Source organism: Haliotis cracherodii, unplaced genomic scaffold (assembly GCF_022045235.1).
Source record: "Haliotis cracherodii isolate W230 unplaced genomic scaffold, xgHalCrac1.p SCAF_5, whole genome shotgun sequence".
Taxonomy (NCBI): domain Eukaryota; kingdom Metazoa; phylum Mollusca; class Gastropoda; order Lepetellida; family Haliotidae; genus Haliotis; species Haliotis cracherodii.
In genome coordinates, this window is record NW_027266308.1 from 40948519 (window position 1) to 41020607 (window position 72089).

The 72089-nt window shown below is 38.5% G+C and overlaps 1 protein-coding gene across 1 annotated transcript; it reads right to left on the minus strand.

Moving 5' to 3' along the window:
• Nucleotides 1-798: 798 nt before the first annotated feature.
• Nucleotides 799-45245, minus strand: LOC139443220 (neuropeptide prohormone-4-like). The gene is made up of 5 exons (XM_071224193.1): nt 44781-45245; nt 19740-19887; nt 8229-8360; nt 2885-2998; nt 799-2023 (listed from the first exon to the last, which is right to left on the minus strand). The coding sequence occupies exons 2-5, from the start codon at nt 19885-19887 to the stop codon at nt 1830-1832; spliced, it is 588 nt and encodes a 195-aa protein (XP_071080294.1). The 5' UTR covers nt 44781-45245; the 3' UTR covers nt 799-1829.
• Between the last annotated feature and the right edge of the window lie 26844 nt (nt 45246-72089).

Below are 72089 nucleotides of genomic sequence, written 5' to 3' on the forward strand. Positions count from 1 at the left end.
ATTAACACTTTATTTTTAGCACATTACTGATAACTGTTTAACGACACTCCATGCAAAATCTCCAACCACCTCCACAGATTCAGATGTGTGTGCGGAACTATGGTCATGCTATTATGAAAACACAAGGAGCTTGAAATATACAAAAGTTGCACCAGTGATATGTCACAAGGAAATTGATATGTAGGCTTTACTTAAAGTACTGACATGTATGTAATTCGTGAAAACGTAAATAAAATATAATCATGATGGGTGTACGAACTTCAAATGTTGAAATTGCATTTGGACGGAGTTACATTGGTCCCAGTAAAACCCTTTGCAGTATGTATGAGCTCCAATCTTTCAAGTGCATCATGTGCAATCCTTATGACTTTGATATGTGTTTTCAAAGTCCTTATTCCATGTTGTTACATGCCATAACGTTACTATTGTCTTTTAACAACACCGAATTACATCAAAACGGACTTGTTTAAGTGGCCATCTATTGGCACTTTGGTTCTATTTTTACTGCAGATCAAATTGACTAAAAACACTTACATCCCACCTACCAGTGAACAATTACGTACTATCCACAAGTCATATTATTTATTCATGTTAGTGTTCTGTTACTACTGATACTGTTCCCGGTCTTATACGTGAACCATAACACCATTGACTCCTAATTAGACAAATACATTAATGAACCTATTCATTAAAATTAATCGGGTCACTGATGACTATTTTGCCGAATGGCGATTAAACTGCACATCTGAAATATAACCCATGCTTTTCATGAATAATCCGATTATGTAAAATAAAATATTTTATTTGAAAATATCAATACGCCATGTATGTAACAGGCAGGTAAAGGAAGGATTTGAGACAAAAATAAAACTCTGAACTGAATTAACTAGAAATGCAAAGTACAAGGTTTTCACGCATTTGAAAGACGTTCTAAGAATCTAGGTGATGTTTTATTATATCATGAATATTTTACATCAGTCTGTCTATGATATACATAAGATAGCTATGGAACACAGAGAGAGATGATTTCTACTGATGCAATGACGTTGAGGACTTTATTGGTTAATTCATAGGTTTCACGAAAATAGCCAATTTCTTATGTTTGAAAACATTACACACCGTGCAAGAAGCATGTTCATAACAAACACTCTTTGATTTTACCGCGAACTGCTTACACAAAATGGCGACGTTGGGACAAGGGGTCTTTAACTGCAGGCGAGTCCGTTTCTCCATAAAGAAATTGAGCACTTTCCACCCTCTCCAAATATTATCCTTGACCTTCAAAGTTAATCGTCACTTTTCCGTTTCGTTTTAAAACGTAGATTTGTTAGCTTACTCTTACATTACATACGAGCGACATGTTGGATAGTTATAGACCACAGACGCAATGATGAGACTTACTGTAATGATACACGAAAGACTAGGAATTGCATGACTGACATTTCACCAGAAATAAAGCCAGGCAAATGACCAAGGGAGATAACTGACCAGCGCTTTCCTGTCCTGTAGTTCCTTGCTGGAACTGTGATGACATCACGCTAAAAACGCTTTGCTTCATCAGCACAGTCAAAAATAAATCTTCATCAAACATAAGCATTTTATCCAAAAGAAGTATCTTCCTCTTTTCTGACGACAGTTATCTTTCCATGGTCCTTTGTCTTTGGGAGTGTTAGCAGAGATAGGTTTCTCCTAGCGAAATGACAGATCGAGCCACCCCAATGTGCTCAATGTTCAGGCAGATGTTTTGTTTTGTTGACGGACTACAGGGAGATGCTATTTGCCCAGCAATTAGCAGCCAGTTTGTGGTCACGTGACCTGACCACGTGGCCTCAGACCTTGAAACCACTGTCAAGGAGCTGCTGGAGCATGTACTGCACCTCATTCCAGGATCTTTCTGGCATGTCCATCTTCAGCAGGGGACGCTCGTCGCCTTCCATAGCCGCAGCGAAGGCTTTCCTGAGATTCTCAACATTCTCGTCTGTCAGTCCGAGCGTCAGTTGGAGGTCATCGATATCACTGGCCACTGAAAAACAAAGGCTTTAGTCATGAGCAGTTATCATATTGTTAACCTTTTTTACATAAGTGATAGTGTGAAAGAAGATTTCACTTGATACATTATGAGAATAATATTTTAGTGTATCATGGAAAGGTAAAATATATAAAAAAGGTTTTTATGTTATGAAAGGTTGTCATTGTTTCCAACAAAATGGCTGTCATTGTTGAAAAATAATTCATATTTTCAACAAATGAGTCAAACAGTTTTCTTCACTCCGACAAATGTGTTGTAAACCTGTTTGATTGGCATTCTAGAGTAAGTGAGTGAGCATGGTTTTACGCCGCAATACCACGGCGGGGGACACCAGCAATGGGCTTCACACATTGTACCCATGTCGGGAATCGAACCCGAGTCTTCGCGTGACGAGCGAACGCATTAACCACCCGACCACCCCTAGGCTTTCCAGAAGTAGGTGAGATGTTGTAAACCGCCGATATCAAATCACATGGACAACATGGTCTGACGCCCTTTTCCAGCGTGTCTAGACGCTCTTGTAAGAGTCACGTGTGAAACAAGCCAGTATTTCTGAGGCATGAGTGTTATCTTGCTTGCTATAATACTATGCAGCATTATATTTGTGTAAACAGAGAAAGAAGTGGTAACTTAATGACGTAGTCAAACTTACCCAGTCAAGCTGTATATCATGATTAACAGATGAGTGTTTGTTAGCTGGTAGTGAGTATTTTCACTGGGGACTTTCTTCCCAGGATATCGGTACATGTGCAATCACAGCACTCGATATGTAAAGAAACAGGCGTTTTGTTTTAAAAAAGGCCGACCATATCTTCTGAATATTTCATGCAATGTTACCACGTCAATGTTACATACCGGCTAGAGTGTGAGCCACAACTTCAGGTTCCACGCCGCCAAACAATTTGGGAATTATCCAGCTGTTCTCATTTTCCAAGAAGTCGTAAAGCTGCTCCACAGAGGGTCTTGACGCTGTAAGTAAAGATGACAATATGAGAAACGACTCGCGAAGTTTGACTCTCCCCCAAACACTTATACTTATTCTTATATGAATTAAGACTAAAGGTGCACCTTCAGTTGAGTTATAATCAAGTTGATGTTCTCAAAAACGTCAACCAAAGTAATAATATGCTTGTTTGATCTGTTTCACCAGTTTAGTTAAGACACTGGAATACTAAAATAAATTATAACATTAACACTCATTTAAAATGTAAAATGTGTGTAATGAGATGGCCAGTTGACATAAGCTGTAACTACATAAAAGTAAACTAAACCTGGAAGAACGCGTACTTCTATAGCAGAATCATAGCCTCATTCCGTAACTTTGCAATATTCGTAATGCACTCTACATCAAATAACTGGGTTACAAGTATCTGTCTTTGAAACTCTCACCAATCATACAATCAACTGATTGATGAAATATCTGATTAACGTCAATCAGCGTAGGGCGTGTGGCAGAACGCAATAGGGTACACAACATACATTCCCTTCAGCACGTTATGTACCTTCAAAAGTAACCGCTTGCTTCATTAAATTTAACTCCCCCTTACAGACTATCTAATCAAACATTGCCTGCATGGCATTAGCCATACAGCACGAAAATGTCCATCTTGGGATTGTCATATATATTCCTGAAATGGACGTGTAATGGAAGAGTGGAATCCACATGAATTGTATAGCCTTTCGCAAATCCCGGTAAGCCTAGACTCGGCCCATGGGAGCACTTGGCTTTTTGAAATCAAGTGCTCGGTCTGACCCGCTTTCAAGTGATATCGCACGTTTCACGTAATGAAATAATCGTGTTTGGTATTATTTATCTAGGTACCTTGAAGTACACAAGGGAATTTGAAACAGCGTAGCTAAACACATATGGTTATTTTAAGGAGGATGTATTGTATTGGCATTCATAAATATTAAAAGTAGGAATTTGCTCCGTGAGTTTATGAAACAGCATTATATGTACTATCGTCATTTGTACATATTATAATAAACGTAATAATTTAATATCCCTTATTTAATATATCTCTCGCATCGCGGGTTGTATGCCGTGTCTAACTCTCAACACACGACATCGATCTTCAATTGTAATTTGTAAGCACAATTGCCAAAAACAAAGACTAACATTTACAAAGCACTTTGTTTTCGGTCTGTTTTTGGACAGATAACCTACACCACCCAGACTATAAATGAGATTTGTCCAGCAAGTTCGACGTTCATTGTTTGAAAACCCCTGGGAACTACAGATCTGTCTTAATACCTTTCGACGTCCTAGGACTTGGAAGGCACCAATTCCTCTTGGTAAGAGACCGATGATCCAAGGAAAGGAAGTTAGCATGGGAAATCTACTTTCTCGAGGACATCAAGGTCCCTCACAAGAGCAAATGTGCATTGTCTGCCTTGACAAAATCTTTTCCATAATCATGCGCGAAATCTCCATTGTATGATTGTATATTATGCGTATGTGTTTATGAATCACTATCAAATAGTGATGATACCAGGTGTTCGCCAAAGGGTGAGTGTAACCTGTCCTATCGGTGGCACCTATCACAAACACATACAAGGGCAAGTCAAGTATTCACCTGAACAAGCATAAATGTAGGAACATTATGTCAGTGGTCAAAATTGCGTCAAATTTGGAAGTCTCTTCAACATGCCTTCAATAAAACTCTTTGAAAAGTTTACTACGGCCTTGAATGTTCTTCTTACGTCAAGCAATAGATCCTGTGAGCCCATGCTGCCCCGGGTTCACCGTGGAGCGTCTAAGAAAATGTAATATTATTTTCATATAATAGCTCAGTGACTAGGTGACATCTAGGTTGTCAGTTTCATACACCGTATGATGGTTCAGAATTGCAAACAGATAAGGAAATTCCGAACAAATGATCAATAAATTCCCTCGCATTAATACTCCTACAGCGTCCCTTGGGCTCGCCAGAAACCTATGATTGGGGGTTCGAATCCCGGTTCGCCAAGATTATGTTTCTAGGTATGTCAGCACCACACCCGTGCTTGTGGGTTTCATTGAAGAGGTAAACGTCTGAGACCTGCATCACTTCGGTCTTTCCTCCCACATTAAGCTGGCATGCTGTGAAATAACTTGGATACTGTTAAAAGCGGCATTAAACCCAATTCACTTACTCACTAATACTCCTCCACATGGTCAAATTCGATCTCCGTCATATCTTAGAATACGTTCATGCTTGTATACATATTACATGCACTATTTTATTACTTGCCCGTAAAAGGATCACCCGTTTTATAAACATACAGCTGCATTACACATTGTGTAATACCAAAACGCGTGCTTCTGAACTGCGAAACGTTTCACGAACAAATATTAAAGCTCTCAACGTCACTTGGCTAATTCAACGACATTGCATGTGGAGATGATAGATTACTGAGAGGAGTTTATGCACACTCGATGACCCCAGCAACCTTGTTTGCTAGGCTGACGTCACATGGCATTGGATTGACGGTGGATCATGCAACAAAATTCTACAAATTACGTCACAGGGTATTGTGACGTGATTTTAAATTTTGTGGTGCAGGGCTCCGTTCCACAAGGCGATCTTACTGTAGCACAAGGACAGTCGTAAGTCTACTTTGTGGAACGCACGCCTGATTTCTAAAGGTGCGCCGTTGTATGGTATTAAATTAAAACGTTTAAACATTTGACGTGTTTGAAGTATTATTCTGTTAAACTCAATTGGCCGTGGATCGTGTAGGTGGCTGACTATTTACACACAACAGTGACATTCTTAAAAAAGTTTGACATGGCAAGAAATAAATAAAATACTAAACTCGCTCCCGTGTTATACCAATTCACTAAAACTCGTGAATAGTTGTGTAATTGACTCGCTTTCGCACGTCAGATACCAGAACTATTCACTCGTTTCATAAAATTGGTATTACACGGGAGCTCGTTAGGTATTCTTAATATTTTACCGAATTCGCATGTAACAGTAAAATAAACGTTCAATGTTGAATGCCTTTCACGTTAAGACATTTTGCCTCCAGTAATAGCTTCCAAGTTTATTCTCGAGAGTGTTGATACTGCCACTTTCGTTGAAAAACACCAAGCAATAATCTAATTTCTGTGACACAAAAATTCAGTTGCTGGCCTAGTGGCAACAGACATCACCTACCGGCAGTTTATCCTACAGAAACAACTCGGCTAATGATGTCAACATTCATTTGGCCATATGTTATAAAGGCGTAGCATGTGCCGACAACGTCAACTTAAAGTCACAATCTAACACTAGACCGATACATCTATGTGTGCTAGATACTCCAGGGGATGTATATTTCCGATATGTACGCTCCAGTGTACGAGGATTAACAGTGACTGTTCAACGTTTTTTGTGGCTTATCTGTTAGCTTGGACATGTTAAGGTTGAGAAGACAGGGGCAAAGAAAAACGTGGTTACTTCCAGATTGACTATCTAAGTGATGGTGTGTGGCTATCAGTTGAGTACTAGTACCTTAAATTCTTACGCAAAGAGTAATGTCCTTGCTTCTTAATCAAACAATGCTGCAGATAAATTGATATTTGACTACGTCTTCAAATATGTTAAAATAATACCAGTGTACCAATACAAATTTCAATGTGGACAATTTCTCTGTCAGATAAAGTGAAAGATAAAATCAATCTCCTCAATAACAGGATCTTGACATTTCCTCTGGCATATCAAATGACTTCAGGAGAGGATCCGTATGCTTGTTCAGGTAAATACTTGACTTGCCCTTGTATGTGTTTGTGATGGGTGTCACCGATAGGACTGGTTACATTCATGTTTTACCTTTCGGCGGATAATCGAGACTGGATATTCTCTGGCGTTGACGTTATATAGCCAGTATCTTTCATATTAATGTTATAACTCCAATTACGTATTCACCTATATCATCTGTAACAATTACCCACAACATACACAGTAATTATTCTCCCCCATAATCTACAATCCAACAATCTATCGTTTTATAGAAACACATTACATTCCATTATAACTAGTTTGTCGGTATGAATCCCAAACAATTATACACCTTATACCGTGGACCGCGTCAACATAGGCACGAACCATTTAAGCGATAGGAAACATCAAAATAGAGAAGAGTACAATTTTAAACCCGATTTGTAGTGCAAAGAAGCATACTGATACTTGATTTCGAGTTTTGTCCCATACGAAGCTCCCGTTATATAACGGTAAATGGATACAAACAATTCTTAATAGGATGGCTAATGTTTGCGCAAAATATCATGAATGTATTTGTGACTTAAGACCAAAGATGTCACGTTATTTGTGAAAATATGTATATCAAACAGTTGGTCTCCATACAAAATAATATATTGAAAACAACATGACGTTTTCGAGTTTTGTTCTGGAATATGTCTTCTATCCGAAATGAATGACAAATGGGGTTTTCAAGCTAAAGTAGTTTTAGATTTCATTAAAATGAATATAAATGCATTAGCCCTACATGTACTTCGGAAGCTGTGTGTGTGTGTGTGTGTGTGTGTGTGTGTGTGTGTGTGTGTGTGTGTGTGTGTGTGTGTGTGTGTGTGTGTGTGTGTGTGTGTGTGAGAGAGAGAGAGAGAGAGAGAGAGAGTGTGTGTGTGTGTGAGGCTGTTTGTACCGGACTAATACCGGTTTTAGACTGCTAACCCACTGAGATACCATATCGCAGCTTAACATGGAAAGCCCACAAAGTGTACACAGTGTAATGACTCTGAGTCTACCAGTCCTTGTTTTTCCCCTTAATGCCGAGCGCCAGGCAGGCTAACAACAATTACCATCTTTAAAAGTCCTTTGGCATGACGCGGCCAGGATCGAAACACCGACCTTCCGCTCTCCGGACAAACACTCTTTCCACGGTGGCTGTACCCTAACTAAGATGGCTCAGCATGTTGTTACTGGATATTGTTCGAAGCGTAATTAAAGCCAGCTGTATATCAGAAGAGAACTACACACCCACAACTATAACCACCACATCGACAACTTTATGGTGAGGTTTGACTGAAGTCACAGGCGCTACATTGACCAATTATAGGTGCTGATGATCAAGCACGACTAAGTTAGGAGAACCGACTCAGCGCCTTGCCAATCTTTAGGCAACTGGACCATCATCTTCCCTTGAATTCTCCGTACAATTAGTTACAACTTATATCAGCTATTGCATGTGTACCCCAACAACCACCTCTACTTACCAGCATTGCACACAGCTTTATCTTCATCAAAACCGTCGTCACAGTCAAATGTTTCATCACAAACGAACTTAAGTGCTATGCAGGTGAAGGACTCTTTGCATAAAAACGGCTTATCAGGTGGGCATGGATTTCCTGAAACATAAGAGAAGAAACTGGCGATATTATATATTGTTAGAAAGCATGCAACGAGTGCGATGAATTGATAATTTATAGTTTCATAATGAATTACCCATGACTAAGCGTATATATACGCAGGAAAATGCACAAATCAAACCATGTTTATAAGAAAGACATGACGTTGTCATTCTTTAGATAGTTCTGCATTGTTACACAATCATATGGAAGCATGTGGAACAATGGAATGATGGACTTGTATTGCATTAGCTTTATCGTACTTAGGAAAATCAATTCTGAAGCTGTTCTGAAGCACGTTCAATGGACACACTGTGAATCAGTAGATCTGAATCTGTGTAAGTAGAGTTTTAACTGCTACATGTTTACACATGATAACATTTGAATTGGGAGGACAAGTTTTTTAAGAAACTGTTATTTTTGGGACGTTAATCAAATATGCATGGGCTGCTAATTAGCCAAGCCTAGTCCTTCTTTAAATGGTGAAAATGTAAAACTAACGGATCACGTATATGAGATATTTACATCTGCTTTTTTGTTATCCGGTCAGAGCGGAACAATTTACGTTGGCGCGAATCCAGTCAGTTCTCTTTTTTCACGGTTCTTCTTTGAGCAAATGACAATAACAATAGTACCACTCTTCGATTATTTGATTTGTGTTAAGTTTTTGTCATCGTTGAGTTGATTTCAAATAAGCTTTTCTAAGCTGTTTCAACGAACCACCAGTAAAGATGCACGTGTCTGCACCGTAGCAATTTATATATTTGCAAATATGTTTTTTTGAACGTAAACTTATTTATGGCCTTTTATTAATCGTGGTATTTACCTTAATTCTGGTGATATTATAAACCTTTTCATCCATTCACACATCACATCACGTCACATGAAATGTTACTGAGCGTCGGGGATTGCAGGTCACTGCCAACTCATTGGTTTCTACAATAGAGCTCAGTTTCCGAGTGTTCAAGTATTGTAATATGCAATTCCTAGCCCAGTTATGTACAGAGAATTGAAAATGCTAAACCGAACGGTATTTGACTCGACCATCAGTTAACTCCCTTTTCATTTCAAACAAAGAATCTGCATTTGCTAGGACGGTGCACACTATCATTATTCTGGTATACATTTTGATTAAATCCTGTATTATGGCACCCTTCTTGTGAAGATATTATTAATTTCCTGCCCTACTTCATACACATTACAGATCGATCCATTACAAATGAACCCATGAGACTACAATAGTACCTCCGCTCAGCACAATGTCTATAATTTCCTAGGCTCTCTGAAACATACCGGACTTTGATTTAAGGAAATTTTCGTTCATAAGAACTCCAGTGGATCACCATTATCATAATAAAAATTTATCATTTGACGATATCAGCTTAGTCTTCATCCTAAAATGTGTGTTAAGAATAACTTATGATAAGGAGCGACTCCTTAACAGAGCCGTTTACCCAACACTCTTGGAAAAGGACATGTGTCATTGCCACTAATATCTTTTCTCCACTGCTTGCAATGAGTACTTCATTAACTCATTGATTTTTAACTCTGTGACTGTGTCTCTAAATCCGATTAATTCTCCAGCAAGATGTAGCTATAAATGTATAATGATGTTAAAGATTCTCCTAAGCCAGAGCCAAAAATCAAAATTCACTCCCAATAGCCTCCTTGACCTGTTTCGCATCTCAGAGCCTTCTCACACATCAGAAGCTACTAATTGTCATTGTCTTGCCTTGTGCCGAGGAGTCTTACGTATTAGCTATTCTGTTGGCATTCTTCTCCTCCTAACCCAAAGCGGCATTAAACCGAACCCATCTTTGTTCCGACTTTGTTGCAGAGAAGCGCTAAGCCTGAATAATTCGACAGACATAAGGGTAAATTTGCGGCTCGTTTTTATTGGTTTTCTCAATTAACGTTCGAAACATGACGCTTGCTTTTTATTCAGTACATACAGATGAAAGTATGACCGTTCAACAATCTGAGGAAACCCGGTGCCATATTGAATCGTACAATTATCGCTTTAACACTGTTAAGATCAAACTAACACTGCCGACATTTTGATATGTCTGTGGCTGGTCATATCTCCGGTTTCTGACATGGGAATACTTGCAATGAATTTCATATCGACTTTTTTCTAAAAAAAACTCTCAATTTCGCAATCTTTTTGCAATTTTCGGGATGGGAGTAAGATTACAAAAGCCGATTGAAACGGTTTTATGATAAATCTACTTCTCTTAAAACGGCTTAACAAATATTTGACAGGAATATATCTTTTTCTAAATCCATTCCATACATTAGAAAGTAAGGAGAGGTACACCACAGACTAATACAAGCTCAAAGGGCCTTTCATTGATTCAAACTCAAAGTGCATTTCTTTTTCACTTCATCCGGAATAGATTCCAAATAAAGAAAGTAACCTCTGTCACCCGTTCATGATAAAGTGTGCATTTGTTTACAGTTCGACATTTATCAATATATCAAATATTACGTTGTCATTGTATCAAAGATGGTTATAAATCAAATACAAATGCTTCATTTGAATAATGCGAGTACATTTTAACACCGTTAGTTGCTCCTACAAACGGCTTCTTGAATTTATGAATCAGTTCCGTTATCACTGTTATCTACACCATAGTTCCACTCTAATGCATACCGAGTGAGGTCTATGAATTGGTTGCACTCTCGTTGTATGCCGACTGTGATCTATACCATAGTTCCACTCTCATGCATACCGAGTGAGATCTTTGAATTGGTTGCACTCTCGTTGTATGTCGACTGTGATCTGTACCACGGTTCAACTCTATTGCATACCGAGTGAGATCTATGAATTGGTTGCACTCTCGTTGCCTTTGTTACTGTTTGTGGTGTGTGAAGTAGTCCCACCAGCTGCAGCCTGCCTGTGATCCATGACATCAGTCCACTCTTTTTGCATTATGATCTATAAAGTGGTTCAACTCTTATTGCATTCTGATTGTGGTCCATACAATAGTTCCACCTTCGTGTCATTCTGTAACGTACTTTTTCATCCATCCACATGTAATACTAGGGGCATTATATATAGACGAAACACGTAGGTACACCCTCATGGAATCAAACCAATATCCAAATGGTATCTGATTTTCACATTTACTTTACGCAAATTGTTGATGCGTGCAAATGTCTTGAAAACAATGACAAGTTATACTTCTCTTCCTCGCAGGCCTGACTTAGTTCACCAAATTCTTTCATAAGAGATTTACATAGGTTAGACATGGAACAAAAAAGTTATCCCATATTGGTATCCCGACGGATACATTGAGATGCCCGAGACTTGTTTCAAAACGCATCTAACGAGAGAAAGCCAGGTAGATACGTATTGAAACAACTCGTTGTAAGATAAATGGGATGTGACAGGCACAAGTGCAAACATCTGTTTCTTACACACCCTAAATCGTATCATTTCAGCATCGAATGAGTGCATATTTTGGATATTATCATAACAAAACGGCCACGAGTGACGTCTTCGGCTAACTGATGACTACTCAAACCTAGCCATAGCTGTGAATTGTCAAGTTGATGGGGAAATGTTTAAGTAGATAGGATCAAAGAACATTAGTCAACCACTCTATGGCTATAAAGTTTTGACACAGACGTGGATGAATTTGGCTGAAGTTCGAGAAACGTATCAATGAAGTACGATCAGGAGAGCCATAATCCGACCTTTGGTCATCACTGTGAAATCATGGACCCAGAATTTGATCTGACACGTTTGAAACCAGGGTTTCCAAAATTGGTTTTTCACCCGCAGGTATGTAACTATACTAGCTTTGAAATCAGTATGGTCAGATAAACATATATCCCATCACCAATTGATTTGACAATGGTGGCCATTAGTAAAGTGAAATGCAGCTCTAACATTCGCACGATGTATACACAATGCCTGCCAGATATGCAAGTATGATGGGACAATGAACCAACTTAACAACCACTTTAGTGTATATACACATAGCTACTGCACAGCAGGGTTATGTACTAATGGGAATAAAGGGGACAAACAGGAATTCTTCACAAGTTCGATATTGATCCCAAGGTACGTCCCATGTGTGTTTAAATTCGAAACATGGGTATCGTGTTGATTCCCATTGGCACGACTGGACGAAATGACCTCCACCAGATAGTAATTAAACATAGCCTATGCTGATGGTGTGCATATATGATCTGAGGATTCAGACATTAGGAGCCATGGAAACATTCTATTTCCGTGTGACATACTATTTAGTTGATTATATGGCAATGGAAGCAATATATATACATCTCTGATAATGAAAGAAACAGAACAATCCTGCTTGATGACTTTTAAATTTGAAATATTGAAGGATGATGTTGATGTAATTGTAAAATGTAAAACAATATATGTCAAAGTGATACTGGCGTGTTACACAGTCATCTTTTCCCATCCATTTAGACATGATAACACGAACTAAATATATTACACAAAATAGCAATTAAGTTAATAGAATCAGCATGGATGACAGTCCAATATTGGTAATGGTTAGAAGGTAATTGTTAACTAGGAACCATATGCCAGTATCAGCACTAATATTCTTCCTTCAGTTCCGCCACACTGGCTGAGTTGCTCGTGGCGGCTTGTCGTGAAATAACGTATTCTGCGAATCTATCAAATTAGGGCCAAATTTATCGCCTGGCCGAAGGCTCGTAGTACAATAGGGTAAATATTGACCCATTCCTAAAAGGCGTTTTGTGGATTCTACAAAAGACGATACATTCATCTTTCCGTTTTGTTAAGGATATATACACACGTTGAATATGGTATGCTAAAACTCAAGCTTTAAGTTCTTTGTCACAAAATTACCTCTAATTGGAGATCAATACTCATAGTCGATAAATCGAGGGATAAACACGACTTCCTGTAAATCGAAACCCTCCGCGTGACTTTGGGCTCTAACTTCTGCTCGCTGGCACGAGAACAATCTTATTTCAAAGGAAACTTGTAATAATAAAAGGGAAATTGTGCCGCTTCAAAGACTACTACACTTGCATATACCAATTTTGGCTTATTTGTTGATCTGTTCAAGTTTCAGCAGTAACCTTATCGGAATATAGGTAGCCAGTGCCCGTTTAAAGGTTGTTCTTAAATGTCAAACCGGCTTAGGATAATGGTTAAGCGTTGTTGCATTACAACAATTCATCACATGTTTTGAAGGTGATATCCATTTTTCTGCTCTTAATCTTAGCCTGGTGATAAGAAGGTGGAAACAGTTATTTTTTTATCACATCAATTTTTGTGGGGATAATTTGACTCAGTAAATCATATCTAATTGCAGAAAGCAAACAGTGATTACAGTAAGCACTGCTGATTTGGAACTTATAGACGCAAGTCATATTTCATATACTTCTACATTTTTGTTAAGGTAGATTGCTTTTCATAAATGTATAAAGAAATGCTATCTATCGAATGTGTTCATTGTTTATCCTTTCGTTCTTGTTTCACACAGAATTGACATTGATATCTAAGACAAAATCATCATTAAAAGTAAATTGTTTTTCAGTTTTATTCTTTTTATGACTTCACAGAGAATATTTTGATTCTGTTTTTTTTCTGCTGTATGGTTCAGGTCATTGGTTTGGAATGTGTGTTTTTCCTCTCTGTTGTTCTGTATAGACTGCATGTACCAGACATGGAACCTGTACTCTTTACACATAATGTACTGTATCAAGACATCAATTTATTGTGAAGAACTCGTTGGGCGTGTTTCCAGTAGCGAGAGTTGCATATGTTGTGCATCAATGTTTCATCTGAAGCAGCACTTTTTGTCTGATAGCTTTAGTCTATCTTAATTTCAGGGATTAATATCGATTCTGATACACTATTGATTTAAGACAGTCAAACACACTACCACGTAATTCTATTTGCAATCTAGTATGGACACTTTCAAGAAGGTTGAAACACAAGAACATTAGTCTTTGGCGTCTGGTAAATGTCATGTAGACTCTGTTATTGTCACTATGGAGAAGGCCATCTGTCTTGATATAAAACAGTTCCTGTGAAATACATTTAGGCAAAATGCGTTTTTACGATAAAATGGGCATAACTACGTAAACAGTGCCACATTTCAGACATAAAACAGAAGGGAAAGGATATTGTTGTTATATTTATACCAAAGACAACATACACTAGGATCTGCATACATTTAAACCTATGATCTGTTTTTTAAGGGGGAAACTATAAAACTATAAAAAGACCGATACCACCACTACTACTACTACTACTACTACTACTACTTCTACTACTACTACTACTGCTACTACTACTGCTACTACTACTACTACTACTACTACTACTACTATTAACAATAATGGCCTGATGGTGTACGCCTCTCCGTGGTTTGCCTAAATAGGGAGGATTATATCCTCTGAACCAAAGGTACAACACCAAGTTACGAATAATCGCTCGAAGCTGGTTAACACTGGGTTACAGAACGCAATTAAGAAAATCGTCTTTCAACTCCGCCAAGTCAGCCTCCCTCCGGTATACAAACCATCCAAACTGGAGTGAGTGAGTGAGAGTGTATGGTTCCACGCCGCTTTTAGCAATATTCCAGCAATATCACGGCGGGGGACACCAGAAATGGGCTTCACACATTGTACCCATGTCGGGAATCGAACCCGGGTCTTCGGCGTGATGAGCGAACGCTTTAACCACTAGGCTACCCGATCGCCCCAAACAAACTGGAGATGTGACTTACCACAGAGTTAGGCACAGAACCCATCCAAGAGTATCTGGGACGCACCAACTAAATTTGGTTGCAACAGGATGGCCAGAAATACCACGAATAAATGGCATATTACGGAAGCAGCACTGGGACAAAGCCATGCCGGTGTATGCCGACCTGACAGAGCAGAATATTCGCGACTAAAACTGTACATGCGCCGTGAACCTGGTGTGAGCTTACAGCCAAGTCTCGTCAGGTGCCTTTGCATGAACCCCCAGGTCCACACGCAGCAGACCCGAAATTGCAAAGGAACGCTTGCATTAGCCTCCCTAAATTACCTGTGGCAGTTGTCACCGATGGCCCACACGTAGGCTCACGAAATGAAATTCCAGATGGTGGCCTCGAAGATTTTGAGATTTCTCCCGATTCCGACTCCACTTCTGTCAATTTGTGTCGTTGATTGGACGAAGCGAGATATTGACACCTTCACACGAAGAATCATGTCGACAATAAATCCCACCACCCTGCTCTTCCCACAATCGCTTATATTTACCAATCATAACGGGATGGCGTGGTTTGATTAACGTGGAGGCTCTTCATGATAGAACTGTATTGGGTACTTTTGCACACATGTATTTGTCTGATGATCATCTTGTGAATCATGTCAAGATTCATGATGAAAACAAGGCAATCCACAGTTTCCTGAAACGAGCCAAGGATGTGTGACATAATCTAAATGTCAGTGTTGATTTTGTTGATGGTTCTGTACTGCCTGACGGTACAGAAATGAGTGTCAACCAAACGAGGTGCCGTAAGAAATCGGCCCAGACTCAAGGAGAGGCTATCTAAACGACCACTGCATCGAGTTTATTTGTGTTGAGATGTAAGGCAACTCTGCAGAGTGCTTCGATTGGATAAGGTCAACTGGCCTGAAAAGTGAAACAGAAGGCTTTTTGTTTGCTGCTCGGAACCGGTCAGTCCCCACTCGAAACCGTCAATGTGTGATTTTGCATCAAAATGTAAATATGAAATGTAGGTTATGTAATGAATTTAATGAGACTGTCCAACACATTGTCAGTGGATGCCCAGCTTTGGCACGAACACAATATCTTAAGCGACATGATGGCGTGGCACGATCCTTTTTTGCCGTCTTCGCCATGCTTGTGGTTTTGACACAAAGGTCCATCCATGGAACGACCCAGAACATATAGAGGGCGTTTATGGGAAATAATAAATTCTAACTTTGGAATAGGCCCATATACAGCCTCAGACCTATCCACGCCAAGAAACGTGATCTTGTCCTTTTTTAAATCCAATAGAATCATATATATTATTGAATTTTCTGTCCCTTTTGACACTATGGTGTTACCAAGATTCGGGAAAGACGGGGCGTACTGCGGACCTCGCTTTCGAAATGTCGAGCTTGCACTCCAAGTACCATGATGCTTGTTTCCCTATTGTTCTCGGTTTGGTACCTTCCAACCCACTGACTGACATTGGGAAAGTACCCGGGTTTGCTGTCAGGAATACAGCCCTTCTGACATTCTGGGTAATGCAGAAGGCTGCTGTGTTGGAGAGTTTTCACATTCTCCGAAACACTGGTGAGTTGGACTAATTAGCGCATCGTTGGAGAAGTCCAATTCGCTATTTGGGCTGCGTGTGGAGAGGGGCAAGGGCCCTCAGCTGATGACGGACCTAATCAGCCTGACTGTGGCAGGATCACCCAAACCCTGCTTTTATGCATTGTAGTCTGTATATACTAAAACAAAGGTATTCTTCAAAGAATTTAATTATATTCAACCAGGAACTCTTTTTTTCATTCATAATTTTACATATCTGTTCAAGTTCTGTGAAGATAGCATTGAATGTTTCTCTGTTTAAACAGACACGATAAGCTTTAGATGTGGTCAAAGAAGTGTAAATCCTAAAGCTTGGTTGATTTTTACAGTGTATTTTTTGCAAAATCGTTCCAATAAGTAAATGAAAAGTCTCAAAAGATGGCCTAATAGCTTGCCGAAATGGGCTTGATTTCCACAATTTTGAAAGGAATATGACCATATGTACTTAAACTGGCATCAGTCTTTGATGTTGGCGCCCTAACCTACTATTTGACTAATTGACATCAATAGTTAATGGTATTCTATTAAGTTTGTTTATCTACGTGCGACTAATGTGGACATACATCAGACAACATGAAGAATAACGACGAGGCACTCAAACTGGTTGCACTCTAGGTTTGCCTTTTTCATGGATACATTGTACATATGAGAAACGGATCAGTAATCAAACAGTTTGATCTCATTTCAATACTAAAATCGATAACATAAAAAGAATGTCTTTGTTTGTTTGAAGGGATATAAATACAGACACCGTGACGTTGGGGAATAGCAAGGGTTAATTCACCAATTAGCATCTTCATGATCAATTCAATGAACAGCTAAATGAGAAACATGACACAGTATTTCAATCAATCAAGACAGTCTACAGTGGATTGTGCGTGTATTAAGCTAATATGTTGACCTGACTGATACATGACACACACGCGCACTCATGACATTCAAATGATTCCTTATTAGCCTAGATCATATCTCATGTTTTGTAATGGAAGTTTCGTATCCTGACCCTTTTGAAGTCTAGACCCACAAATCTTCAAACGACGCGAACAATACATACAAATTAAGTAATTACTGTGTGAGTGGTTTGTTACGTAATCTATATCTTGTAATGGCTTATTATCAAATTAACCTCCGTAGTGCCATTCCAATAAATTCATTTTCTACTAATGAAACATTGTTTGCATAACATATATGATACCAGTATAATGTCAGCAACAACAGAAGACGGTGATCAACCCGAATAATAATATTAATGCACAAACATAGTATCTTAAACGACATGATGGTGTTGCTCGATCATTTTATTACCGTCTTCGGGATGCTTGTGGTTTTGACACAGAGGTCCACCCATGGTACGACCCGAAATATGTAGAGGGGGTCATGGAAAATGATGAATGCAAAATTCTTTGGAATGGGCCCATTTACAGCCTCAGACGTATCCAGGCCAACAAACCTGATCTTATCCTTTTTGATAAATCCAGTGAAATCATTTATATCATTCAATTTTCTGTCCCCTTTTGACACTGATTTGATTGACAAGATTGCGGAAAAACATGGCAAATATGCGGACCTCGCTTTCGAAATGTTACGCTTGCATCCCAAGTACCAAGTTGTCCGACTTCCCATTGTTCTCGGTGCCTTAGGTTTGGTACCTCCCAATCTGTTGACTGACATTGGGGGAGTACCCGGGTTTGCTGCCAGGAATACAGCCTTTCTGGCAATCTTGGTAATGCAGAAGGCTGCAGTGTTGGGGAGTCTTCACATTCTCCGAAGGTGGGTTTTGGAGATTCTGGGTAGGTTTGACTAGGCAGCGCTTCCTGGGAGAAGTCTCATTCGCTGTCTGGGCTGCGTGTAGAGGGGGCAAGGGCCCCGAGCTGATAATAAGCCTAAGTCAGGCTGACAGTGCCTGGATCATCCAAACCCTCTTTGGGTTATTTTTAATATGCACATAATTTCATTAATGGACTAAGTGGGTAAATGTTCTTAATGTTACAAGGTATTTTAAGCCCATTATTTTTTTACTCTTTATATATATATATATATATATATATATATATATATATATATATATATATATATATATATATATATATATATATATATATATACACACACACACAAAAATGAGGTAAATGTTCACTCGGTGTACATGTAATTTATAATAAAATAATAAAGTCCACGTTAGTCCATCATCTTCTTTATATCAGTTTCATACATAGTACTTTCGCTGTCTCATGACAGCTCTTCAGTGTAACTGACAATGACATATAATAATATAATTGTCAGTTACACTGAAGAGCTGTCATGAGACAGCGAAAGTACTATGTATGAAACTGATATAAAGAAGATGATGGACTAACGTAGACTTTATTATTTTATTATATATATATATATATATATATATATATATATATATATATATATATATATATATATATATATATACATATATATATATATATTCTAATATTGGTTATACAACATGAGCTTACAAGATAAGAAACTTGCATTTTACGGATTTGGTTATGTGTGATTAAAACAGGGAGTTAAATCAGTGAAAATATGTTTATTACTATTTTTAGAGTTTTATCAAAATTGAAGCTCTATGTTAGCGGATTGTTCAGGGTATGAACCATATATATCTTTAAACGTCAACTTGCAGCAGAAACATCTTTCTTTCTTTACATCAAAGAACTTTAAAACTTTAACGAATATTGATATTAATTCTGGCCGAAATAAGTCCATTCTTAAACATGTACGACTTTGTTCACTGTGCAAAGTTCCATGTTGAGGATGAGTATCATATTCTTTTTGTGTGTAACGAATGTAATGTTTCTAGAAAAATGTATACTGCAAAATATTTGTGTGGTAACAATAATGAATTCCCTTTTTTAACTCTGTAAACATCAATTTAGCGTTATCATTGAAACATTCATTGGAAACAAATAACGAGTCATTTCATTCAATATAATAAAGAATGTCGTGGATAGACGTTGGTGATATATTGACGTACGAGATAAAGAAAACATATTTTGTGACGGACTCTCTACCTGTACATTCTGATCCTCTTTTGTGTGCAATAAGGGGTGTCCGTCTAAGGTGTGTGAGTCGGGAAAAGTCTATTTTCATTCCATATGAACATGCGCACGCTAGGACTGCCACCACCACTGTCACTTCTAGCCTAAAGGGCACAGTCATCTGAAACAAAACAAAAGTATCGTCAAGTGATGCAAGACATCATCATTTTGGTCATATGCTTAGGCAAGAAAACCCTTGAATATTTAGTTTTCCAGGCCCCATAGAACTTCACTCGTTCCCTTTCCAAAGAGTCCTTACTTTACTTTAGGAATGTGGTCTGACCATCTGCATTCTATGAATTTAGTCTCACAATAGTAGAAGCAATTTCCTTTGGATATTTACTAAACCACTACTTTATTTTCATTTTGAACTTTATATAAACATATTCTCTTATACAATGGTAAGAATACAACACATTTAAAGTTATGGTTTGCGTAGAGAATTTAAGCTTACGTCCACAGATGGCGTAATGAATTGATTTCAATATTGTTTGCGTTTGTGACGATATGATCATTAGCACCAGTGAGCATACTGTGTAAATCCATACCTACATAAACACGAAAACATATCGAAGTTAATTCTTATAGATAGATACGTAAACAATAACTTCACACCTTGCTTATTTGATCATGAACATTGAGAACAACACATAGTGACATCGTTCAGCGCAGTACTGCAGCTAAAGGCCTGCCCACTGTTCCATCAGGTAGCAGCAATCCGTTTATTGGTGTAAGCTAATTGTTTTCGGTTTATGGAAACATAACCGCAAATATACTTTGTTTGGTTAACAATGAATATATTGTCGCAAATTTGACGACTAGAATATAACGTCATGTTAATTACGTTGATAATGACACAAGGCCTCATTAACAAGATGCTACGGCAGAAAATTAATTCAAACCAATTATAACTAACATCACTGCGCAGAATAGTAATTAGTTGAGACCACCTCTTACTCACACATCAATGTGCACCATGATAATGAGAATAAAACACAATTATCACCATGATCATTGAATAATACATATGTGAATTCGTACGTACACAAGAAAACAATGAAGGTCAATTATTTTAAGATGATACTGGTGTATAATCTAAATAATTGAAAAATGACCATCCGCACCTGGGCCTCTAATGCACAGTTACAAATGGGCAATATACTCTGTATGGTGCTTTCTGCAAGGGAACAATGGCTATCTATCCTGGTTCTTAAACCCTGCCTCCTGATTGTCAAGTTTTAATGGATCTGTAGTATCAATAGCAGAGTCTGTTAGTCATTCAGCAATGCTATCAACCTTTTATGGCATTGTACATTCTTGATCTATTAGCTTAACAGACTAGGACTGGTGGAACCACTAATCTCCAACTGTGCGATTTACGAAGTTTAAACTCCTGCCAACGATAAGTGATTTACCGAGTGTGATGTCACACGCACACGTACACGTACACGCACACACACGTACACGCACACACACACACACACACACCACACACATCTGTGGTTACTTATATGGTAATATGTAAGAATACATAACAATGGCGGGAACATTAACCATGACATTTTCTGTTTGAAGTATATCAAATAACATAGATTAAAGCAGGGTTCCGTTCTTATATTGATAATGTTTTATGTTCTTGTGTCATTCTGATTGTTTGTACTATGTTTAACAACCAAATAAAGTTGGTTTAAATAGTTCAATTTTAGTCATATATCAGTTTGTGGTACCGTTGTTTCGTGACGTCAGAAAATATTATGCCTTGACTAAACATAGTTAAGTTAACTCCATAAGTTGTCATTTTGATAAGAAACCACGAAGGACGACGTGATAGAGGAATATTTGATTTGGCATTGACATATGCTACACATCTGAACTAAATAGAGTTGTGATACAGTACAACCGGCCAAAGATACGTTCATGATTGATCTTAATTGAATGGATTAAGAATGTAAATTCTACAAATACATTTAGATCTTTTGGTCCACATACATTCTTGAAATATGTCAATCAAAGCTTCAAATATCTTCTCAATAGGAAATTCTAATGAACGGTTTTATCATTGTTTTACAATTATAATGGTCCCAGCGTTTGGGTGGATATGTTCTTTTCCTCGAGGATATTCCAGGTTATAATTGGTGCCATGCTACCGATTCGTTTCCTAGGAGACGACTTAGAGGGATCGGATGGTCATGCTCTGAAACATAGCTGATTGCGAATGATCGTGCCCCGAGTGGATCGTTGCTCATGTTATCAGGCATTGGTTTCAATACCACCGGATCATAGCTTGAATACCAATAACCCGCAGCATTAAGTAGCTTTTACTAACTTACTACCTGAAAACAAGTAAATACTCATACGACATCAGTCTAATGCATTCTTGTACACAATTAGTCCAGCGCTTTCTCATAAAACAGCAGTTTTTTTCATTCTCGTGCAACAAGAGTCAAGTACATTCTTATGTAACGTTAACATTAGTCCTTTCCTTTCTCATACAGTAATAGTCAAGTACATTCCTATGCACCATTGGTCCTTTTCGTTATCATACAACAATAATCAAGTACATTCCTATGCAACGCTCGTCCTATGAATTCTCATACAACAATAGTCAAGTACATTCCTATGCAACACTCGTCCTATGAATTCTCATACAACAATAGTCAAGTACATTCCTATGCACCATTGGTCCTTTTCGTTCTCATACAACAATCATCAAGTACATTCCTATGCAACACTCGTCCTAAGAATTCTCATACAACAATAGTCAAGTTCATTTTTATGCAACATTGGGCCTTTTCGTTCTCATACAACAATAGTCAAGTACATTCTTATGCACAACTAGTCATATTTATTCTCAAGCAACAATGTTCTGGTACATTCTTTTGCAATACTAGTCTTTCTTTTCGTTCTGATACAATAATTTTGCAATAGCTCAGTGCATTCCCATAAAGAATTAATTCATTTTACTCTTCCATCGAACATAACATACATATAATTCAAAATCTGCTGAACAATAAAGTCGCAGACTTTCTGTTCTGCTCACTCTCATAGCTTCCATTGCGTCTCCTGGGGTATGACTATATTCGGTTGTGAGATATATAGGCATTTGGCATTGCCATGGCTTAAAACAACCACAAACTTTCGGATATTAACATCAAACGGCGCAGTGCCTTTTCCTCGGGGTTCATTAGGATTAAGCCATGAACTATCCCCAAGCCGGCAGCTGATCAGATGCTTTTATTACTTTCATTAGTATATCGATGTATCTTCATCTCTTGATTTGTTAGGACGATCGATTTTCAACAACAGAGGGAAATTATGTTCTGTCAATGTTCTGTGTATTTATTTACGTTTACACTGCAGAAGTCCGATATTGAGTGTTTTGTGCTGTTGAACGTTAGAGGAACAGCATTGCAAACGAGCCATGTGTAAAGATACAATGATCAAAAACCGCCATCAATACTCGACGTCTCGCAAACAAACAGCTACGGGGCGCCATGAGAATACCTTTCTCGCCCTTTATGTAATACAATGGTCAACGATGATCTAAAGTGGGAAACCAATATTAGGGTGATCCCTTTTGCAGCGACAGGCACACGAACATATCGAAACGGTATATGAGTTTGTTAATAGAAGCTTGATGTACGGTTAGATATAACGATTCGCAGAATTCATTATTAGTTCAGTGTAGTCTATTGATGGGGTAATGTGTCAAATATGCATAATGTTCAACTCTTAGATGTGTTGTGTCATGTTATATTACGTATGAAAGCAATAACTTAACAACACTCTGCTTTTTCGTTTATAGCAGAAAACACTTTGATACGTGAACTTTTTTTATAGTAATTTCACTGTTATTCTGCCTATCCCACAATCAAGAGCTTTGAACCGATAAGGTACCATTGTAGTTTGGGTGGCAAAAGGCATATTCTCTAAAATCCTGAAAGAATGTTGTTTCCTGGTAAAAGGTAGTAAACATATTTTAACCCTTTAACATACAATCAAAACCATTTCCATATTCATAAGAAATATCTGTCAACAGCGATTGTACGATCCCAGGTACATCATGAGCATGTGTTCATGAATGATTATCAATAGTGATGGTACCCGAAGTGAGCGTATCCTGCTCCACCGCATGCAAAGGCAAGTCAATTGTTCACCTAAAAAATGTTCACCCCTGAACACGGGAACTTGGGAATAGGGAATTGCATCGGACATCATTTTTGTTACTGATGTGTCATCCCTATTCTCATAAGTCTTGTGGAGAGTGTTTTGTCAATCTGATTCTTTATGCATATATCTAAATCATTGATAAATGAAGACAGCTTCCTAAACTTTCATAGTGATATCCCCGGGGGAGTCGAAAGAGACGTTGATCGTAGACGTTTGTAATTTACTGGTACTGGAATACCGGTATGAATTTGGGGTTCGAACTGTACAGATAGTTTTAACACCTTTGACCACCTTCTTCAACAAGAGCGGTAGCGGCATCTGGGAAATGTGATAACTGGTTTTGCCCATCTACTGCAAAATTCAAATCGTTGACACAACAACACCATTGGGATTTTTCATTTTTCTGATGTAATTGTGTTCTAATTCCCTTGTGATATTCAGTTTACCACACTGTTTTACCAGGATGAAGACTGCTTTTCCTCTATTCCCACACCTTGCAAGGAAGGAATAGCTTTTAAACATTGCCCATAAAAAGGAGAACGCCATCTGTTTGATAATCCTATGTAAACCAAGACTGAAAGAGCAATCGCTTCATTGTTGATGTTTAAGGTTAAATAAATGTAAAAATAACTCATGTACCTGGACTTTGATGTTAGCTTCCTTTAACAAATCAATCAGTTTCTGGTCATGTCATCATATTTCACAAATAGAAAATAATCTTTATCGATGAATGACAGTATGGCACAAAATTAGATCAAATATGATGTTAGATATAAGATCAGGCAATAAAGGCGGAACATTCACACGGCCTGTCTTTGAAGAATAAAAGGTTTTATAATAAGAACATACAAAGGGACATAAATTTGATTTCCGTCAGCAAAGAAGTAGTCACACAGTCTTTTACACACGTATTATCAGTTCTGTCACCCAACCTCCAGATGAGCCCAACGATGTTTTAGAATTGCTATTCGCCATGTGGGGAGATGGCATGGACGGGATGAAAGCTGATGTTAAACCAAATACAAAATAAAGGCCACACAAACAGCGTGTGTCCTTAGCGTCAATAAATCTTAATGGTTTGATCACTTTTTTTACGTACTAATACGCCTTTGAATTTATTAACAAAACATTTTCGTGTAATTCATGATTAAGGTCACTACCATAAAGTACATGACGAGAAAATATTCACAATAATTGAGCCACAATTCCCTTTTTCAACTGGTCTTGTCCTTATATATCACCCTCCTTCATATATCAGAATATGCAATGTTGAAGGGAATCATGACATAAACTTCAAAGATTGTGATATCGAAATGCCATGAAAGACAAATGAAAGTTGGAACAGATAAAAGCTTATATTTGACGGTAAATACAAAGCTTAGTGAACAAGTCCTTAGGTACCTAACAGCCCGAAACATGTGGTAAAATAGATATTTTTAATCAAATAACACCGCAATTGTTAACTGAAGTAGAATCAATGGTCTCCATTCACCTGTCATTGCCATATTGGGAATTACTTGGGTATGAGGGAGCTGAAGGCGTAAAATAAGCTTGTGTAACCGACAAGGACTACTGAAGCGTGTGTGTTCAGGATGGGGACAATTGGGAAGGGTCGGGGGTCTTGAAAGCAGGAACATGTCACTGATGCACCGGAATGCCCCAGACGTTGGTCTTTGCCACTACTCCATATAATACCAGTGTTTAATTTCCGCTACACGTTTATACTCACTGGACTATTGCACGCGGAATTCAATGGAACATCGTACCAATCGAAACAATCAATACGAAACACATTTCTAGACATTTCACAAAATTAAAATGAACAAGTTAGGTCGAAAAGTGTGACGGTGATAGCACCTTGCTTTGTGCATACAAAACGTCGGCTAATGGACGGTCAAATCTAGATTACAGCTATGATGTTTTCACTGAAACTGTCAGTCTTCTGTTTGTGCTGGCTGATGTCTGTTGACCAAGCAATCAGTGGAGTCTCTTGTAAAGTTCCCGTGACATTAATGTTAATTAAGCCATATCCACTCCTCCAACAGAACTTCTGTACTTTCGGTCTCGTTGGGATCAATTGTAGAAGCGTTTGAAATAATTGATTGGGTCAGAATTGAAGCTAGGAGTTCATCTGTTTACTACTCACTCAATTACTGGGCAGGTTACCGGTTAACGTGTCCGTTTCTCACTTCCATAGTGTTTTCACATTTTGGCCATTCGCATGGATTTTATCAGCGTCAACGTTTCTATACTGCTAATGAATGTAGTAAACATGGAAATTATGAATGGGAACTAAACTGCTGGGCTAAAAATAAAAACAGACCAAAAATAATTTATTTGATGGTAATGCGTTTCGGCGACTGTTTTCAGCCTTGTAACTTTTTGATGTGTATAGTATCTAGTATCTAGTGACAAAGGTGGCATAGTGGTTTATGACGCTGCAGCTGGATTTGCAGAGTGGTGTCCCTTAACTGTTCCAGGCACAATGATAGATTTGTTCCGAATAGGATCCTCGGTCTATCAGTAACAAGCCCGTGTTTGTGAAATTGCATCTACCAGATGAGGATGACACGTCCTGATAAAACTAAACTTCTGCAAAAAACTTAACTCACTCAACTAGTATACTCACTAGTACTGTCTTTTGGGTATATTAGATAGTCTCCACGAAAGGAAACGCTTTTATGACAGACTTTCGTAGAACAGGAACAAGAGTATACGACGAATATAATTACGTTAACAATGATTAATCAATCACACAAAAATACACTTCAAACATCATTTTCGTGCTACCACGACCGTCAAAATGCCAAACATCTCTCCAACGATGACAACCGGAATGACAGATTAACAGTTGTGAAACATTATACGTGGTAATATTTATTCTCTAATGTAACTAAACGAACCAAAGTTCCGAGACAGGATTCTTGAGAACAATTCATCAATCTAAAGTACCACTCTTTGCAGATTTTTTATATTGTGTTGTTTAATAATTCCTTGAATCGGCCACTTTCATTACACTTCTTGCTCGTCTGAGACATAGGAGTGGGAAGTTAAGATTGAAATTGCATAATTGATAAAGATAAGTTCTTGCTTGATATACTGAATAACGTCTAGAGTACGTTTACCTTGTCATGGGCTTTCTGTCAATGTGAGCGTTATTATTTCTGAGCAGTAGGCGCATATGTTAATGTGGTGATTTACAGTGACACAACTATGTCAGCGTCAACACATACTCACACCCATCATTCTAAGAAATCAATGATTATGTTTGCGGTGTACATTGTTCTTTCACACATGAGTATATATCGGACTAAATGCATGCTGATTTCATTCCTGAGCGTGCGTGCCATCATGATATTATTCTATACAACACTGATGATCAGGAAGATGAAATTCTATATGTCATTGTCGTTATACACATCGGGTAATTCATTTTACCCATTGTGATCTCCACATCAAACTGTGAAGATGCAAACACACACCAATCAATATAATTGCCATGTTGGAAACTCTGCCTAGAAAATATAATGAACATCCACAGTGAAATGCATTTTAAATTCGTCTTGATGCCTAGTATGGTAGATCGTTGTTTAAACTTTCTCTCACAAAATTGTAATGTAAAATTGTCGGTGATCTCTCTTGGTAATCAAGTTTGTTTGAAGGACAAGCTCAGTGGCACTTGATGGTTATTTGCATGCGCAGAATGGACACTAGACATGGACACATGCCAAACCTGAAGTAATGGTAGCCTTCGGCGTTACACACGGTTCGTTACACATCTCGGCCAGTGTCTGAGAGGTGCTCTTTTCACTGCCAATTGATCGACATAAAGGTACAGATATGATACTTGGAAAGTCTGAAACAATAGGACTATAACCTTTTCTATTTCCGCTTTTCGGTACCAAAAAATATATCCTAGATGAAGTTATAGCCTATGCAGTTTCATTTTGGTTATGGTTTTAAAGGTTTTGAGCAAAAAAAATTCAGGTTCACAAGAACTTGTTTTGTTCATTTTAGTAAACATCAAAGGAATATTTTATTTTATCATAACTAATTGACAAATGGTTGAGTGAAAATTTGTTTAACGCCGCAGTTGGAATATCAAGGCGAATAGACACCCCAGTAGCGTCCAGTACAGCAATTACGTATAACTCATAATCAGCAAAGTGATACACTGTAATCATTCGCAAGTCTTAGGTGCCACTACTGTCACTGAAGAAATTTAGTGAAGGGTTGCATTTACGTAGCGTAAAGAGTAAACTTTACTAATTACGCAAATAAATCAAATCGATTACTGTGATCGAATTCTTATAACAGCGATGCCTAAAAAGTGATTCATCATCTGAAGAGTGTTGGGTGTGTAAGGAAACTAAAGTGATTTCCATCTTAGTCATCTCCGAAAATCGTAATCATCTCATATTACTTCATGACGATAAACATATCTGAATAAAGGACCCGTGGATATATACAGTTGTCTACCAACACAATCAGTAATATTGTTATTTCTTTAACAGGAAAAGATTTTTAATGTGCTATATCAATGCCAATTACTTTGGATGTGTTCAGATATGCATATATTGAAAAGGGTGATGCCCATGCTGTTGCTGTCATGTAGTCTTCAGATGCTGTTGGTAGAACACTTCTTGGCAGTTCTCAGACACTTCGTCATGGCAAACCTTCATTGTTCTCTCACAAAGTACCCGACGATCAGCTTGAGCGTCATTTGACTTTGACGCCAGATTGAGCAGTATATCATCCATATCCAAGCGTGTCGGGCTTGTAATGAAATTGAAACTCAAAGTTATCCAGGTTGTAAACAATTACTGGTGGAACAGATCAGGACGGGTATGTCGCCTAATGTGGGATTCAAACCCGTCACAAAACGATTCTGATGTAGAGCGCTAATGTACGAAACTCTGATTCTGTAACCAGACGCTCCACTATTCTATCAACATTACGTATACCAGAATGCTTTTCACATGATAATTTGAAGAATTGCTGTGTTTAAAATGGCAATTTTGGTCCTGTGTCAGATTTGAACAAAGGTGTTTTATCCCAAGGCTTTACTTTTGAACTTGTCTCCTTTTTGGATGTGAATTTCAGTGACAAACTTTGCAGTGTTTGATATTACGCCGTGGTCATAACCAGACGGCCAACTTGTGTGGCTAACATCACACTTAAAACTGTTGCACCCGACGTAACAGGAAAGATAATAACCAAGTAATTCAAATGAACACTAAAGTCAGCCATTACACGTGTGCATGATGTGCGGCAAACGCCAGAGCAGACAATTCCGTATCTCCACGCACTGTTTCACATCGGACCGCCGCCACTGAATAACACGTTTGGCAATGAACCAAAATCAGTTGTTGAAGCAGAATGATATTTACTTACTCTGTTCTTGAGAGGAAACAAGATTAAGACCTGGTCAGCGAAGACAGTATTTGGGGAGGTTTGGAGATGTAATATCACCCTACAATCCTAGGCTCATTTCTCCAAGGTTACTGAAATCATGATATGATTTACGTCTTCATGACGAAATTACTCTGCACAGAGTCACGACTAAATAAAACCTAGACACAGCTTTCGGAAACTGGTCACCGCGTCGCTTCTCTATATTACATAACTAGGATTTGGGCAAAGGTAAGTGGCACATTAAATGTTAGTTTGTCGTGTAGAAACTTTAACGTCGCGATCTAGATTATTGCACTTATATAACGACATTCACGTATATGCGCTCTCGTGCGTGCGTGCGTGCGTGCGTGCGTGCGTGCGTGCGTGTGTGTGTTTTACTAGCCCGAACTAAGGGAAACAGTTTTCAACGTCTTTTTATATGGCGCGGCCGTGGATCGAACCACCGACCTTCCGCTCTCCGAGAAGAAACTATATCCACGAGACCACAGGTGGTCACTCAATGGTGTTATTCCACGTCTGCATACTCGTGTAAAATAGCACAAAGAGACGATTGTATCTGATGAATCAAGCTTTAGATCTATAACACTGATTGCGTGTCATGTGCCCCGAGGGAGTGGGACGTTGTTCGTTGTTTCCGGCACTGTTACAGGCCGTTGGTATACTGCTTTCTGCAGTGATTAACAAGAAAGGAAAAATAAATTTGTGTATTTTTTTCTATGATTCTACCTTTGATGACAGGGATACTTGTGACGTACACATGACTGTACAAAGCTGTGTCCCTTACTGTCAAGATCCGGTGGTCGTGGGGTAAAACCAAGATAAAGATTCCTGTAAGCACCACGCCAGTGCTTCAAAACGTTGTATGGTAGCCATGTGGAGAACATTGCCAAATTGGACGAATCAGTGACAAAAAAAGATGACCGATGCAAGTTCTGTTTTGACGTGTACGATATGTACCCTCTTTCAGGTGAACACTTGATTTGCCTGTGCATGTGTTTGTGGTGGTACATCCGGTCGGGCAGGATACGGTCACCTTCTCGCAAACACCTGGTATTACCACTATTTGATAGTCATTCATAAACACATACTTATGATATAGTCGGAGTCGAACATTGGACTCTTCGTTAGTAGAAAAAGTTTGTGTCGCTGTATATTCGGAAGGTAATGTATTACCTTACTTATACAATAATATATGTATATATCTCCATAACCATGTGGTTTATCCATGTCCATCGAGAACATTCGAACCTTAAATCTCTAACAATAGATACTATAAATAGCTCAGACGATATAAATCCCAATCAATGGAACATTTATCAACATTACGAGTATGTTCCGTCCTTTATAAATATTTGAGTTACCTTGATGTCGACGATAAAGTATTCACAGACTGCTCACTGGAGATGTAATATGTTCTGGTAGAGAGGCTCGCCTATTCCACCGAGAAGACCAAGATGGAATTAGATGTCCTACCGCGTACAGAAACAATAAATCCCGGGTCGTACAACATGTCCCCAGAGGTCACCAACGTTGTACTCATGACGTCATAGTCTCTGAACCGACTTCCGACACTCATTGCACAAGGTTTCAGAGCCTGTTTTCGACGTGGAAATATAGTTATGAGTTGCTTTTCCCATCATGGTTGTGTACGTCCTGAGATAAAAATGATAAAGTGACAAGGCTTGGACTCCAGAGGGTTTTCAATAACCTCCTTGCCCTGGGGTTAATAGAGCCCTGGATCCAGACAGTGGTCCTCAGTCATGTGTGAAAGTGAACCATGTATCATCTGATAGATGATGATTAATCCCACACGTCATCCATGTAACCACCCAGACTCAAACTTCAGACTACCTTTAATATCAGTTGGTTTTAAGGTCTGTCTGTTTAATTGTCCATGATAATTTGTACACGTTCAGTACAGTACATGGCACTTTTATTTAGAAGCTAGTGAATGTGCAGGATTTTACGCCGACTTTTCAAAAGCCGAAGACACCAATAACGGGTTCAACATGAACCAATGAACTGATGTTACGTTTAAACCATGGAGCTACCCATTCACCTGTTCTTTAAGACACATATGTTAATTTGCATTTTCAAAATCAAGTGTGGATTTAATTTCTAAATAACTGTCTTTAGTATTAAAATGGGTGTATCTGTACAGAACGAACCCCAATAAATATTCATTGGTTGGGAAAAGATGTTTTGACATCACTGCCACGGCATACCCTTATTGGCACTTGCTGGGACTTAGAATTCACTCAATCATACTTTTTAAAAAACCTCACACAGCAACGTATTCTCAAAGTGACACATCAGAATACTAAATACGCGTAAGAAAAGTTCCAAGCCTCAAATCAATGGTCTAAAGCTCATGACATGAGATGAGTAATTGCGCTGCTAATGTTAACAATTTCCATTCCTAAATGGAAGGTTTTTCGTTCACAGTATAAAGAGTTCATCATACGTCATATTTTAGACGCATTCCAATAATACCCTGCGAATAATATTCATTTCAACATTATATACTGCTTCAAGAACTACTCAAAATGTAAAATTTTAAAATCGTGTAAAATAGTTTTTCCATCAAAGCACGCGCACACATTGGACATAATTACACATGTTTGTTGCTGCTTGTTCTATCCCAGTTAATGGATAGTTACAATGTCGATAGTCAGAAACGTTCATTGACTGAAATATGTCAACACTTAGTTTTATCCTGAGCCTCCACACAGATGGGCATGAATCAACCCCATGAAGATGACAAACGGATTTAACAGATAACGCTGTTGACACACCAGTCTTTGGTGGGAAGGCACGGAAAAGGGAATACGATAGTCATGCACGTGGGTAGATACGTGGACACAAAAATCACAAACTTACTGAAGTAAACTTTTTTTTAATTCAGTCATTACGTGGGATACCATGGTGATGAGTCAGAAAGATGCAGGCGTATGAGTGTTGAAACATCCTTGCAAGTGGTGGATAGATCGTTAAATGGTTGGTAGGTGCTTGGTAGGTGGCCACGGAGGAAGTATGTGGGTGTCAAGGTTAGCTTTAAGTTAGATTAGCATATGAACATATGTAAATATTGTAATTTATACGACGTTTCGTGAGGCTGTCTTTCTGCGTGTGATTCATACATGACGACACTATGGAATGCTATGACATCATAAAACAGCGGCTGGGGTGATATGCGACAACATGACCTGCATGTTTTGAAGAATGAACAGACAAACAACTAAATCGAAGATTTTCTTGTAGATTTCTGATTATTCCTGATAACCATACGCAATATATCATGTTAAGGATAATTGTGTAACAATGTCGAATACATTTGTTTTCGAATTGGGGCATGTTACTTGTCCAAAAATCTATTCAGGATACAATTCGAATCCCCCATTAAATCGTTTTTTATAATGCATCAGATCGCCGCACACACTCCCATTCGTTTTGTATGACCTATCAACACACGTATGAAGAGGCACGGATACAACCCGTTGCTTAGGACGTAGTGTTGTAATGCTTTACTGTAAGGTACGTGTAACTGTTTTAGTCTGAGGTGCTCAACTAGTGTTTCTCCACGATGACATCACCACCAAAGCACGCGAATATGTAGCGATTAAGAAACATTTGGCCGTTCAATAGTTTGTGGCGCATTGCTTTGTAATTGCTCCTAGGGGAATCGGTGAACGTTTTAACCTGAATAAAGGTCTTCTCAAAGTATAGAATGAATATAAAAATGTCTGTTAACTGAGACACCGTCCCTTTGGTATCCTATCGAAGCGGACCGATGCATGCGATCATCTGGAACTGCATTTAATATGCTGGTCCCTCTGAGAATCCGCATTTGGACGTACTTCTAATTTGGTGCGTTGTGCATTAAGGAAAATCAATGCAGCCGCGTTAAAATAGGAACATAGGCTGCGGAACGCCCTTGTTTTATTATCTTGTTTGATATAACAAAATACAAAAAATTAATTCAAGTGAAGAATATAGTAAAAGGAAAACAACCCGCTATTTGTGACACAATCTGACTCATGCAGAAGAAAAAAGATTTTTTATTTAACATTCGTTTCGCATAGGCCCTTATATGCATATATATGGATGTAAGCTCGCTGCTGAATATATCAATCAACTTTGCCTGCACTACGTGGTGAACTAGCAGATCTTTCTGTTCATGCTTTTTTCCATGCTGCTGACGACAACCGATGTTATTTCAAAATAAAATCTTGGCGAAGGTGTCGGGGAATACACCTTGACGTTACACAGGCAGACTTGCAATAATCCTACACACTGCAAGAATATTATGTATCTAATTAACGTTTTCAACACAAGAGAATGGATGCATTTGAAACACGCATTAGCACTGAAGCAGTGGATTTACCTGGAGATGACATTATCTGAAGGAGCGCGTAAACACATAAATATGAAGTTCACTGTATATACAAAGTGATGGAAAGAATCCAACATCACTACACGATGGTTGTGTTTCAACTTTGGAATTAGATATCTGCAAGGCTTCAAAGAATTAGGAGTCTAAGATCAATACGATGTGAGGAGGTTTTACGATTTATTAGTTCAATATGAGGATATATAAAACCATAAGCGCCATTATGTGGTCATCGGGCTAGCTTATAGGCATCGCTGTCGAGCGGCGGTGTATGGAACTATCGATCTGGCTTTAAGATGATGAAATACAATCCAAATCAGATGGGACAAGTCCTTTGGCGACCCAATCTCCATTGTTGGAGCTGAAGAAGCGATAAACGCTGCTGTAGAGATTGAGGTGTGATTATAGAGAGATATGTGGCGAACCAATGGTCCCAAAGCAGAATTGTTTTTCAGAGAATGTCGACGGTTGGCTCTTGGCTATTGCTGTCCTAGGCATCTGGTACATCGTCCACCATCACAGAGCCGGCAGCATGAACTGTTAATTCGCTGGTTGTATTTCTATCTGGACAATTATTTAGAGCCAGTAGATACACACCATGGGTAATCCTATTGTCCCGTTCTAGAAGTGTTATAAGTTATTTTCTACATATAATCCATGGGTCACATGGATAAAATTCTATATTTACGAAGCAAACCCAATTGTCACTTCTCCCAGTGAAAGAATACATCATCGTTACGTGTCAGCAGAATCTATAATTCAGCATGTGCGAACCCTAAAACAACTTGCTCGCGGGGAATGCTAAACATAACTAATTATTCAGCATTGGAAACCCACGTGGGCGGATGGCCATACTAAATGTTCATATCGTTTTACATGTAACTGTACATGCAATTTTTATACCGCTTTCTCCTGTCGGATTCAAAACTGTACCCAGTTACTCGTCGCCTATGAGCTGCTGGTTGCGTTATTCCGGTTGACAAAGCGTGCAATATATAGGATAGTATAGTCACAGAGTCGAAGCAATGTGTTTGATGTACGTCGTGCTTGCTTTACTGATACATCACACTGGAAGGACAAACCCTCTTACACCAATACACCACACAGTGCCAGACATATATTTACATTGATTATTGGACGTGTACCCATGCAGCTGTCACGTAATGCATGCATAGAATACCGTGGCAAACAGTATTTTGCTCCACAGATAAGGATTTGTTAAATACTTTACGACAAAAGCATTTTCGATCAATAAGTCAAACTGAATTTGCAGATTGTTCTTGTCAGAATAAACGTGTTAAGTCTAGAGGTGCCAGATTAAAGTTATTTGTGAAAACAATTCGAGGTGTTCTTAAAGTTGATTTAATCGGAGGTGCTTTGTAATCAAAATATATTGCACTCGCCATTTACAATTGAAATAGATACCATTTGCTCGCATGTCTGTGAGACTTTGCTTGAGACGTGATCGCATTGAGATGTAAATGTATTAATATTTCTGGATGCGACACCTTCCACGCTTTACCACCTTCTTTGTATGTTATCATTAGGCGCAACACAACCCCAACCGTACGTGTGTTGTCCTTATACCTGGGAATTAAATGGTATAATTAATTAAATGTCTTAATTATTTTATAGAAGTTCAATCGCAATAAAAAAAAATTATATTCTTCACCACACTTGTGCGTATTCCCCTTTGTAGAAAACTTTTGCGCAGTTGAAAAGACAACGTCCTAAGTGCTACGAACGCACGTGTAGCAAATATGCAAAATATAGTTTTATGAATAACGTATTTTATCCTTCAGCGCTAGCTTAAAAACATTGCAAAAATGACATTGAACAGGGAATAGAATTCAACGTTCGTGTTGATGACAAACAAGAACATGACAGAGGAAAGCTTAGGCTTCCCAACAATGTGTAAAATGATCAAAGGCATTGCTCTATTCTAGGCGTAATACATCAATTGAGGAATTATGAACGATGGACAAACATTAACTTATGTTTATGTGTCTCTGAACTATATCGGGGATATCCAATTAGGTCCCTGTCAGAATGCTGCAAGCTCCAGATAGCATTTAGTCTTTAGCACAAGTCAAACATAGGTTACGACTTTGTCGAGATCTGTTGTCGAGGCATGGTTAAGAATGTAATCGTTGTTATATAAAGATATGTTTGAATAGCAAGAGGTCGCGCTTCCTAGGCCAGACCCTACAGATAGCGGCAGAGACGGCAGCGTCAAGTAATGAAAGAACCACAAGGAAGCGAGGTAGTTTTGTTTCTCAACTTATGATATCAAATTGCAGATTGCTTCCAATGGAAGAGCCCCGTGAGGATGCCGGTATAGAATTTGTCCCCAGCTACCTATATGAGTGTAGTAAGAGTAGACGTAATGGATAGAGCGGTCACTGACAGGCTCAATGACTTGCTTGATAGCGTGTTATCGTACCCCTGTATGGATTGTTGCTCACAATATCACTGGATTGTCTGACCCAGATTTCGATTATTACACGCCGCCATCATATGGTTGGAATATTGCTAAGTGTGGCATTAAATAACAAACAAAACTTCAAAAATCATTAATAACTTTCATTCCAGTACATCAAATTAAAACTAAATAACGGATTTCCAAAATACTCATTGATTTTAAACTTTTTCAATGTACAATATATATTAATAGGTGTTTATTAATAGGTGCTCTTTCAACTCTCTACCTTGCTGGGCCATAGAAAGGTGGTTGGATCCCAAGGCCGCGTCATACATAAAGACGTTCAACGACGGTACTTGTTGTTACCCTGCCTGGCACCCGGCATTAAGGGCATAAAACAAGGACTGGTCGGCGGCTCGGAGTCCGTATACTGTGTCTATTTGGGGTGTCTATGTTACACTTCGACATGATATATACGATACGTCTCTATATAATTGCAACAACACTGAAAGCGCTGTGACCAAAAACGTCAGTGATGGTACAGGGTTTCACCACCTAATCAGTAATCATGTAAGTATATTAGGTCAGGAACGTGCTGAAACAAGTACATTAGTGGTCAGCAGTGTTCGCATCCATCCCCACCGTCAGGATACAATTGTACCCATCGCGGAACGACAAAGTAGCACATTGAAGAAAGTATGTTTGCTTTGTTTTTCTGGTTATAATTGTACGTAGTATGTTGTGTTTAAGTTAAAGACTGAACTGGTTTTACAGTTTGATCACTCTTCTCGTGGGAGATTGCATTGTTGCGAATGTGGAATTATTATTAATGAAAACAGACGCCATTGTGGACAATTGCGTTATTTAGGTATCATGGTGAGATGAGTGTGAGTGGATTTGATTTTACGCCGTTTTTAGCAACATTCCAGCAATATCACGGCGGGGGACACCAGGAATGGGCTTCACACATTGTACCCATGTCGGGAATCGAACCCGGGTCTTCGCCATGATGAGCGAACGCTTTAACCACTAGGCTACCCGACCGCCCACATGGTGAGATGAGCTGAGTGCTCTCCTACGCATTTACTTTCATATTGCAGATTATGCTTTTTACGCCCAGTGAAATCTGTTTCACATAATCGAGACATATGTTTCTCTGATGTTAACCTTATATAATTACCATTATTTAACTCCCCTCTGTTCCGACGGCTAAACACAGAAAAAAATCAAATTTTTGTTCCTTTGAACCTCATTTGATACTGCATAAATCCCACCCACCGATAAAGTAACGCCACGATGAAATTGCTTACAGTAGCTTTGTTCATGTTTGCTCTGTCCCAAACAGTTATTTGAAGTCTGTAAGATTATCAGTAGTCCAATGTACCATTGTCTATAGGAAAAAGGCACGTTTCCAGGGCGGTTTAGTGGTATAATTACCTCGTAGCTCTGATTGTTGCCGGATGGAACTACCCTGCAGCTACCAATTGAGCGCCAGATGCCTCTCCATCGACTAAACACAAGTGTGTGGAGTGAATGATTATTGCCGATCGTTCCGCGGATAGTCTAAACTGTCGGTGAATGAGCTGCTTTCTGTATGATTTCACTTCCAGCTGATCAAATTGAAATGGGCAGAGAGGAGTGATTGCCTCTTCGTTATCCCTAATCTTCGTTGCCGAAGGCAGTGTCTAGATGACCAGACTATCTCTTTCTGATTCAGAAAGGCTATGCTCATTGTTTACGGTAACTGCACAAGACACATCAGGCCCTTGTGATAGAAGTAGCAGAAAATGGGGGTTCGGCGTAGGGATCTGTCGATTAGGACACTGCCAAATGTTGTTGTTTTTAAGGGAAACTGTGTATCGCTATCCATGAACAACGAACATATCAATTCATATCATTTTTTTAATTACCTTCGCAGTGTCAAATATTATCATATATATTATTATGTAATTAGAATAAACTATTTCTAATGAAGGATATGTTTGTGGGTAAATATTCTATTTTTTTCACATTATTGCACACTTCATTTATCGACAGTAACTAATCAGAAGATAAAGGCATGCATATATCGCCTGTGATACCACCAGGTGCAGTTGCGAGTTGATGCTTGTGAGAGTTTCTAGATTACGTGAACTGATACAACTGGCATTCTTTACGTCCTCGAAGTACACACGTAGGCGGACAAGGAGCACGGAGCACGGTCAAGCTACATGGAGGGCCTATCTTATAAATCGCTTCAGCACCACCAGTGATTACGATACCAGTGGATGAATTAATTATGATACAAGCATTTCTGCTTTAGTACGACCTGCCAGAAGAACATTAATTATTGATATATAGCATTTCTGTCATCACCAAACTATCCCTTGAGCAAGGTTGTTGCGGCCGGCCCAGGTTTGCTTTGGGGTTAGAAATATTCGAGATTAGCATCACTGATATTCTGTTGAAATCAACAACATATAGTCAATACAGCATTAGCCAACGCACATACGGGATTAAACTGTCCAGGGAGTATAGTGTTGATGTGTTGCCATATTACCTTTTGGCAGGAACATAATACAAAATGACGCCAATGGTGAAGAGCACACACATACTGAACACACACATAAACTAAAACCATTCTAATGCTATTCAAATCTTCGTGTACATGTAAAACTACTGATATTAAATCGTTATAACCGTAGTTCGTTATAAGCATATATATATATATATATATATATATATATATATATATATATATATATATATATATATATATATCAAATATACAGCAAATGGACGGGATCAAAACACATTTCGTTATATCCGTCAGTTCGTAATAAGCGTGGTCGTTATAAACGGAGTTTACTGTATCTGTCAACTTCATTCATGAAGTATTGATACGTCGATGTATCAACATGTTTCTTAAGTTTGATTGTATGTGCAGACAAAGTATTAAAATGAAGCCATTTTGAATTAATAGGGCATACATCCTAACTGAATACGATGTTAGCTGCACTCAAATAAGGTCTAGTGAATTCAATATGTGTAATGAATTGTAATCGACAATGAACCAATTACATACAGAACCAACTAAGGATTCTGCTAATGGTATCTTTGAGAGAATTTGGGTCCTGTGAAATATTGACATTGATATTGATTTACTCTAAGTGAAATACACTAACCTAAATAAGAATCAATTTAAACAATTTCCGCTAATGATAACATGCGTTTCAATTATTAACGCTTGACTGCTTACATAACATTAAAAACACTACATCTTCACATAAATCAAAAAGAGTAACATCAGCTGATGATTAAAAGCAAAACATATTCAGTGATAAACAGAAGTAAATTGAATATTTTATTTGGATTGTTCACGGTCGTGTTGCCGTCAAACAAGCAGTGGATCCATATGGAATCTGATGTATTGACTCAAAGAATAATGTGGCATGTATTTTACATAAGCTTTCCTTTTGTGACAATGTGTAATTAAATTACATTTAAAATGATGGCGAAATGTTTTCGTTGCAATGTGTATTTTGAGAAATATTAAGTGCAGTGAAAACGAAACTATACTACATAATTACACATCTGACGGTGTGCTCTCCCTACTGATTCCTATCAAGTTTAATCTGATATCTTTTACATGCTTAATGTGTGAAATAAACATGTTTTCCTGCACAATAGTTCATTAAAAGCTCTTAACAGATAAAAACCATAGTCACCATAAGTGAAAATACACAATGACACTTTTTCGTCAATATCCCACAAGTACAGAAGTACATAAACATGCAATAAACTGACAGTAAGTGCTCATAGCGTGGCTGTGAGCAATAGCAACCGTATTGTTCCCGTTGTAAATCATGCTTTGTACATCTGATTAATTACTTAGGTGCGAATATTATATTGATTGAAGTTACTCAACTATTAATGACTGACATAGCTCTTCAAATTGAGTTTAAATCAAAGCGAAACTGGTTTGGAAAAATGTTATATTGTGAGGTAGATGAGGTATTTACTGAATATAATATTTTGTAAAGAATTTGCAGGCGTGCTGTTCACGGGGAGGCTTCAAAGCAAGTCGATATTCTTGATGCAGAGACTGATGCATAAATGTATGAAACAGGTCCACACTAGGCTACTGTTAATGGGCAAAACGTTCTTTGTTTGACAGCAGAGGGACCTAACCCTCAATACCGTAAGCGTATTCTTCCGTTGAAATGTACGTCCTTGCAGTTAAAATGATTCGGAGTTGTTTCATACTGATCTTGTACTCAACCTGAACATGAAACTCTACACACTGAATAAGAAAGTGTTTTGGAATGCATAATGCGTCACATATTTTAACGAAAACAGAACACAAACTTTTAAACTGACAAACGTGTTCTATCATTGTATGACTGGAATACTAATCACTCACTCACTCTTCTGCCATTGTATGAATTAATTTGTCACAAAAATGTGTACACCTTAAGAAACTACTTGTCTATGCATCGATGGTTACTGTTATTGAACATTTTAACATCTATACAGAGTGTTCCCTGTCTGTCGGGGGTAGCCGTCTCAATTCCCCAATCTACTCCCGACTGATGGCATTTCGTTTGACTGAATATCAAGGTTTTTCTGAGTGAATCCAACAAACAGAGAATTGCAGACATATCTGTTAATCCTTTGTAATACTTACAAACACAATCATTTCTACTGTTACACGACACCAAGGATTGTTCATTGTTAGAGCAATATTCCTAATGTCTCCAGAATAGTTAATCTCGGTACATTGTCTGCGCACCCGTAAGATCAATCAAGCAACTAATCACCCCAGAGTGACAAGTCTCGCTTAATCCAAATCTAATTGCACATTACCACGGACAAGGGCCCACATGTTGTGATATTACTTTGCAAATGGTACATATAGATCATTAGCAACGTATTGTTATCTTTGATATTAATGGACTACTGCTACTGAGAAGCCATCAGGTTCCCGGGTTACGTCCATCGACCTGTCCAATCCGTTGTCAGTTGCATGTAACTGTCGAATGTATATGTGCCGAGCATCACATATGGCAGGCCGAGCATGTATAAATTATTGTTCCGCATAAGGACATTGATATGGGTAAATGAACTTCTGATAATACGTGCCTACTCCTGTGCGTCTTGCCAAAGGAAAGTTTATGGCACATTGTTCACCAGACAGCAACTGTTTCTGGTCTGTTGAACACGTGCTGTTATAATTTGATAGATTTGTGTAATGTGCCTTTTCTTGTGTGACCATTCTAATCGACTTCTGGTACATCTTATTGGTTCCTTTGTGAATCATATCGATATAAATACAGGTTTGCTTCCCCGAGAAAACCCTATCCGCACAGTCATAGTATACAATGCCCCTTGGAGGGCAACACATGCTCAGATGTAATGAAGCCCAGGGATTTATTTTTAATGTTATTATCCATTAAGTTATTCTCGCTTTTTCAAAAAATAAATCCACATGGATCCCTTTGTTACTAAAAGTACAACCGTTTAATAACTCACATAGTTCAAGAAGAATTACGATGATATTATCCATTTTGGGAAAGAATTTAATTTAACGCAAGTACTTATATTCTTGGAGACTTCCAGGTGAATGTTGTTTCATTTTGGACCACAGAAAGACCATGGTAGCTATGAATCATGATGCTTGGACGCGGATGTTGGCCAGATCAGCTAATCATTACGTCTTACCGATATAGTGATTACACACGTCCCCGGGGGAAGTGTATTGTCTTCTAATGACTGGCAGACAGTGCTGCTCCTAAATCCCGAGGATACGTCCTTCTGAGTTCAGGTGTTTCCTGAACAACACCAGGTACTTGCGCTTGGGCTGATGGAGGGCCAGCTTCATATCCGAGGGGAAGTATCTAATTAGGGCCGACGTCGCGACTTTTGTAGGAGCAGGCTTGCTCAGATAAAAGAAAAATGTGCATACACATTTCTCCCTTTAGTGAGGCATGGTGCCACTTTTCGTAATTGGTGTCAGCTCTCATGTTGTCACCTTTGAGAAATCAGCCTGGAAAGGTTCACGGCATATGTTCTTAGGAGATTACACGGCTTCCCCTGGTCATGTTTATGAAGAAATAATCATCTGACCCAATACCGACACAAGTGCAGTCGCCGGCGATCTGATTAAGGAATTCGTCTGCCCGTTGTATTAAATGTGCATTATTAATTAATCAGTTATATAACTTGATATTACATTTAAAAAGGCCGAACTGGAGGTCATATGGGTTGCTCGAACATGAATTTAACCGTTAATGCCACAGTGGGGAGTTGTATGCGTGCTATGTATTTAATACAATTACACTTGATAAACTTATATTGAATACTTGAGAAATTCAAGGATTCCTCGTCATTCTGAAATGTGTCTCAGTTGAGACATTTTGTCAGTTTTATGTCAAATGTAACTGTGAATAGTCCGCGTTCTGAATAAAAGACAAACCTCTGAAGAATTATATATGTATCAATGACGAATTAATCTACATCATAATACGGGGCGCCTGCTGGTGAGAGGTCACTTGGGCTTTTACCAGTCCGCAATATTTTACAACGCTGACTTTCGAGGAAGCGGTCGTGTCCTGGGAGAATATTTGATGGATATGTCTCGACCAGGCATGCCCTAAACAAGAACAGTATAGTGTATCTGGTTCCTAAGCTGAAATATGTGATAGAAATTATGATATGCCATGAAGTACTACAGTATTGTACTCAAATCTCGCAAAAAGAGATGGGGCTTTGCTATAAAGCTTGGTTCGTCTTGATTGAATGGAAAGCAAGGATGATTTACGGCTGCATCAAGAATAATCTCTTGAAGGAGAGAATTACACCGTTGATATGTATTTAACAAAGAAGATTGTGACATTTATTCTGACATTTAGGTAAAATACTTTTCCCATCGATTTATTAATGCTTTACATCTCAGCATTATTTTCGCATTCTCTTTTCATCATGCTCTACACACAAATCAGATTACACGTACCAGCAGTCTGTCATTTTACATCACCTTGACATAATGCTTCTAAATATTTGGACGTTTTAATCAAAATTGTATTCTCGTCTAAAAGTGTTGATCTGATATGGACATCTTCTGATTTGTCAGAACAGCTGCTATCTTAATTATGTCGTAATAAGGACAACATGAAAACTGTGGAGAATGGTCGATAAAATGTCCACATATTACTTCCAAAGGTGAAAACTTTTCAAAAACAAATGTTACAAAGCCATCAAAGTTAACACACTTTGAGTGAACATTACCACAAAACATTACTCTCCTCAGAGACTCGAAGACTTCGGAAAAAAAAGGTTTAATTCTGAAAGACTTTCAAGAAGAGTAATACATTCAGAGAGTGAAGTCATCAATTCACCGTCTAAGGAAATCTCTTGGAGCATCCGTCAAGAATGCTGACATAGGTGCCAAGTGTTCTGGATAGGGCGAATAAGTCGCGTTCCGATCGGAGGGCCCGCGTCCCCTCTGACGTCCCAATGCTAGGGAGTGTCAGGCAGTAATCGTCCACGACAGCGGGACACGGCAGCCCGGGGCGCAGAGGTGCTAACTCCCACTTGCTGCGCACAGAATTCGCCGAATAATTTAATTATTCAAATTTGATTTGGTTTAAAGCATGTCTAGTACTGATGCCTGACTCCAAACCCCTTACAAAGAAGATCAATTCTTTAGCGCCATATTTTCAAAACCGGCAATGAGTAATTCCTGTTTTGAGTAATGTGTGTTATTAGTTCAATAATGTCTCAATCAGCTGTGTAAAACATCATAAACCTTCATGTGCAGGAGTTGGTTTTACATAAAATAATGTATCTTTCAAACACAAAACTAAAATACGCGAATGGGAACTCAAGCTATGTAGGATGTCAGTTATGAAACAATACGAATGGCACTTGCGATTATAAATATTCATACTAGTTATGTAACATGATGGACCCAGCGCAACCGCGCAAATTGTTCCAGTGGTTGGAGCTATTTGATAAAACGGCGAACCCGATGCGAGTGTGTTTTAAGTGACCATTTTCAAAAGCGCAAGTGTTCCCATCACATGTACAATCTATTGTCAAGTACAGAGCGTTGCAGAGTTGTGAATCCGGCATAGCGAATGTTGAGTATGTTCCAACTTCTTGAAAACGAGTAATCAATTATTCCGCATTGCTATTCCTCGGAGGAATTCCTCCATCTAACAGTAGGTCTGTCAATAAAAGCTCTCGTTGTAAATGTAATGGAGAAAGGGGAACATCGCAGGCTTCATTACTTGCTACTAAATTTCTTACCCATAATTTCTAGCGTTGCCTTAGAGATGCTTTATAATGAAATTCTTCTTGGTTGCTTTCTCTCCATAAAACTCGTATTCTTTTGAGACAAAACCGCGAAAGCAGGGTGAATTAATTCCAAATTAGTCCGACCGTAGGAGCTAGTCTCTCGCTTACTTATCGACAAACAGATCCATTCTATATTATGATTTAACTGCTCATAATTAAAATACAGTAATTCAAGAACATTACTAAATAATCAACTGTCAGATCGTGTACTTTGAATCTCAAATTGAAACTTTACAGGTTCGTTAATCGCCGTAGAAAAGTTCTAACCAAATAGTCTTACCTCTGTTACCTTCGGCCTCAGTCCTTGAACGGTAAACACGTAAATTCAGTTCCTTAGTTTCTTCACTTAGGGTTTGTTCTGTTTCTTTTAAAATTTAGCTGTGAGGATTTATAGAAACCAGCTTTCGACTATCCTTCCCGACGCACACACGCGCTCTGCTTGTCTGGCGCCTATATATGATGATCCTCTATCGCCTATGTCCTGCCTCAACGAATGTCATTATAAGCTCGCCCACGACCTCATGAATTATATAGCACGCACGGGATGACGACGAACAACCGATCCAACGGCATAATAACAGTTTGGATTGTTTGCTTTTTCTCTGCACGAATCTGATTCTGTTCTGTGGAGATTAACTCGTCGCCCACCGTTTGTGAAACAATATTACGTGTACAGTCGGTCTATGTGTATGTGGCATATAGGTCTCTGGTGCAATTGATTAACTTTGCGAGACTGACGGATTTCCTACAGCGAAGAACTTATACGAAGACTCGTCTTGATGCTTGCTTCTGCATGGGTCTCTATGATCATATTATTACCTCCCCTAACCAATAAGCACGCTTGTCTGCAAATCTCCTGAGAAGCTCTCATATATGCAGTAACGCTTGTCTTGACAGGATGTTTCCCTGGAGGTAGAATTGAGTTATTGTTCCACGTCATTAGTGAAAATTGAAATCAAAATGTACATTGATTTGCTTTGAACTGGACGATTTCGCAAGATCTCGTTTCGAGGCGTCTGTCAAGGTAAAATGGGATTCTCAGTGTTACCTTTCTTTGCTGAATAAAAGTTTGTAAACTGGTATGAAGGTTTAGGTTTGGGTGTGAACTGCGTAGTCATTTCTACACATACGTATATTATACATACTCTGATCTTGTATAATCACGCAAGTTTGCATTTGATATAATGATGATTTTATTACACACGTCTGGGAGTTCACAGATCCTTCACCGTCCTTTCAAAGACAATTCAATGACGTATCTTCTGTTTTGCATATGTATTGTCCCTACCAACAAGACACAAAATTACCACCACCCACATCCGTCTAGGAATAAGTCTGGTAAGTTAGATTTTTCCGGAAAATATCATATTATCAGTACGTGTATGGTTGAACTTGATTCTTCACACTTTCCACGCGTGTTTTCATATGTAGATGGTCTTCATAAGCACATCTTGTCCTTTTGTCCTACGGGAATGCCCACACGATAGGAAATAAAAGACTCATTTAAGACTCACCAATAAATATGATAGTTATATTTATGTCTATACTCGATGGTGTAGGAAGTTAGCATATAATGTCTGGTATTTTAGATAAATAATTCTGTTAAGCGCTGCCTTACTAAGATATTTTCGGTATCATTTAGACATTAAAAACAAAAGTATGTACAATTATTTCACTTTTGCTTTTTGACATTTGTGTATTTGTATATTAATATCGTGTATGTACTTTAAATGTCAGAAAATATTTAAATATAACATGAGTAACGATACATTGAAATGGTCTTCTGAAAAGTCATATTTGATAGTGATTCATAAACACTCATGATATAGTCGGAATCGTACAATGGACCTTTTGTATACGCTATATTTGATCACAGGTTATTATTGGAATAATTTATGATTGTCTGTGTATTAAGGCAGTTCAAAATACAATTTTCAACAAAATGAATTTTATTTTAAAATTTAATTATTTGAACACTGAATATCCCAATTTTCAGCTCATTTTACATCTGAACGTTAGTAAGTATTACAGTGATTACCTCATAGATTATCATATGCTATTGTTACCTAAACCGGTTACCTGTTAACAAATAAAAGGAAACATGTAAAATTACCATATATTCTTACTATGATCGAAGACGTTGCCAGGTAATTAACCGGGAAATTAGAATATCGAAAGTCTAACATCTGAGAAATATATATACATGATATATGCATCTGTGACCCATTACCACATTACAGAAATGTATAACTATGAAGGATATTGGTCAGTATACAGAAAGGTCCAAACCTTTGCCTATGGTTGTGTATCTTAGGAATGCCAGAACGGGCATGTGGGTTCGAACCCCAATTCGACATGATTATGTTTCTAGGTTTGTCAGCACCATACCCATGTCCGTGGGTTTCATTGAAGTGGTAAACAACTCATACCTGCACTTCAGGCCTTCCTCACACATCAAACTGACACGCAGTGATATAACCAAAATACTGTTCAAAGCGGCTCACTCACGCATTACTCGGTAATATTTCACTCGACCATGCTATGTAGCAAATACGGTATGTTTCACTGGAGTAGATAAACGAACCAATGATTTATGGTAGAGCGGTTTAGGGTTTTGCCTTACGCCAAAAACGGGCTCAAAATAGACCTTGCGGAGTTCTAACCAGGGTGTTCAGAGCGACAAGCACCTCAATTATTACGATACACCACTAACCCCAATTCATGTTCGAACTCAATTGCAGTCGAACTCAATATATGTGGGCGTGGTCAGGTGTCATCGAGATAGGATGGGTAGGGATTGACCACATGCTTGTCTGAGGTCTCTCTTCATGACTTCAGTGCACCTTCTCTACAGATTAATGAAAACATTGTTAAACATGACAATGCGTCGATTACACGATGTATTACATGACACGTAAATGTGTTTGTTAAGTGAATGGCAACTGTTGTTGATGTGGATCACTATGGTGCGCTGGCAAAGGTTATAGTAGTTAGCTACCACCTAATGGTTATATTACAACATAGTCCATGTTTGTGTGACGGAGAGACACATGGGAATACAAAGAATACATCAGTCACGACAGAAAACGATTGATTGGGATTTAACGGGTGGCCCAGTTGCGGATGACTCTGCAGTTCGCTGTGTGAGACAGGATTCACTGATGGTTGGAGTGTCCAATACCAAAATTAGTTAGGGAGCATCCATTTCATTTCTATAGGGGAGGAGGGTGATATTTTAAATGACCAGTTTGTTCAGAGATATGCTCACAATGAACAGTTTGTTGACAGTGGTGAGAAAAATGAATAATTTCTTTGTGTAAATAGTTGAAATGAAAAGATTGGTTGATGGTGCTTGTAAATAAATAGTTTGTTATACAAGCTGGGGGAAAATGGATTCTTCTCAAAAACATTTTCCGCACAACCTTCCAATTGATTTTATGGGGATGTGCTTGAAATGTTATGAACGTAATGGGATAATGGACAGTCACAGGTTTTATTGTTTTAATTGTTCTCCGGCGTTGACATTTTATATTTAAAGAAAGTCAAATTGATATATTTGAAAGTTGTAGGGTCATGAATTATCACATAATATCAACTTGACAGTTTAAAATTGTTCTTTCCTTTCCCGCAGATGTTAAAACATCACTGGGAAAGTATCATACAATCTGTTGCAACATATGTTACAAATATATCAATATCGAGTTTCTTTGTTTGATCGGTTTGGGCGTTTACACCTGCTGCGTTTATAATCAGCGTTTGTTAAGCATCGATGATATCCCACATTAAAGAATGTTTTTCACATTCAAGTCATTCATGTAGCCAGGAATATTTCAAAACTTGGTCTTTACATGGGAACAAATATGCACGTTTGTTTTAAACGGATCGATGTTAAAGCATTCCATGTGTGTCAGGTGCATATAGTCACCGGTTGTTGTATGAGTTCTTTAAGGAAGAGTTGATTAATCGAAACCTTTAGCTGATAACCCAATAAAGTGTTTCGTTTACTATAACCTTGGTCATGAAGTTGTCATATGATATCAAAGATAAAATGAAGTGTGTGTTACTCGTGTGGTATTGATTGATGATGCAATGCACATGAGTCAATTCGGAAAGGTCGGGTCTTGGTTGTCGTCTTTACACTAATAAATGCCTCAAACGAACAGGCGTCTGCTTAGAGAAGAGTGAGTGAGTGGGTTGAGTTTGAACAGCCTTATGTCACGGATTGAAGTCGGCGGTGCTGCAGGTCTCAGACGTTTACCACTTTGATAATACAGGTTAGGTCTGCCCAATATATTCATGGCGCATTCGGTATTCGAACCCACGACTATACGTAGGCGAAACATACCGTTTTATTCTGTGATGTTCTAGTGACACTGAACTGTTCTAGCACTGTCTGGAAAGTGCTGTAGGCTAGTTAGACTATATCAGTGGAGCGGGCGCGTGCCTGTTATCTCACATTTCATCTGACATTACATCAAGACCAGCTTTTCACCCTGTTGTTCAGCCTAGGCCTATATCTCGAAAGCTTGACCATGGTTGCGGCAAGGTGATTATTATTCTTGTCATGGTCATTTCCACTGCTCTCACATTTTATTCTGCAATTCAATATGGTACTACTACTCTATAGTGTACTGCGATTGTAATTGCTGGGCAGTGTTTTGTATTGATTTGAAAACCTAGTTAATTTTGTAATACAACTGCTGATTGTATTCCATGAATTGTTGTTTGTAGGTTTCACACTAAATTAGTTTACGAACCGATTTTTGGATTGACATAATATTTCAATTTGGAAATCGACACGTGACACCGAATTAAGGCGCCTTAGATGACTGGGCCACATGTGTCTGCTCAGAGAAGCAGGATATACAGAATACATATCTACATGATCTATCAAAACATACAATATCGGACATATGAAGGTAACTACACATCTCATCTCATATGTATATGCCTGATAGAAATATATAGATAGAAGTACAAGGGTTGCAGTGGATTTAAATTGAAAGTGTATCTCAATTGAAGTAAGTCGATAGGAGAGTCTTCGCTATTTAAGGCACTTTGTGCTCAATGAGCTAAAGCGCGACAACTCCAGACGGTTCTCAGTGTTTTGTCCGATGTGATGCGATTACCAGCTGGTTGTTGGTTCGAATCCTAACTTATCATTTTGTCTCCATGTAAACTAAATGGTAGACGTATTTTGCGTGTTTAATATTGGGATTTCTACAAACAATAGCCTGTCTGCTGTCCGAACCAATCTGACATAGGTGAAAGTGTTTTGTTATGTAACATAATCCAACTAACTGACCCGCCTCGATCTACCCTTCAGTCAATGGCACATATCTTAGAGGTAATCAGCTTGGTTGGAAAGTGGCCTAACCGAAATTTAAGATTGCCATTCTTGCTTCGTTGTTACATCAGAAAAAATATACAATGCATATGTGTTTGCTTTATGTTTGTCAAACAAACCAGTGATGGATGTTATGAGCAACAGCCCATACCTCAAACAATGATAACAATATAATGACGAAACCCATGAGATAGGATTAATGTACAATGATAACAATATAATGACGAACCCATGAGATAGGATTAATGTACAATGATAACAATATAATGACGAAACCCATGAGACAGGATTAATGTACAATGATAACAATATTATGACGAAACCCATGAGATATGATTCATGTACAATGATAACAATATAATGACCAAACCCATGAGATATGATTAATGTACAATGATAACAATATAATGACAAAACCCATGAGATAGGATTAGTGTACAATGATAACAATATTATGACGAAACCCATGGGATAGGATTAATGTACAATGATAACAATATAATGACGAAACCCATGAGATAGGATTGATGTATAAAGATGACAATATAATGACGAAACCCAAGAGATGGGATTAATGTACAATGATAACAATGTAATGACGAAGCCAATGAGATTAACAGGAATAATTACTTCATTGCTTGTGTCACAATAGCCAGCACCTTGGCATCACTACACCAGTGTACTTAATTGAATCCCGCTTGCTTTGTCATTATTTTGTTATCTTTGTACATTCATCCCACCTTGTGTTGTGTAAACCTATCATATCATATATATTAACTCTTTGCACTTACCCAGCGCCCACCTGATGAACGAGCAAGAAGTAGTTCTGAAACGCCGTATAAAAGAATACAAGAAGTTGCTATCCATAAAAAGTGTCATGTGTTCATGTTCTTCAAACTGCTAAATGCCTAGCAAAAGACTTTAAAACAACATAGTTTTACTTTCGTATGTATACATCTTTAACATTTAAACAATTGGATTCATGGTGTTTTATCATTTCTATCATCATCGATCAAAACCATAAACGGGAAAAATAGCTCAAAAATTAATTCGAGCGTTCGTTGCAGCTGTACCTGGTCCATTAAATTTGAGACTTTTCCATAATCAAAATATCCCGTCTGTTTGATATCATACCAGGATTCATTTGATTCCTTGAATCAATACGAAATACAAATTACAGTTACAACAAACGTTGTTGGTGAAATAATTACTCCCTCAGCGTGGAACTTATCCCAGACGAAGGCCGAATGATAAGACCCCGGTCGCTTATCTTGGCAATAAACAAGTTAAATGATATGGCAAATGTATTTGACTTGATAATCTTAACGTTGTTCTGAATCAATACAACGATTTAATGTTGTGTTATTTCATAACTACTCTGAAGCATTTTAGAATATGTTTAATAAATGTTCACAATATTGTCGAATCAAACATAATGTAGTTGTGAAAAATAGTATTGTTTCCACACATGACAAAACCTGACAAACGTTTCTGCAGGCATATGTATTGGTGAAGGTTTATAATCAATTATATCCACACAAAAATGCATACAAATTCCGTAAATGTTAAACATCCCGAGGGAAAACACTCATACAATCTGTTTTGGAAACACGTTTTACAAATTTATCAATATCGAGTTTTATTGTTTGAACGGTTGAGATGTTTACACCTGCTGTGCAGAAAATCTGTGATTGAAACGTTGGTTATGTCCAACTTCCAGTCATTGACATGTACACGAATTGTTCAAATATAAGCGACAAAAACATTTCCATTATCATAAGAAATCTCTGCTGAAAAGAGAGTCCATTGTAAGATTCCCATTACATCGTAAACACGTATTTTTGAATCACTGACAAATAGTGATGATACCAGGTGTTCGCGAAGAAGACGAGCGTTTTCTGCTACTGACGATCCCGTTCCACTGGTGGCATTCGTCAGAAACACATGCAAAGGTAAGTCAAGTGTTCACTACAACAAACACAGGGACATGGGGTACACGTCAAAATAGAGAATTTCATCATTTTGGTCACTGGTGCGTCAACTCTTCTTATTATATAATAATGTCCTCCACGTGTCAATATTTCGTGACGGGTGATATTAGAACGGAGTTCGTCCGTCCGTCCGGTTCTGAAAGGGTACAAATTTCTTGAAAAAACTATTTAAGTCAGAGAAAAGAAATTTTGCGCATTGGTGTCTCTGGTCATGATCTCAAATGAGTTCGAAAATTGATGTCATAAATTCCATTTTTACAGAGTTATGGCCCTTGCTCCGTGTTTTTCAACTTGTGAAACGGGTCAAGTTTTCTCCGAAACTACTGAAGTTACGCGAATGAAACTTTGTATGCTTATCTAAGAGATACTTGTCAAGAAGATTTTGTTCGGAAATAGGTCCCGTAAATTATTTGTGGACCTTGACCCATGTTATTTTTCTCATGCATACTGTGTGCAGTGGGGATTAGTTTTCTCAGAAACTATTGAAGCTACAAGAATGAAAGTTTGCAAGGTAATCTAAGAGATACTTGTCAAGACTGAGTTCGAAAATTGGTTATGGCCTTCAACTATGTTATTTGTGCAATGGGAGCAAGTTTTCTCATAAAAACTGAAGATAGCTTATCTAAGTGAGTGAGTGAATATAGTTTTACGCTGCTTTTAGCTATACATGTATTCCAGCAATATCACGGCAGGGGAGACCCGAAATGGGCTTCACACATTTTACCCATGTCGGGAATCGAACCCGGGTCTTCGGCGTGACGGGCAAAGGCTTTAACCACTAAGCTACCCGACCGCCCCAGCTTATCTAAGATATACTTATCAAGGCAGTTATTTTTTTCCAGAGAAAAGAAATTTTGTGTGTATTAATTTCACATTTAGTCATTTTTTCTTATGACAAACTGTGGCTCAAGTGCCTATCTATTCTTAAGACTTCCTAATGTTCACAACTATATGAACAAACAGTAGTGATAACGCTATTTTCTTGTTCTTTCTTGGCTATAATCCTTATCAAACAACGTTTGAGCCAGAGTCGTATGATTATGAATGAAATCTTGGTTGAAATAAGCCATGTTTTTCAATACCACACCAGTACTGGTAACCACATTGCAGAAAATGTCTTTCACTCGTGACTCCTCCAGTAAGCAGGTAACTATAATGTGTTGAATATATAACATCAACGCCAAAGAACAGTCAGTCTCAACAGATCCCATTGGGCGTAAAAGGCAAACTATTGGTGACCATTTTACGAATGGATCACTAAAACGTCAGTGATGACAACAGGTATTCATGAAAAGGGTAAGAATGCCCTCCGTACTGGTAGCACCCGTCACTCACGTCTCAACTATGTATATTATCACATTTTAATATATAGACAAGCTCTTCGTGTGAAAAAAGATATAACTTTACAAAAAATATATTTGTTATGAAATGTATTTCAATCTTCAAACTACAATAAATTTGAAACCAGTATGTACGCCATACAACACAAATTAATGTTTGACGTTTACAGATTACATCTGTGGAAGGTTAAAAAAGGAAATTACCCAAGAATAACATTTGTCACATTATTAATGGGTATGTGTCTTATTCAATTAGTATGCATGTCAATGCGTGATGTATCAGGTACCAAAGATGTAGGTTATGAACACAATGTCGATATTAAATATGTTTTTCTCCTTCGTAATATCTGATGGGTTTTTTTCTATTATTTTTCTGGACATAATACACATTTGTCAGTGATCAATCTTATTCTGGCACACCCACATCAATAATGTCAAAGGGTAAGAAGCTGCTGTTTTAGAATCACCATCCTTTGGACGTCAACATAAAGGATTGAATAAATATATAACGTCAACGCCAGGATATAACTGATAATGACCATATTGGTTTGAATATATAACACCAACGCTTGACTTTGTTTCGGCAAAACAGATTCCATCGAGCGCACAAGGAAAATTAGCGGTGACGCGAAACGGTTAGGCCAATACGGAGAGTTTTGTGGCAGAACTTCGATCTGGCAGCACCTAAGACGATCCATACAATTTGGGGTCTTAAAGTAAAAAAAAAATGACGAAGCCCATACACTTTTGGATCTGAAAGTAAATGAATATAATGAAGACCGTACCCTTTGGGGCCTGGAATTAAATGAATAATATGAAGACTGTACACTTTGGGGCCTGAAATTAAATGAACAAATATGAACACTGTACACTTTGGGGCCTTAAAGTAAATAAATACAATGAAGCCTAAACTGAACTGACAAATTGGAGCGCTGATAATTGGTTCTACTGTTCCCAGCTGTGTTTCACTGGCTCACACACGAACGCTATAACCAAGCCCACCGACTTCTATGTTGGTCAATTGCGAACTTGACCGTGTGATGTAACATGTTTCTCTTTCACATCAAATAGGCCTAGTGAGTGGTTAATGGATTTCCTGAGATATCACAGTAAGAGAACAATGCAAGTGCTCAACATGGTGTACCCGTGTGGGATATCGAGTGGACGAGTCAATGCTCCCAACCGCCCTTACTGTTTGGATTGGTACTCCAGATGAGTAGGCCCTTTGGCCATAATTTGATGACGTGTTTGCACGTGTTTCTTCCAACCTTCAATAGTCGCTGGCTTCCTTCTCTATTAACTGCTTAATTAAGGAAACGACTTTCGGGACTTGGCCATAGTCAACTCTGTGACATATCACCTTACAACTGTGCCTGTGGGACAATTATACACCAAAGCCTGGAGGAATACGGGTGTAAAGACATTACCACTTCCATATATGGTGCTAACAAATCAATATTCATAATCAGGGCGGAACAGGGACTCGAAACTCCTTTCATGGAATCTTTGCACTCCTCAGGAATGCACAACGAATTCGACTTTATACTGCAATCTACCTTGAGTATGATAGGGTGAACTTTAAGTTATAATCAGAGTTTGCAGTGTTTCCAATTGGCGGGTTAACGTGGGTAGGGGCTAGTTTTTAGGTATCCTTGGAACAGTAATATTAAATAGTATATGTAGACTTTTAATCAGGAGGAAGTAGACTTCGTTTTGAAATATTTACTTCAAAATAATGGGATATCACTGTTGTATTATTCAGACATTTTACACACACGAACACCGATCGCTGTGAGGGATGAGTTGGTACAGTGTACAACCTCTAGCCTGATGTACACAAAATGATAATTTGCAGAGTCTATATGCATCTATCCACCAGATGTCCTTCAAACTTTCATTTCTATATTTTGCTGCTTGTGAATATACTTATTATAGTGTAGAGAAACATGCACGCCATGTGTCCATAAAGAGAGCTCTCAGAATAGACCACGAAACATTAAATTACATGTTTGTAGCTATGTCGTACACACATGCAAGTTACCAAGCTGTACATTACACAGTTCTTGCCAAACACGTAACAGTGTACTTAACGTGTAAATTTAGGTTTTAAGCAGCCTGAAACATAATGACGTAATATTTCACGCAATACGCTTGGAAAAAACTTTAGTACTGACAGGGTAATGCTTATATATGTTCTGAGGTGTTAAAGCATAGTGACTGTATCATCGTTACAGACAGCACAATACCCGAAGACATCCGGTGAGTTCAGCAGGCAGATCAAATATTCGCGAATGTTGACATCGACGACGTATTAATCAAAGGTCGATGACCCAGGTTCAGGTTTTATCGTTTGCAACAATATACTCTCTAAAGATTGTAGGGGATAATGAAATATAAATTTTGAAAAAAAGACTGCTTGAGACTGAACGGTTTTAGAACCAAATCCTAACGCTCCATCACATACAAAACATTGCACGTGCACCCGTGCGAGTGGGTAAGGGGGCATTCTCAATTTTGACACTTCTGTGAAAGGTCGTCACATCGCTCTTAGTCATTAGTATTGTAGATTTTCATTTTCCACACTAACAATTAAGCTTTTTACTCTTGTTTTAATGTAGTATTTGTGCTCAGATTTGGACTGCGTCGTCAAAATGTTCAATGTGTCCCAGCCTGTGATTTTTGTAGACTTTCGAACAGGTTTTTACAGACACAAAATGCAAATGATCGGCCCCACACAGTCCAAAACCGATTAATAAGAAACCAAGCTTTGCAACACCAAGCCCAATCAGCCAATCAAATCGCTATTCACTTGCGCCAGGCCACCGCAGTTTAAGTTACTGACTAGATGAAATCGTCTACAAGCTAGACGACCACGTGCTGTACCACCGTTAACAAATCGACACATTCTAGCCAGCTACCAATGGTGTTAAAGTTTAGAAATTGGGGGAGAATCTCCGATGATCTCGGGAAATGTAAAGCTTCACGCTTCGCGATGGACTTTCTGGGTAGGCGTTGACGTGTCTTGAGATGTCCAAACGAACGAAAGTCACGCGAACATCAGCGTAAGGCAACATGGCAGCCTTGGGGGTGAGTCTGTAATAATATTTGGCCGGATCACACTGACTGCCAGAACGCCATTGCAAATTGTCCATGGAAAGGTGACGGGACGGAAGATCTGAGACGTCTGAGACATGATCGGGAGACAGGTTAGTCGAACTGGACCAGACTCTACAAGTAGAGGGGACATGTAGAGTTGACAAGGCTCCCTCAAATTGTCATTGGGACATTTTCTTCCTACACGTCCCTGTCGTTTGGTTGTCCTTGGTTGTTTTCACCCCTATAAGACACACCCAACATGTTCTGCTGATTGTCATATTACACCTACTTTTTCTTATCCGCCCATTTCCACAACTCGATACCTCTTTCTGTAATCATCTGTTATTTTCGAATTTTAACTGTTTTGAATTTTAACTGTTTTGATAGGATAGATCGTTATCAAATCAAATCGCCGATTTCTCGATTACATGTAAACATATGTGCAAAATGTTGGAGTAAATGAAACATCCAACATAAAAATCAACAATTATCATTATCACGTTTTCGTTTTCATTGAAGAAACCTAACATGAACCTGGACTTCAAGATCGCTCGTGCAGGATATCATGGATAGGACGCTTGTTCAATCTAAGTAATGACGTCACAAAAAGGTAGAAGAGGTACACAAATGCAACTCCATTGAATAGATCTAAAGAACCGAGCTGTAACTTGACCTAAGGATCATAGCTTTCATTTCGTTTGACCTCACTGTTTCTAAAACGACAGCGAGTGCCAGCGGCCCAACTGAATGCAGTTCTGTGAAAACGACCAAGGAACATTCTTATATTTATGACAGATATAGAATGAAGTTTAGAGCCACATTGATTCATGACAAACTGCTACTGTAAAATAACTTACAACCAGTCAAAAACTATCACAAGAGGAATACTGATTTCGTATAATATCTTACATATTTCAAATTTCAAGAAGCAACAGTTTCTTTCACCTTTCATCCATGTTGTTCAATTCAAGACTCTTCATACCAACCTGTTGGTCATATAATCACAGGTGACTTCTCTACTATAGACAATACCATAACATCAGTTATTCAAGTATGGACCAGAATATCACGTACAGCCTGATGTCATTTGGGAGAACAGCATAAACATAATAATACATTCTCTCAGATCATATGCCAAACAATATGCCAATAAAGATGATGTTGCTGTTGAATGTCTTTCAGTGTGGGTTAAATCAGTGTTTGATGATGTCATTGGTAGAATGCACAGACTGACATAGAATAAACCCATTCTGTCCACTCCAGCGGCCATCCGAAGACTCGCTGCCCTGCATGAAAAACCTGAAGATATTCCCACTGAGAAGGCATCATATATCATAACTATTATGTGGAAGCATCACTACACCAATTGTTTGATCAAAGAACTTGGTATAAGACCCATATCAAATACTGGTAACGCAACATATAAGGCCAGAAGGATAAACGAGGAAAAGGTCTGAACACCTACACATTAGTACCATTAACTGTTGGCTCGAGTTCCATGGCATTTATCCATTATGCCGAGTCAACTACAAAACAAATGCTGGTGTCGAGACATTAAACTGCTCCTAATCTGTGTTGCAAAACGAACCTACTTTTTAAACGCTTATCTTTAATAGTAGCAATAATCAGCAGACATAAAAGAAAAATGACATATCGCTTCGAGTCTCAGCAATATTATAATGCGCTGTTGAGTCACTGCATTGTCTGCTCCATCACTTGATTGTACGGTCAAGACTCGATTGTTTATAGACCGTCGTCGTACATCTGTGAAGCGTTAAGGCAACAACATTTACTTTTTTTATGAATATTTTGTTTGGGACGGGTGCTACCTGTAGGGCAGGACATATTTACCCTTTTCGCGAACACTTGGTGTCATTACAGATTTTCAGTGATCCATTCATATAAGTTTCACCGCTGTTTAGCCTCGAGAGCAAAATTGAATCTGTTTCGGCAGATAATCGAGACTGATTGTCCTCTGGCGTTGACGTTTTATTTATCTAAACATGAAAGATACGTTCATTCCTCTTTTGAACTGGGTTCTAAAACTCCAGAAAAATCCGTGCACAGAGAGATATTACTAGGTTCATCAAATGTACATCCAAGTCCCTGTCTTAAAGTTTTACCATAATCCTAAAGACAATTCCATATAATATAATCACAAAAAGTATGTTGGACAAATGGAGGTGATACAATGTGGATTCTCAAAAATTTGAATTTTGCAATCTCAGAAAAGAAACCAGTTTAATTATGTCAAAACATTAAATATTTCAACTTTGATCTGTCCCACACGCCAATCTTCATTCCTTGTGCCGTTGGAGAATTCATAACTACACTTTGCGGCTATCGATATACTTACATTTCTATCTACAAAGGTTTAGGGCAGTTTGTCAAAAATGCAAGCCAATGTTATCTGAAGTTTACCGGGAAAAACATGTTTTGGAAATGTTGGACCTCCTAATAGATAACATCATTTGGGAATAGGACATTCAGGCAAGGCATTCCCATAGGCATCAATTGTCTCACCTTCCTGCTGATCAGTTACTTAATGAAACACGACTCGGAATTTCTGCTCGTCAAAGCAAAACAAAAGCAATGGAATTTGCCTGAGAAGTTTAACTTAAGCTTCAAGTATATCGATCATCTAATATCGTTTAATAACGAGCGTCATACGACTCTTGCTCAAAAGTTGTTAGATCTTGGTTACAACATTCAAAGCCTCAGTAAAGCTTCCAAAACGTTTCGTGGAGAGCATTTTCAAATTTCACGCACCAGTGACAAAATTTATGTCCAATGCAATTCCTTATTTTGACCGTCAAAGTGAACACTTGATTTGCCTTTGCAGGATACGCTCATTTTTACGTGAACATCTGATATCATTATTATTTGATAGTGATTCATTAACACAACCTTACGATTTTTACTCTAATGGACTGCTTTTTACAGAAAGTTCTTATGATCATTGGAAGGGTATTGTCGCTTTATTTAAAAAGGATTTGTTTCTTTCATAATTCGACATAACCTTCGGCAATAGAAACTTATCATTTAAGTTAACGTAACCATGAGTGAGTGAGTGAGTATGGTTTTACGCCGCTTTTAACCAGATTCCAGCAATACACAGGAAATGGGCTTCACACATTGTACCCATGTCGGGAATCGAACCCGGGTCTTCGGCTTGACGAGAGAAGGCTTTAACCACTAGGCTACCCGACCGCCCCACGTAACCATGATGCACGTATCATGTGTGTGTACATCATATAGCAACAATGCAAAATGTAATCATTTATTGACCTTTAACTTTAAATTTGCTTTATTTTAAGGAGTCACTGACGATGTAGCTGTGTGTGGGTTTTTGTTATCTGTGTCTTCATTGTATTCTCTGCCCTAAATGTGTATGTTCAAATGTATCATAATGTAATTGGTAAATATACACATGTATATGTGAAGTCAGGATGTAAATATTAACGTACTAAAGCATGTGCAATGTAGATATATTGTTGGAATGTGAAGTCTGTCATTTCTTGTTGACTTTCACGTATACAACCATGAGGAAATTGCTGACAAATCATACATTTGCATGAATAAATAGAAGACTAAGAGTAAACCTGTATTTATCATTCTCCACAAATGTTTTCTATTGTCAAAGAGAAAATATAATGCAGCCTTACATTCATATGTCAAAAGCTTTACGAAACATCTAAACACAGCATTTATGATAGTTCATAATTTCTATCATCATCAGTATAAAACAAAACATACGGGGAGAAAAATAGCTAAAACTTAATGCCAATTTTCATTTCAGAGAAGCCAAAAGTGTCCTATAAATTGTTCAAAATCTAAATACTCCCTCTGTTTGCCATCACATCAGAATTCTTTTGAATTGTTCAAACAATGGAAAATAAAAATTATCTCAGCAACGAAAGTTGCTAGTGAAATGATGACTACCTCAGTGAAGAGCGTTTTCCGATGAAGGCGGACGATAAGACCTTTGTCGCTTATCTCGGTAATACACAAGAAACATAAAAAGATTTAGATTTAAACTCGATTATCTGAACGTCCTTCAACAATTATTGTTCTGCAGTCAGTACACTCGTGTAATGGAACCACATTACAACCAATTATTGTTCAGTAGTGTGTATTTTACTTGATCGTTATGGATATACTGGCGATAGTCTATTTTGTTTCTAATGGTTACAGTTGTTATTTTTTGCGATATTATTATCATTATAATCATCATATATCATCATCATCATTATTGTTATTATTGGGGGCACGGGTGGCCCAGTCGTCTAAGGCGCCGCGAATCGCTGTGCAGCGTTGTGTCCCCTGGGCACGCCAGAAACCTAACATTGTGGGTTCGAATCCCAGTTCGCCCCGATTAAGTTTCTAGCTTTGTCAGCACCATACCCGTGCTCATGGGTTTCACCGAGGTGGTAAACGTCTGAGACCTGCCACATTAAGCTGACACGCCATGATATAACTGGAATCCTGTTAAAAGCGGCGTTAAACCCAACTCACTCACTGTTGTTGTTATTATTATTATTATTATCATTATTATTATTATTATTTGGATTACGATTCTATTGCCTATAAAGGACGTGCATGAGTAAATACTTGTATCAACTGCTTATATACCACCACATGTTTATAGTAGAACATTTAGTTTCTCTGGTTAAGTGTCACCTATGTTCCCGAACGTGTTGTTGTATTTACTTACACTTACTTGCATTTCGTGTATGGACGACAACCATTACTCGTTAACGAAGCTAGGTAGCTGATCGTAAAATCCCATACCAGTTGGTTGGCCGGATTTGTAGCTGTCACTCTGACTTACCATGTTGAGAATCCGTTGGCAGGGTACACGATACAAATATTTTCACATTGAAATATTTTACTGAAAATAGCCTTTGTATCTTTCGACCTCGTAATGATGAATTCGTTTACATGTGTCAATGGCGGCTACATCCATTTACGCCACTCGACCATCGGTTTCGAGGTGAACAGCTCGTAAAACCTCGTACACCCAGCTGTTGACACATGTACCTCATATTTGATAATGCCCCTGGCTATATTACCAGGACAGATTTCGCTTTATTTGTTATTTCCGCCGAGCAATAGCCAGTGTAGGTATAACACAGACCTGAGTATAAATTTTTCATGTGGCAAGGTCATTGGGGATGTCAAATATAGTAATCATCCGGCTAGTGGATGTGTATAGGCAAACTGGCGGCGTTTAGAGGGTGCTGCAGCTACATGTCCGCGGTAGATATAGACGCATTCCAAGGATCACCATTAGTTATACTCTCAGAAGTGTACTCGCGAAATGCCATGCTTCCATCAATAAACCCGGTGGACCTAATCTATATTGACTGTAAAACGTATCTCAGGGGCCTAATGAATTAACACGGAAAGAAGGAAACCTGTGACCCGCAATGTTTGTTGTCGGCTCGTAGTATAAGTAAAAGTTTGATCTGATCTGAAATTCATGTATGTTCTATCTTGCAAGTACTAAACACCTTAATAGATATCTACAGTTATGCCATGGATATCATTGATGAGGTCGGTTTAACCTGTTTCAACTGCTGATACCAGTTCGATAAACGTTCACTCCACTTTTACAATTAAAAAATATAAGGACTCATACACATTATTCTTGAGCTTTAGTTTTACACATAGTGTCCACTGACGCACATACGGGGGGACGGGTGGCACAGTCGTCTGAAGCGCCGCGATTCGCTGTGCAGAGTTGCGTCCCTTGGGCACGCCAGAAACCTAGGATTGTGGGTTCGAATCCCAGTTCGCCCCGATTATGTTTCTAGGTTTGTCAGCACCATACCCGTGCTGGTGGGTTTCACCGAAGTGGTAAACGTCTGAGACCTGCATCACTTCGGGCTTTCCTCCCACATTAAGCTGACACGCCGCGATTTAACTGGAATACTGTTAAAAGCGGCGTTAAACCCAACTCATTCACTCACTCATTCACTGTCGCACATACAATAATGCGCTCAGTGGTTTCAAATGTATTTACTTAACCTAAACACCACACCCAGGAGAGCGAGGGAATCGGGTTAAATTGCACTGTGTGGAGATATGCAGGTCATACATCAAGCGGTTTACCCTGTCGATGAAACCCACGAAATCTGACAGACCAAGGATCTAAAATGTGTGTGAATCTTGAATTCGAACGAACGATCAACATATCCTGTCAGGACGGACGACTGACTGAGTTGAGGTGCTCCAGATCAATCACCACCGGTACCATCTGCAACAGAGGAAATACCAATTCAATCTTAAGTGTCATGAAAACAATGCCATATGACTCGGGCATCACTGCTCTAATGAAAAGGGACAAAATACTTCCTTACGTCAACCCAATTTCACCCTTGTAAAACACAAAATCAGGCCACAAATATGAGTTAGGTGCTTTTTCTCATTTTGAACCTTATCAATCCGTTTAGTCTTTATATTAGTCTGTCTCCCAGAACCTAGAAAATAAATTTAAAAAAGGAGTCCAACTCAAGTCTAGAAGCATGTGACAAGTCTAGATTACCCCAGACAGCAATTGAGAATTGTTACGGGCTCAACTTGGATTTTATTTTTTATATATTTTATTGATATATGTTTTTAATAAGATAACTTTATTTCTGGGACTAAAGGTCCGTTTATCCTTATATCTGTAGCATCTCAATTTGTGCTCGATTATATGAGTAGTAAGTCTTACTCTAATAATATAGAAGCAAATAGTTTTCGTCCGTAGCTTCTTCAGGCGCAGGCCATGTAAATACCATAGGTGATTTTTTTGCCATGTATGTTGGCCATTTTTTATGTGTATTTTGCAGCGTAGTTTACAAAACTTGTGCTTTGAATTGAATATTAAATTTTCCATTAGATTAGAATGTTGAATAAATGTTCAAGAATTATGTTATTTCTGTTTAAAACGTTTGAAAAGAGATCAAGGTCTCAACCGGCAAATCTGACTCCGCCCTTTACAACAGCTACAGGCAAGTCAGTTTAAAGTTTATACTAGCTCCTGTTGTCCCCGAGGATCATGTTGTATGACATTGTCATGGTAGTGCACTGTTGTGCTTTTGTGTATGTTTGCCAAAGAGCGGCAATTCGTTCAAGTTAGTTTCATGATTCACATTGTACACATTGGCACTGTTGAACGGAAGCTTCATATTGAAAGGGTTCTGAGTCATTATTCACGCTTATTCTATACATACCATATCCATTTCAGTGGCACTGTGTACACTATCTGATCATGTCGATAGATAGTTCACATTGTACGCGGGAGGGCGTAATTACACATAGTGTTCATTGTGTACATTACAGTCTCAAAGCCCGGTATAATAAACATCGATCAGACTTACTCATTGCATCTGTTTCGCGGCATTTCCATCGGGAGCTCTGGTCGCCTTGACTTCATCTGTCAGAGACAGAGAATATATCTTTTGAATTCGGCGGAATATACACGATCGATTTTTGTGTAAGGCTTTAGTCCTTTTATCCTTGGAGTTTTGCTCCGTTTTAAGCCGATCAACGCTTTCATATGAATAGCATCTACTCGTGTGCTTTATACTTGTCATCCTTAGATAGTTTTATGTTAATAAACGAATAAAAGCTATATATATATATATATATATATATATATATACACATACATATATATATATATATATATATATATATATATATATATATATATATATATATATATATATATATATATATTTTATACATTTTAAACATATATACAGCCAATGGCTAAAAGGAATCGGTGGTGATGCTCAGTGATTGTGTGTCATTGTGACTGTGAGGGACATTGATACTGCTATTGACTTTATTTTGCCTCGCCTGAGCTCGATTGCGTTCAGATCGCCGTGATACAGCTGGAATTATGTGGTGTAAATCAACAGACACGTACTATAATTATCATTGAGTTTTCTCTCTTTACACGGAACACATTAACATGCATATCAGAACCAGTACATATAATGACGATGCAAGTACGTTAGGACCGTACGTTTCACTGTATGTGTCCCGAGTGATCAGGAGTTTCCCACAAAGGTGTGTGTTGAATCACTAATTAATCCTGGAATGGTATCCCACGACCGTATCCGCACTCATGAGTTTCACAAACGCCTGCAACTGCGTAAAAACTGAGCATTCTTCTCATATTAAGTCGCAATGTCGTGATATTACCGACTTACTGTTTAAAGCGGAGCGTTCGCTCCCTCAATTACGTTTATCACTCTTTTTAGCGTAGTGTACACGGCATGTATAGGTAAACATATATACTTTTGCAGTTAACGTCTTCAATTCCATTAAGAAGATAGGAACAAAAACGCCGCGTTTGCGCTAAAAACCAACCATGATCCATTGTTAGCTTAAACCATTCGTTTTCTCGTTAGAACTATACGCACCAATAGCAAGGTGATGTATGAGTTCATTTCTGCATAAGTAGCTGGCTGTTCGGTTTTGTTAACGTCGTCAGCAAAATAGGAAAAGTTATACCTACGATTAAGCGGGTAGATGGTCTAATGTCATGATACCTACTTCGTGTTCGTGTATTTCTTGGTCGTTAGATAGTACCTTCAAAGTTGTAGAACTGTCCTTGTTTACCATACAATTAGTATTTCTTGAATGGGGACTTAATTAAAGGAGTGCTGGGCCAGAATCAATATAGTTGCATGTTGTGAATGTGTTTTCCAGAGTTCGACGGTACCTCTACAGGGGATGCACATTATTTAGATCTCCATATAACGTGCAGCGTCCGGTGACCCTTCTCTGGATCGGTATATTTTCAATACCATCACTGCTAAAATCAGACTATTGGAAGACAACGACAAGCATCATCATTTATTCAGGTTACGCACCTTAAAGTCCTGTGATCAAGCTATAAATGTCACAACTGTTAAAAATCTTCCCACTCACGTCAAGTTCGTATAGTCATAACATGTGAGAAAGTCATGTGCACCAATCCTTTATCTTTATACAGCATGGTATTACAACCGAATTACTCCGACTATTTCACTACTGTTGGTATAGATATAGATTTATACAGCATAAAGATCTTGTCATGGTTAATTCTAGTGTTATTGTGCAGTAACCCACAGGGACGCTTGGAGATAATCTGTTTAATCGCGGATTAGGAATGAGGGTATCAGTGCCTTGGTGCCAGGAATCTTCACCAACATTAACATCTCTAGTTGTGTGCGTGAGTGGCTACGGGAGTCTGTACATTTTATATACGCACATCGTAGACTTTACTTGTCACTGTCACCTTTTTGTATTTTCGTGTATTTATGTATTCTGGCATCGCTATTTGGCCTTTCCCAGTGGAATCTGTTTCGGCGAATATTCGAGATTGATTATTCTCTGGCATTGACGTTTTGAATTTCCAACCTATTAATGCCATTTGTCCTATGTTCTTTCTACCGTACGCGTCCAACTCATGTCATTGACTTGTGTTCTTCTTGCCGCCGTTCTGCAAATACAATGGCCAAGTGGCCCGGCTACATCCCTCGTAATGGCACCAGACATACGTTCTGGACACATGTTTTCTAATTATAGTCCAACTCATGTCATCGACCCCCATGGTCTGGCGCCCAAGCTACCAATGACATGGACCAATGTTCTGGCTATATTCTTCCCAATGACATTGGGCATGCGTTCTAGAGGAGACAGTTCCTTCTATTGCCAAACATAGCCTATTTAAAGAACAACTAAGGAACTGGTGATAACGGATTATCTGTCCAGGCCCAGAAGATTATTCTATTTATTATCCGTACGTTCTATTTGTTAGACAAATCAGTATAAGAACGGCTCTAGTCACGCAAAGGGACGTCACCTCACCCAAAGTACCGTCTTATCGACGTCTAATACAATTCAGCGTCATTCCATAAACATTCATTTGGATTACGTCTTCTTCAATTATCCACGACATGTAGCATCTCGTTGTAGGGGACGCTTCGCTAACAATCAAAACAATTGACCAAGAGGCGTGAAGTAGGCAGTTAAGATGCACTCTCATTAGGAACAGCTGAGAATATGTTACTAGTATTCCAAAATAGTAGGGGATAGTGGGAATCATTAAGGCATATATTCTGATCTATATAGTAAATGTAAATGATATGATCATATCTGCTGCGTGTTGGCGATCAGATCTAATTGGTTCTATTGGTTGGTGTGATGAGATTGTGGCGCACTAGGTCGTTAAAGAAGGCGGGGATCAAATTCGAAATTTGCATTCTGCAGCTAACGTCACTGATATTGAGTAAGACCATCTCTGTTGGCCAGACATGCACGAATTCTTCGAGGCATGCTTCTGATGAGTCGACCAATGTCACCTTGACTCATGTCGTTCGACTCAACAGTGAGAGCAATGCCCAGTTCGTTGGGAGTGGTAGGTAGATTATTACGTTGTCGCACACGTCTGCAAATGACGTTCCAGACATGTTCAAAGGGGACAGGTCAGGAATGGGTGCTGGCCATGACATGGATGTTTTGCTGTTGGGGGAATTGGGTCACACTCCTGGCGCGACGAGTACGTGCATTATCATGTAGAAAGATGAAACATTGCCCAACACGTTGTGCAAATGGCACCACGAATGGTGCAATGATGTTGTCCCAATACTATTGACCTCTACCAAGGTCAATATGGAGCGCAGTTCGGCCAGTCACTGTGGGCCTACCCCGAACCGATCATGCTGTGCAACGTTAACGTCCATAAAACGCTCATCACGACGTCTCGAAACTCGATTCCTTCTGTCATGGAAGTCGAGAGTGTACCTCGAGTCGTCAGAAAAATTATAGTGTCCCAACGTCGATTATGCCAGTGTTGACGTTCCCTACACCACTGACGCCTCTGATTCAAATGACGTGCAGATGATTTCGCACCATCTGGGCATGCACTTTTACACTAGTTGCCTTTCGCAACTGGCCCCTTATCTGAGTGGCAGTGTTCTGACTAATCTGTCCTGGCCTGGAGTTGTTGCCCTTGGGTGTCGATCATCGACGTTATTCTAACGTGTGCCCACTTCCAACATGTCTTTGGTACGTAAACGTTCAGCACGTTGCAAATGTCGCAATGTTATTGCTTTCATTATGATTAATTGTGTTTAATAAAGTGTGTTTGGATGTTTGGTTCCAAGAAAACAACATGCGTCTGCTGGCAACCGAGTATGAGTGACAATGGTAAACCTGGTATATCGCCCTTTGCACGTACTGTCCAAGGTCACGTGCTTCAAGACTGTCAGAATGTTGCGGTTGGCTTGCTTTCTTTAGAAATGTTCTTGCTACATAAATCACTTACTTTCATTGTCAGACATTGGTCTAATTTCCTGTAGTTTCACCTCAAAGCAAAATATGCATAACATATTAATAACCCTGCTAACGGGTAATCTGGAGTTTATAGGTAGGATATCAAATCACACAAATAGGAGCGATTAAGGCACACGTGAAATGTTTAATAGAGTAGTACATTCTGTCAGACATTATCAAGACGATTACAGGGGGGCACGGTTGGTCGACTTGGATACTTCTCTCAAGACGCCGCGATTTGCTCTGAAGACAAGTGTCCCTTATAACCAGAAACCTGATGTGGTTTGTGTGTCCGAATCCCAGTTCGCCCAAATTATGTTTCTAGGTTTGTCAACACCATACACGTTCTCGTGGGTTTCACCAAAGTTGCAGATGTCTAAGACATGCATCACTTTTGGCTTGCCTTCCACATTAAGCTGAAACGCCGTAATATTATTGATATGCTGATCAACACAAACCCCTTGCTCAAAGGAGATCATGGCCAGGGATGGAACAACACGATACAACATTAAGCTACTTTCTAAAGTGTTCGAGCCAGTGGTTTAAACTTGGTAGTAAAAGCCTTCCTCGTATATAATATATATTCAATACACAATGTGAGAAACCAATTTTAGTGCCTCCGCCTTGCTTTGCTATTTTTGGAGTTATGGCGTACAACCATACACTTTGAAACGAACTAGATAATTGTTTTATATCCAAGCTGACATGATCCACTTTATTCGTTTCAATGATGGCACTACAATGACGTTCACAACTTAATGGTTGGTAATATCTTTGTCATACCTAGAACACTTTATTCAGTTAGAAAGCGTGTACCGCCCTGATATAATGTCAGCATTCCTTTGATAAGACAGAATCCATAGTTCTCATGTTTTAAGCATCTGTACTTAAATATTGCATTCATACCAAAATATACTCAAGGCTTTAGAAGAAAAGAAATGAAGAAGGTTTCATTATGTGAGAGTGTCACATCAAAGTCTTGATTGTCAGATAATTTGTGCAAGTAGTTCAGTATAATCAATAATGCATTCTATTTATTTCCATTCTATTTCAATTTCACTTTAAAGGTTGTTCGTATGTAATTCTTGTGGTACAAATATTTAATGTTATTTCTAGCCTGAAACCAGGGGATACGCAAGCTGCTTCACCGGCGTCATGCAAGGTTTGCACCTCATGACTGCTGCTTTCTGCACCACAATATACGTCGTGCACGTCGACATGCAATTATTATAATGTGACCGCAAAAGATAACTCAACATGTCGGCGACATGACCCAAGTGAATGAATTTAGGTTAAACGCCTCTTTGACAAGTGTTTCAGACACAAAGAAAGATAAACGAAGGCATTTTCAACTTTTGTGCAACCCACAGATCATATTATGCTAATCGAACAAACGATCACCGGATACTGGCAATGTTACGGGAAAGAGTCAATAATATTCTTTCGAGATATGTTTGGCATTATACAGGAAACATAATGCTACCGTCAAATGATAGTAAATTGTGTTCGACTATCATTTAGTCTCTGAAAAGAACATATTTTAACATTTCTTTTGTTAAATTGTGTTTATTATAAAACAGAATGTAGCCCATGGGATCTTTTTATTTTCGGAAACTAATTTAAAGAATCTAGTCTTGATGAGGTGAAATAAGTTTTACGTAACGTTAATGATTATTGCACTTACATAGCGACGTGCATGAAGGTGAGTGTGTGGCTCTTGCACTAGTGCGGACTCTGTAGTGCGATCCCACTGATATAATACAATGCCGCCAAGTGGCTGGTTATTCTCGTGCATTGACTGGGTCGATGTTTCTGCTGGTGGACCAAAGTTCCCGAATTTCATCATAGGCTCAGTAGCATTTATCTACCCTAAGTCAACTACAAAAGAAATGTATGGGCCGAGACTTAAAAACTGCGCCCCACTGTGTTGCAAAAGGAATATAGTTCTTAACGTTTTCGTTTACATTTAATCAGCAAATCTCTGCACTTGGACACAGCAAACGTAATTCAAAATTAACAACCCGTTTTTATTAGTTTCAACAAATCAGTAATGGTACTCTCGTGTCACTGGATTTTCTGGTTCATCGATCTTTGGATTGTCTGGGTTGTTTACAGGCCGACGTTGCATGGCAGGAGTACTGCTGTGCTGTGTCAGGCAATAAATTCTTACTTTTTAATGCAAAATGTATGAATGATGGGTGCTACAGGTAGGGCAGGACATGCTTACCCTTTTCGCGAACACCTGGAGTCACCAATGATTTTTAGTGGTCCATTCACGCCAAGTTGAATCTGTTTCAGCAGAAAATCTAGGATGGTTATTCTCTTGCATTGACAACTTTTATGTAAACTAACATGGATATTCCAATCAGACACAGTATACTGACTCCGATTCGACTAATCCTTGATTTATCCACTTAATGCCGAAAGTAAGGCAGGGTAATAACAAGTGCCATATTATTACGTCTGTTGGTATGACGCGGGTTGGGATCCAAATACCGACCTTCCGGGCAGATGCTCTGTCCACTTGACCACGGATACGGCCAAATCTAATCTGATGTAGACTGGCTTGAGAGTTTTCGGATATTTCTATTTCAGACAGTGTGTTTATTAATCTGGTAAGCTGTATCGGAGTCGGGTAAGACCAATTTGGAAGGGGTCTAATTGTCAACATGCCCTTTATGTTGAATACTATTCCAGTAGCTATAGTCTTTGGTGTCATTTCATTTCAAACCTTTATAGAATATGCACAACCGAGCATGCACTATCTACAAATATTTTAAAGAGCCTCATACGTCTCTTGTTTGAAAGTAATTTGATCAGGCTTTGATATTTTTTTCAGCTACAGCATTAAAACCGGATGTTTAAAAAAACACCTTGCAACAATGTATTTTTTCGGCTGGCAATTTCAGCTGTTTTCAACAGTCGGAAGCATAATTATTTTTTTCTGAATGTTTTGGAAAATTTATAATTTGTTTTATTAAATCCCAGCCCAAACTGATAATGGTTTAAAGTGTATCATGATTCTAACTTCTTACAGTATACAAACTTCCCGAAACACACAGTATCTATATACTAATTATCACAATTTCATGAACTGTACATACGAAACACATACAACCAGAGATCTGTCTTTCATTTGATAAAACATTGACACGAAAGTGTAAATGCTGCCGTAATGACTGTAGTTTTCCTTCAACTTCACAGTCAGTCCATGGTTTACTGATTAGGAAAGTCTGCAATGTAAAGCCATTCACGATTAATAGTAAATATTCCATTTATTCACAATTAATTTGTTTTTCACTTTCTTATAGAATTACCCAATGCTCATATGCGCTCTGATCTTATTAATTCTGAACATATACTCTCTTTTTTACCACATTGGTTGACAGAAACAAAGGTTTCAATTTACAATTTAGAACAAAACCCACATGGTTCGTATACCTTTGTTTAGGTTGCATAGGTAATACGTTTCTGGTAATTATATAATTATCATTAAGTGGTCATCGTATCTACACAGAACAGTCCAATAATCATACCTACGATGTTATCATATATTATTCAGATGATAAAGTACGGTGTTTATAATCAGAGCGGCCCTCAAGCAGTGAGTAGAGATCTGGATGTCAGCGGTATGAAGGATCATGTCAAAGGTGACAATGGCAACTATTGTCCTGGAAGCTGATACCCACAATAATAATGGCATGTATCCGCCCACGACTGTTGCACATATTCCCTGATCAATTCCGATATTCATTATTGAGTGAATCTTATGCTGTGGTATTTGTCAGCGCGGGGGATCGGGGTAATAAACAAATAGTCCTTTCTCTGGCAACTCGATCACTGTGTACCATTATCAGCAAGCAAAGACGTTGTCAGAATATCTCTTTTTAACATTTGATTTTTGAAACTCATGGCATTTCCTTACACGGACTAATATTTAGAATAGATCAGCGAGTGGAAATATCATCTTTTTGGGCCATAAATTATGCAAACTACTGTCAGATGATTGCATTTGAAAAATATTCAAGCATGTTTTTAACATCTCAATCGAAAAAAACCCATGTCAATATCAACTTACAGTGGATGTTTTGTCTTCTTCATTCATGCATATGTAAGTACTCATTTGTATGAATTTCAGGGACGACAAGAAAAGACATTGTAGAAACGTATACATCAAAGGATCTCCATTTGTATTGATACTTGTACCCATTGTTACACGTTTATTTAGTATTTAGAGACAATGATATGTACGACGAAATGACATTGAAAAAAGAAGGGAGATTCCGATTGTATATACATTGCTATTCATGAAGACAAATAATATGCAAGTAGTCATCCGTCTTTAAGTTGGGCATGACGTAAACGCTGATATTGCTTGTTTATGCAAAGCACAAAACACTACCCTTGATTCTTGCAGAAAAACAGTGTCGACTAGGAGAACAACAAAAGAAGTCTCTAAAGAAAGCAATCTGTTGGGAATAGTCCTTAAATTGTTG

Bases quoted from the DNA above. Each gene is read 5' to 3' on its own strand.
- LOC139443220 (XM_071224193.1), bottom strand. From the start codon at position 19,887: ATGACTGTGCCCTTTAGGCTAGAAGTGACAGTGGTGGTGGCAGTCCTA. The intron at 8,361-19,739 runs GTAGAGAGTCCG...CTTATGTTTCAG, and splicing joins AAGAGGATCAGAATGTACAG to GAAATCCATGCCCACCTGAT. The intron at 2,024-2,884 runs GTATGTAACATT...TTTGTTTTTCAG, and splicing joins TGTGGCTCACACTCTAGCCG to TGGCCAGTGATATCGATGAC.